Source organism: Chenopodium album, chromosome 13, assembly GCF_948465745.1.
Source record: "Chenopodium album chromosome 13, dcCheAlbu1.1, whole genome shotgun sequence".
NCBI lineage: Eukaryota > Viridiplantae > Streptophyta > Magnoliopsida > Caryophyllales > Amaranthaceae > Chenopodium > Chenopodium album.
Window position 1 is genome coordinate 49,681,994 of NC_137846.1, and position 72,089 is coordinate 49,754,082.

Here is a 72,089-nt window from a genome sequence, read left to right on the forward strand (position 1 = left end):
TTGTATAATGGAATATTGTAGATGTTTGATCCTAAACTTATACTACTATTATTAAAGATTTAATCTCTTAATCTTAAAAAATGTCCATTAGTTAGGGCTTGTTTTGATGACTGAATTGAGCCGAACTTGTTGGAGCTGAACCGAACTGAACTGAATATTTTATGAGAGAAGGAAATCAATCAATAACTATATACTAAAAGACACACCAAAAATGACACGTGTCATTTTCTGGTGTGTCTCTTATTTTATTTTTTAAAAAAAAAATCTATTTAGGAAAGAAATCTTTTACATGAATAAAAGAATAAAAAAGATTTAGTGTATCCTTCCATAATATATATTTATACCATACACTTAAGTAAAAAAAAAATTCAAAATTTTACTATTATTACAAAGAAGATTTTTTTTTTTTAAAAAAAAAAAATTTTGTATTTAATTATGTACAAAAAGCTTGCCATTGATAAGAAATATCGCATAAGAGAGAATGAATAATAGTGTGTAAAAAAATTAATCTATTTATGGGTTAAATACATATTACCTAGATATTCATTTGGTTAATAAGAAGAAAATGATATAAATTTGTAGGTGATTTTTTTTTTTTTGGTGTTCCACCCGATTCAACCTTTTAGTTCTAGGTGGTTAGGTTTCAACCTCTCCTAATTGTTGTTGCGGGATCGAATACTACAGTCCTCCCTACTAATTAAGTGCAGTCTCAATCACCACTGCACCAACAATCAATTGGTATTTGTATATAATAGTTATAGAAAATTATCGTGCATAGCACGGGACCTAACCTAGTTAAGAAGTGAACTGAACTAAACTGAACTTATTGGAGCTGAACTGAACTGAATTGAAAATAAGCTGAAGAGAACAGACCCTTACTCCTTATATATATATCACTTATTATTTCCTCGTTTGCTTATTTAGGGAAACTGTGACCACATATTCTCATTAATCTACTTTATATACAAAAAAATGAAAATCATTCGAATAATTAAACGTATTCTTGAAATGCGTAAATAATAAATATGATAAACATTAAGGGACAAAGGGAGTTTGTGCGATGTATGCATAGGTCTCGTTACTACTTAAACTATGGGGTGTGAAAGGGCTATATCGAAAGTTGTGACTCGGGTTATTAAATTGTTCCACCAATTTTAGAAAATAGAATTGGAACAGTGTAATATTATGTGATTACAATCATTACATAATGGAAGTTTTCATATTATTAGCCATCTTTGGAGGTTTGTCAATAAAACTCTGTTCGATGCTAATGGTTATATGATGACAAATGAGTTTAGAGTTAAATTATTTTAAATGTGGCTGCTAAAAAGTACATGAATGAGCAAGTAAAATTCTAAATATAATTCTGAAATTTTGATCAAGGGTAAAAAAAAAAGGAAAAAAAAAAACCAAAAATGCGGTGAGCGTGGATCGAACACGCGACCTTCAGATCTTCAGTCTGACGCTCTCCCAACTGAGCTATCCCCGCTTGGATGATGAATTACACAACTTTAAATATAAGAATGATTATTTGAATGGGAGTCAGTAATCTACGTATTAACACTTTACTTTTTACGATAAAATCAATGCCAATCCTTGCATTTCCTATTTCCTTTCACAATTAAAAATAAAGAAAATTTAATAGTGAAGTAATTAATTTTGTAAGGAAGCTTTAGAAAAATTTTCGTACAAAAACCACAATTTCTATGAATTTTTTTTTAAAAAATAATCTTAAAAAGAGAAAAAAAAAAAAAAAAAAAAAAAAAACCTTTTGCTAAATGCCATATGAACAAGGTTGTATAGCAATTGTAATGATACTATAATAAATATTTTGTACTATATATTAATTGCACTTTACACCTAAGAAAATGTTGCAAAAATATACTCGAGCCATTGAAAGTTTGAAATCCAATATACAACTAATGCGATTAATGTAAGTTCAGCTATATTTTTTTTTATTTAAAGACGCAAGTTTCGCTATTTGGATACAAGGAAAAATGAGTAAATTGAGAGAATTGAATTGCTCATATACCAATAGATACATTCTCCGTTATTCTTTGAATACTTGTCAATGCACTTTTTTATAGGCTAATTCCATGTTCCTCGTTGTGAGAAACAGGTTTCGTTTCTCATGGGGGCAGAACAGACATTCCATCTAATATAAGTCATTTGCTGGCAATGTTGATGTGGCCTCATTAAAGTTACGTGTTTATCTTGTTTGCCAGCTGTATTATTGGTGGGTATCTCACAGTTGACACCGTTAACCTTCAACGTTTATTGATTTTTCATAATTTTAACTGGAATTATCGGCGAAACTCAAGCTGAAGAAGGCACGAATTCTTAGAGGTTGGAGTCGAATTCTGGGCGAAACACAAGTTGAAGAGGTCCAACTCGAATTCTAGAAGAAACTGAACTCGAAGAAGGCACGAATTCGAATTGGTTCTTCGTGTTTTCAAGTTCTTTCTGAATGAATTTCAATTCGAACTATGTTTTCGTATTGCTCTTTTTTTTCCCCTCAAATTGACCAACCTGCTTGTTTTTTTCGAAGGTTTAAGGGTTGAGGGTCGATGTTCGGTACGTCCATTGTTTCGATTGACAGAATTATTTCCAGAATTGTTTCGATTGACCATTCGGCACGAATCTTAAGGGCTGCAGTTCCAGTCCGGATTTTTTTAGGGTTGCAAAGGTAAAAATGGTATTAATTCGACTTTAATTGTTAATTTATGGAATTAGTATAATACAGATGGTATTAATTCGACTTTAATTGTGGATTCATGGAATTAGCATAATATAAATGGTGGAGTTAAATTATAGAAAGAGAGCAGAAAACTTCACTTACCTTTTACTTCAATGGAATTAAACATCTTGAATACCCGAGTTTTTCGTCTGATATGTAATCTCCACGACCTTTAGACAGGATAGAGCGCCATTGATAGAGAGGAGAGAGAGAACATAACGGCTGATAGAGAGGAGACGTGTGAAATCATTTACTAGGTAACGACATTACTCAAACATATTGACACATAGGCTGTCCCACGAAATCCGACTCAGCAGCTCAGGAAGTGAAAAACATGACTATTTTCCAAAATGCCATTGTGAGAAACGCAATTGTTCCTCACCATGAGGAACCGGGGCTCCCTCCTTTTTATATCATTACTATTTTAAATTATAATTTAGTAAAAACCAGTATAAATCCCGTGCATGCACAGATAATAATAAGATCTTTATTTAATTTATTAATTCAAAGATGGCAAAAGCTAATGAGCGCCCCGGGCGTTAGATAAGAGAATTAAAAGTTAAAATATTAGAGTAAAACTAACATAATTACACCGAATGACGCGTGATTTTGTCATGCATTCCTAACTTAGTACTATTTCAACCAATATAATTATTCCTTATCTAACGCCCCGGGACGCTCGTTAGCAAGATCCTTCAAAGATTATCATAATTAAACTTTGAAATTAATTGACACGTAAATATATATGTCTTGCTTTGTGAATTTATAGTACTAACATTAATTTTATAAGAAATTATTATGTACTCCCTCCGTCCCTTATTGATAGTCCCTTATGACCAGGTAATTTTCACGGGAATTAATAAGCATAAATAAGAAGTAGTAAATGTACATTGGAAAGATAATTACATTGGGTATGCAAAAAAGTAGAGAGAGAAAATATTAAAAGTACATGAGAAAACAAAATTTACATGGAAAAGTTAAACTCGCACAAATATTATTGCAAATTGGAGAGAATTTTGGTAAAAAAATAATATTAATGGTTGTTGGAAAATACAAATGGGGTAAATATTTTGGGACTAAAATTTAGTCATAAGGGGCTATCAATAAGGGGCGGAGGGAGTATAATATATTTCTTTAAGAAAAATTGATTTTAGTTTACACATTTTCCTTATTCTTTGATTAGTAGAAATTTTATAAATTATTAATTTATTGAATAACTTTTTTCAACTTTAGATATGTTGTAATATAAAAAGGAAATTTGTTGTTATTAATAGTTAATTAAATATCGTATACATACTTATCCTTGAAATCTATAATTTAAGTTGGTAAGATTTAGTAACAACTGTATTTAAAAAATAAATATATAAATAAATAAATAATTGGAAAGTAAAATTAGGCAGGAAATCATTTTACCACAAAATGACACGTGTCATTTGAGATTCGCCTTTAGTATAGATTTATTGATTGTTGATTTATTGATGATTGATTTATTAAAAAAATTGATATTTTGAAGTATAAATCGAGATAAATCTAACAAGACCTTTAGTATAATTTCTCTAACGAAGAAATGACAAAAGCGTTCAACAGAAGTATGAAGAGAAGGAAGATTGTCTTCTTTTTTTTTTTTTTTTTTTAAATGGTAATAATTGTCTAAGTTGTATGGAGCAATAATTAGTAAAGAAATACCACTGTAATATTTCCTAAAAAATAATAATAATAATACCACTGTAATATTCCATTTGGAAGATTTGGTAAGAAATTAGAACTTCTACTTCGTATTTACTATTGTAATTCTCAAAATATAAAGGGGGACATTTCGCAATATATGAGTCTATGTATTCTACTTTGTGCACAGCACATACGAACTCCCTGCTGCCTGATAGTAGAAATTACTAATTACAGGCATTCATCATTGTATTTTAAACTCATAACTCCTAATATTTGTTCAAAAAGGGATCAGTAATGAAGTATTAATGGGAACATCGACTATATACAAAACTTCCACTTCACATCAGCAGTCTTCATCTAAGATGGACTCGAGTATCCAGTGACCTGATGCCATCATTCATCCTACTGATCCTCCCCTGCCAATAACCCCGCGAGAAACAAATATCAGAAACAGACTTGCATGGTTAAAATTCAATTTATTATAGATTAGCAGCAGATACTATCATAAACACAGCATTAGTTAGTGTATGCTTTAGATACTTTCCCAATACTACATTGTACTACTACCTCCGTTTTATGTCAAATCGTTGCAAATAATATGAAATACGGGTAGTAAAAACATCAGAAAACTACATCAAGGTTACAGAGATCAACAAACAATTCTCTATACACATGTTTGGATGAAGGAGTTTGACAGGAAGGAAATTGGAAGGATCAAAGAAAGGGAAGCCCAAGAGAATCGGAGAAATTCAATCTTCTTCCTCCCTTCCCTGCTCTCACCTTCCTTCCCTATCCACCCTCTCCTACCATTCTTTCCATAATTACTAACCAACCGTGCTGTAAAAGAAATAAGAAAGGTTAACTTTTGACTCAGGTTGGATGAAATGAATTCACATAACCAATTTATAACAATTCATTGATAACATTCATGTAGTGAACAGCAAATATTTCAAATTTACCTTTGAACGAATTGATGTCACTCCAACTTCAGTTTTTAACTTCAATTTGGGTACCTCAAGCTCTGAAACTCTTACAACAGGCTCGTTATCTTTGCCACCAGATCTTAGACTCAAAACTGCTTTTCCTCTCATGTTCTCCTTTCCACTGCTCACAGCTTTATCAAACCGGCTGCTCTGTACTTTAGCCTTGACACCTTGGGCTACATTTTTTGACCGATTCAAAGAATTTTTCTGAGTTGCTTGAAGTACAACCTGTATAAAATCATATATTAGCTTCAGTCAGCAAAAGAAATCCATACCATATGATAAGACCTATTTCCTTCCATTGAACTTAGGAGAATGGAACATCTATAGTCACTCTGAACTCTGAATTCGAGTTTAGTGGATATCTCACCTTTGACTTAGAAGCTGCCAGGCTTCTAGATGCAGCAGCAGCATCTTTAACCTTCATCTTGGAGCAGTCATCTTTACCCTTCATCTTGGAGCTGTAAGTACTTGTACAAACAGATGTCTCATTCATGTTTTTAGCTTTTACCCTCTCATTGACAGGTTTTGCCAATTTCCCCATGTCTCGAACGTTCGGATTTTTATCTTTATTCTGTTTGAAAACAGCTGGCATTTTCTTAACCTCAAGCTTTGAATTTGAAAACCTCTGATTGGGCCTCCCATATGAAGTCTTCTGACCTTTTGATCCTATATTTATATTCATCTCTACTTTCACTTGCTTGCTGCGATCAGTTCTAGGAACTACTGCCAATCCAGTGCTAGAAGAGCCCACACTAGACTTGCCAGCAGAAGATTTACGACCATTAAGTTCTCTATCCTCACATATTTCAACCCTTGATGCTGGTCTTGTGGCACGACTTTTTCTCAGATTGTTTCTTAAAGCATTCAACAGAGCACCAGTGTGACCAAATGGCTCTTTTGACACCTCAAAAACCTTTGAATCTCGTTGAATACTTACATTTGTTATGGTGCTTGTTGAAACTCCACTTGTACTTGCTGACTGAGAATTCAGAGCAACTCTTCTCTCTGAATAATTCACCACACTGGTGATTGAACTAGAAGCCTCACTTTGATGTTCATGGCTCACTTTGGGTTTAAATTCCTGACTTGAAATGATATTAGTTGCTGAAATCGTACCGCCCAAATCATTTACAGGATGTTCTTTATTAGCTGAAATCTCACGACAATTGCTTATGCAGTCTTTACTTCTATAGTCTTTGCCTCTTGATTTCGAAACAGAAGATGGAAATTTTGGAGAGCATAAGTTGAAGAGATCATTCCCCACATCTGGATGTGCAAATGCAGATCTCAAATGGCGTGCAGAATGATGATGGAACCTAACAACCAAGACAAACCCATAAACAAAATGCCTATCTGAATGGTTGGGTTTAAAGAAGTTATATAGGGCAGGTGCAAGTGTACTTACGGGTGGCTCGTGTGAAACCATTTATCATCACTGCAAAAGGCCAGGGAAGTTACTTAGAAGCTGATATCAAATGATACAAGTATGCAACTCAGTAGTCACTCCATCCCAACAAAATTGTCATAGTTGATTATTTGCCGAATTGCAGTCTCTAAGATGCATCTTCATCTTTGACTATTATTCATTTCATATTACTTAATTTTTATTCTCTAACTAAACATACATAGAACAAACCCCTTTCACTTAATTACTTTAGGTAGAAGCATTCCAAACTCTCAATATCAACAATTGTTAAATAATTATGACGATTTTCAGGTATAGATGACTAAGTTAAGTTATCATCATAGCTTTCCAAACTCTCAATTTCATCAGAAGACACGAATCCATCTATGAAGGTTTTCTGGTATAGCTGGGACACATGGACTAAAACATCAGCAAATCTGAATCAAAAGAAACTCACTTGTCTTCTGATATCAGCATTGTCTCCAACATAAGATCAGCCCACATGGGTGCCTCAATTTCTTCCTGTGAATTAGTACATACACAACAAAATTTGAGGTATTACAACCCAAGAACTCTAAACCCACTTTATAAAATCTAATCTTCAACACACATATACTTAGTATGCAGGAATGTAGGATCACGTTATTCACATGATAATCAAAGTTGAAGGATTCCAATATGTTCACTGAATACTCCTTGTACATTATATACTCAAAACTTCATACATAATATCAATCAGCATATGAGCTTCAGAACAGAGAATCTACTAGCATAGTAGCAGTATGTACAAGCAAAAATTAGAAAATACATGACCCATTTCATTGTTTCATTATAATTTTTTAATGTAAAACATTTCACAAGACTCGAACAACAAAATAATACAATCATTGGTCAAACCTAAGATTCTCACAAGTACATCTCAATCTAAATTAGATATGAAAAACTTCTAAAGTTCAACTACAATATAGCAGTGTCTACAGCACACTCATATACTGAAGAATCCGAAATCGTTGAATTTTTCAACAAGCTTAGTTGGTAAAGCTCCTAGCAATCATGCCCGAAAACTCGAAACCCATGTTCAAAACCCATCTTCTTACACTTTTGTGCCTTATTTGGAACCAATAGCATAATACACAGATACTCAATCACCCAAAAGTCTCAAATAATTAGGGTTTATTGAAATTAACCCCAAAATTTTGCATAATTTAGGAAAACTTAGGGTACATTGAAAAATACCCCAATTGCAAGAAATCCAATCTAAAGTAAAACCAGAAAAAACCCAATAAATGCGTATTCAATAAATTAACATGACATTAATAGAGATTATGCGACTTAAAATGATACATTCATATATTCTATAATAAACCCATTAAAATATAACCAAAAAAAAAAAAAAAATTGGTGATTACTGGGTTTTTTGCAGGAGCAAATGGAATTACCAGAAAATCCCAGTGATCGACATCCCCAATGCTTCTTCTATTGGAAGCTCCGACACCATTTTCGCCATTTTCTTTAACCTTGATCTTACTCTGAACCATCATTTCTTTAATTTTTTTCAAAAAATCAGCAAAACCCAGAAATTATTTCATCTAATATGAGCCAAAAAATTCAGCAAAATCCAAGTAGTAATTAGGGTTACTCATATTTTTGAAAAATAAAATCAAATTTTCGTATGAAATGAGAAGGAGTGAAGTTGAATTGAGGACGAAGTAATGGAGGAAGAACTGAGGAAGTTGAATTGGGAAGATGGAGGGTCAAAGAAAAGGAGGATATGAACCGTGCGATGTAAACTTGATTGTACACGTGTAGGGTGAGGATGCTTTTATATTTGCTCGACCGTTGGACAATTCAATGAAATTTGAGGAGGGAAAAGTAGCTTCCTTAAGAAGCCAAATTGATTAACTCCTATTGTGAAGTTGTGAACCAAACACCCTCATAGAGTCATAGGAGAATACAAGTTATTATCATATACGAAGTATTAACAAAAGTTATTCATCACAGGGTATAAACGTCATTTTAGCGAGTTATTTAAGAATAGTATTGTAAATTTACCAATAGATCTTCAACCTTCAATGACAAAGGGGGATTGTCTGCGTATCTGGATGTTCAACCATCGTTCTTTATCACGAGTTTAAGGCGAACCACCGAAAGGGCGAAAACGATGTAATCTTAACTTGAAGCTTATTTCAAGCTCGATTTTGTCAAATTAAATCCCACAATGCTTCATTAGTAATGCCCGTGTATTGTTGAAAATTTTATCATTTTGGGTTAACTATTCCCTAAATTTAATTTTTTTTTTAGGGTGTTCTTTAAATATTGCGGCAAAGTTGCCACCGTGCCGATATTCATGGAAGAAGAGAGTTGTAGACAACGTTCATGGAGGAAGAAGAAGCAAGTGTGGTGATGGTGGTGTGCCAGTGTTTGTGCTTGGACAAAGAAGATAAGAAGAATAGGATATTAACTGGTTGGCTCATTTCGAAATGAAATGTACATATGGTGCCACACTATGTTATATGACCTGGGACGCATCCAATACAATCACACCTGTGTTTGGATCAATATGAAAATTTGTATTATTAACACTCTTTGTTCATAATTTCGTCAAGTAATTGGGCTACCAGCTTATAATTAGTTGAACATTAGTACCCTATGTAAAGTAAAGATTACGCTTCATAATGTCTTATGCATATTATTTACATCACCAATTTAATAGAGAACGCTCATAGTAGATGCTCAACCACGAATCTGCAGGAAACCTTCATGATGAAATATATACCAAATAGTTTTAATATACAGCAATGAAGTACTGGAAAAACGGCAAACAAATTCATAGCAAAACTTCCAAATTTAACTATACATTGGCCAACTGGAAAATCGCCAATTATGGAAAATTCACTATAAGATCACCATATTTTGGTCCCTATATTCATCGCTGAATTTCCAAACTTTTTCATAAGGTGGCACTTGAAACAGCTCGTTACAGGAAGTGAATTCAATGCCAATTTGGTGAGGACTAGAAGACTGCATCAATTCATCGTCTTAAAGCTCCATAATTTCTTGTGACCTGAAAAAAAAAACCACTATAAATTAGGTCTAAAACATATATTAAGTGGTCTAAAACCCTTTTGGTTCTTTAAAGTGAGGGCAAAGGCCATCTAAATCTACACTACTGTATAAATCTAGCTCAAGGGCAAGGGCCCTTTGAAATACAAGAAATTTCATGCTCAAATACAGCAGGAAACCAAAAGTAGAAAGGCACACTGAAATGAACTTAAAGAAATTATGTTCAGATGCACAGGTTAGAGCAATGAAAGAAGCCAAAGTCAGATTAATCAATCATACATCACTCTGACCTTGGGTTGAGACTTGTTAAACCGACTGGGTATGTCATCATCATCGTCATCGTCTTTGCCCATAAGCATCTTTTGAAGCGAAGAGCTCCCCGATTGTTTTCCCCTCTTCGAGGGCTGTGTAGAACCTCTACCCCTTCCTCTTGGTGCAGCTCGTTTGCGACCTTTTCCTTGAAGTTTTTCATCATCACCCTAGCAAGAAAAACAATGGCATATACTAGAAGAATTTGAAACCAAAAGGACAGAGATGTAAACAGCTTTGCGCCCCTACCCCTGTCGCAGCAGAAGGGCCTGTATACATTACCCTCAACATGTTCAATGATTGTCACTGTTATATTAACTTTGTTGCTCCTAATAAAATTATGTGTAGTTTCTTTCTTTCAGAAATTATATAATAAAATAATTACCAGGCTTCAAATTCCCCCTCAGAAATTAGTTACAAGTTATCATGCATACAAAGAGGAGATCACATACCGAACTGTCAGCAACCTCCTGAACTAAGTACTCCTCTGCTTCATCACTCGAGGCAGAATCAACATTATCATCATCACCAGCAATATTATGAACTGAGGCTGAACCAGCAACCGATGAAGATCTGCAGTTTAGAGAGCTATTAAGAAATCACCAAATCTACAAGAATGTAATTGAGTAGACAACATTTACACTATTATCTACTTCCTCGGTTTTTTTTTTTTTTTTTTTATTACATGCAATACTTTGACTTTTGCACTATTCATATACTGCACTTTTATTAGCTTAGTTGATTTATATTTAATGAAATATATAGTCGTGGGATTTGTTAGATTCGTCTCAATTTACATTTTCACAATATTAAAGTTTTGAAACATTCATATTGGTAATTAAAGATGGTGATAGAAATAATGCATTGACAAGCGTGAAATGAAAAGCAATTAAAAATAAAAAAAAATAAAAATAAAAAATAAATAAAAGAGGAAGTAGACTGCTGACAAAAATACAGACAACTTGAATTTCACCTTAAGACGAAGTGCATGTCCCAATTTTTCTCTTCCTCTCAATCCCAAATATTTCATTACTTTAAACTATAATCTATGAGGAATCAGTCAATCAGCAACTTCATTGAACTGCAACAAAAGCTTGCATAATCCCCACACCTTTTGTCTACATATAAATTTCCAGTCAAGAAAGAAGTAAAGGAATATACGAAATGAGATTCTTGATATGCACTAATGGAGGTAACTGGGTAATCCAACCTTGAGGATGCACACACACACACACACACACTCACTCCCACACACACACACACACACACACACACACTCACACACACACACACACACACACCCCTACCAAAAAAGAATTTGAAAACATAGATTCTCACACAGCAAAACAAATACGAAGTATGATAAATATGTCATCCAAACCAACATACATTGGGAAAAGGAGTTAAATTACTTAGGATCTCCCCATCAAAAATCCAACCATTTTAGGTTAAATATGCAACTTTTGTGTACAATCACGTGAACATACAGAGTATAGGTAGAGGAGACAAACAGGGAATTGATAATGAAGTAGGCATGAAAAAATCAAACCTTTGAGAACGGCGGAAACCCAAGGATGCATCAAGAGTTGTCTGCTTCATATTGATGGCATCTTTTCCTTTACCCCTTCCTCTTCCCCTTCCCCTTCCTCTCGTTGAGGTTTTACCAGTTTCAGCAGCATCATGGGAGGAGCCAAGGGCCTTAGTGGTTGCTTTCTTGCCTCGAGCAGTAGATTTCAACCCAGAAAGTTGGGTGGCATCATCATCATCATCACTAAAAGATGCTGCATTTTTTGTTCCTGCCATGTGCTTACCCCGGAACTCCTACAAAGAGAACAAAAATTACATCATCAACAACCTATAAGATTCATCACAACCACACAAATCCTGTGCCAGCTATTATCAAATCCAAATACTATCCAAAAATAAGTTCAATGCTCTAGCTAGATGAGAGCATCATAACAAATATTGAGTCCCTTGTATTATCAGAAGACAACAAGGCAAAGTGGTATATTTGAGCAGTCATTCTGTCAGTTTCAAAGTCTGACTGACTTTAGTTCTAAATTAATGATGCTCTTCTTTTGTTCAACAGATGCATAATCCGTTCATCTAATATGTAGCAGATTTCCAGAAATAAGTTCAAGAAAAGGTTTCAGGAATTACATGAACACAGAGCCTCGATAACAAACAGAGTTGACTTTAGAAAGAGAACAAACCTCTGATGGAGCACTGAAGGAAAAAGTCTCCGTTGCCCTATGTTTAACACGTTCCTTAAGAGAATAAATAAAAGAATAATTAGACTCAAAATTTTGCTGTAGTAATAAAGATAAAGCTTTGGAATATCTTAGATAAAGTCTTGCCTCTAAACACTCTCCGACTTTGACAATCAAGTCTTCTTCCTCAAACTTCACTGTGTCTGAGTCTTCAGCAATTTTGCTCTACAGAGATGAATGACGCATTATGTTAAGAAAAGGTACTAAACAAAACAAGGAAAAGTAAAATATCTAAGGCTCATCATCATAAAAAAATCTACACTTGATGAGTAAACAGAGACGAATCTTCTACTGATAACAACTTACACGTGTTTCATCAAGATTGTGTTGCAAGCAAGCATGGAAAGCCAATTTGTCATCTTTACTGACAAAATTATGTAGTGCAATATCCAGATCATTGACAGGAAGGATCTCCATTTTCTGCAGGATAATTAGAAGACAATAAGCAAACTTCGGGCAGTTCATGTAGCTGTTTTCATAATCATGACATACTGACACATTTGATAACAAACTGGTTTAGCAAATATGCATTTGACACAAGAAAAGGGAGGAGCAGAGGGGAAATGGAGGCCTGGCCTCCATGGCCCAAATTTGCATCCTTTTATATTTCTAAGTTGGGCCCCATTGCCTGTTATTTTATGTGCAAGTATGTTATTTCCGTCTGATATAGACGTTTACCTGGCTAAGGTGGTCACAGGGAAACAGAAAACAATCCTCTTGAATAGACAAGGTTCTGGGACCAAGTCCTTATAAAAGCAATGTTGGTAATGTTATTTTTTCACTATTTTCTATTCCAATTTCCCACCTATCATTTCCTCTTTTTTTATTTTCCCTATTTTCCCCTACATTTCCCATTTCTCTTATTTCCTAATCCCTATTTCTTATGCTTACCACTTGCATTAATTCTACCTAGTTTATAATGTCGTGACTGTATTATTATATATTATTAATCCCTCTGCCTTTTTTTTTAAATGCATGAACGTTTGGGGAGAATGGGAGATTTAGTAGATAAAGTTGAATTTGTTAAACAGTAGTATGTGAGTTGAAATGTCCAATTGTTGCATTTAAAAAATTGCAAAATTTTGATATTGTAGCTTTGTAGAATGTGATATTTGTAGATTATGTGAGTTGAAATATCACATTTTAATCTTTGCAGATCGAAATTTTGTAGTTTCGTAGAATGTGATATTGGTAGATTAAACTGTGATATTTGTAGAATCAACCACCACCACCGCCCAATACAAAGCCCAGCCAAGTAGGGTGCGAGGAGGTCCAAATGAAGACAACATTTACCAATTACCATAACTAATCCAAACCAATAAAGAAACATGTGAATGAAGTAGAACTGTAGAATTTTGTTTTAAAAAAAAAACGCGGGGGAGGGGGGGGGGGGGGGGGGGGGCAGATGTAAATCAAACACTATAATGCATACCAAATTACTCTCAGCAACCAAAGCCTCAATATTCTGTTGGTTTAGTTCTTCCGGTCGGAATTTCTCAGAATTGTCAATTTTCCCTAAAATAAGAAAATCAAAGTACACTTATATAACAAATTGATACACAATAAGGAAATTTGAATATGTACTACAGCAAGAATGTAAAAGATTGAATTCAAAAGGGATGTGACAAGAAGCAGCCCCAATACAGACCTGCATTTGGATTAAAAAAACATAAACAGCTATCTAGATCTAAATATACAGAAACCGTCTTGTTTCCTATTACTTTTTGGTAGAAGGTAAGCATTCTAAGCAATCTTATCAAAAATGAAAAACATATCAAGGACATGCAGGCAAAAACTGCTATACAGCAGGATAAACTAAAGAGCATATACAAACTTTGAAACCAGTCTTTATTAATCCAGTATTTCTGCTGAAGCATAAATATTGAGGCAAGTCGCATCATAAAGTGGCTCCCAACAAGAAACATGAATTATGTTCCATGAAATACACCAAAAGATCATCATAAATTTAGTGCTGCACATGGTGCAAACCCTACTGATCTACATCTCCATATAAAAATAGGCTAACAGCACAGCATCCTCAGCAATTCAAATTTCTCCAAAGATATCGAGCCACTTGATATTGAATAATGGCATACAATCAACACCAGACATTAGGAAGGCTGGAACAAACAAAAATCCTGTGTAGCCTGGCACATAATTTGTATGAATCTTGCCTAAAGCTAAGGGGAAAAAAAAGGAATTCTAAAAAGGCAGAGGTAGGAATGTTAGGTTTATGAGATTGTAAGTACTGCAGCCACCTAGGAACTAATTTCCCAGTCTCTTAAAAACCCACACAAGTCTTGGCTTCCCAAAGGACTTTAAGCACTGATTGCTTCCCATCAGCATTCCCAATGGCACCAAAAATTGAAAGCAATCATAGAAAGTCTCACATTTCAGGATGCTATTTAAAGGGTATACATTCCAGGATAAAGAAACTGCACAACCATTCATGGAGATTCATTCAATAAGAAGTAGCAGGAAAAGAATAGAGTTTTCCATAGCAATTGAGTTTCTGAAACATCCAAATCAGGCTTAGTAAAAAAAATCTGCCTCATATGCCATGTAACATGAACATGGGTGCGGATCCAAGTGTCCAATACAACCTTTTTAAAATAAATGGATATGGTAACACCATCCTTATTTGATACAGGTTTGGCAATACGGTATGTATAAAATTTAATAAAAAGTATACTCTATACAAAAATTAAGGGAAAAATATGGCATTACTATAGGTGAGTTTATTAAGTATGGACTCCTAACTTGTAGGAAATTACTCTTTTTTATTGTTCCTTGTTGACTTATAATACTATTAACATACTAATGTATAAAAGCAAAAGTTATCATGCAATAAATTATTGGATTTGTCTCAACGTAGTCTTGTCAAAATATCAAATTTCTTTAATGATTTACTTGGAACATAATTAAAGATACAAGTTAAGCATTTGGCGAATGCAAAATTCAATATGGTCATATGGAACGAAAATAAAATAAAATAAAAACTGGAGGGACTAGGGAGAATTATTTTTGGCCCAACATAACGACCAAATCAAGAGCATTTGTGATTGGCCATCTGCCTCATACTTCTATTAGTTATACGGTTATACCCATGCAGTCACATGCAAGCAAAGTAAATAGCTTATTGATTTGTAATAGCTTGCCAGCTTTCATTGAGGGGAGAGAGATATACTCCATTTGCTGCACAAAGGCAAGAGAGAGAATATGAATTCATCTGGTTATCTTTTAGTGAATTTTATCAATGATTGATGTACTTTACTTCACATTTAGTTGATTACTATACTATTGTTTTCTTTAACTTCCAATTCATATTTTATTTTCTTTACTTCGAATTTTGCTTTCATTTACATATATGTATTGGAGTAGGTTTTTATCTAGGGTTTGATTATGAATTGATGCATGATTTTTCCCCAAATCCTAAATTATATGATTATGCTTATTTCAATTGTGATTATTATCAATACTAGATTAGGCGTAATTTGATGTTGGTTTTGCACCAAATATCTAACGGGAGTTGGACTTAAACAGTTGCGATTTATTTAGGTAAAATGGATAGTTAGGAAGTTAGGATGCTATGTTATATGTCTCTTAGTTTATATAATTCCAAGGAAGGTATTATTGTATTTTACACAGACCATATATACTCATGAGAAGTTTATTGGTTATTGGGGGTATCTTTCCTAATCGCAATACAACCAAATTTATAGGGATAGAAAGTATCTTTGTGTTAGACTCATGCTTGCAGGGATACACAACTCTAAATACTTGAATTCTTGTACTAGATTATTCTTCATACATATCTAACCCAATTTAGTTCTACTATCAATTAAAAGTTGACTATAAAACAACCTTCTCTATGTAGAATCAACCCTAACTTACCCTATTACATAGTCAAAAGGATTAGCAATGAGACCATCGTATATATATCAAGTTGCATAATTATACACAAAACCACACAGCTATACATAAAATGCATTGCTATATGTATATCTGCATGGCTGTATATAGCGTATAAACCCATGTATGAAAATGTTAAAGAAAGGAGGAATTATGGAGCAATGGGTTCAAGTGAGTAAATGACATGGGGATCCAAGAAAAAACATAAACAAGTCACCGTTTCCTCAACCTTAGCAATCAAACAAATTAATAAAAATTGTGAACAGCACTGCCTACAGGATTATTTACCTTCACTTCGATTCTTAACCCGTGAAGCCTTTGAGAATATCAGGATATCCTGAGGATTTGCCACCTATTAATTGCAAAGATTATTATTTCATTAACAATTATGAGTACAATGTAGCTTGATAGTAGTACAACAACCATGCCAAATAATTTGCATGAGTTTGAAGAGCATTAAGATTATAAAAATAGTCAAATTCCTTTCAAATAAAAAAAAAAAAAAAAAAAGAAAATAATTAAATTCATATCAGTATTTTTGCATTGAAGTCCCAACTAAAGCAAAGTATTTATCACACAGATGATAATTGTAAGTGTCTTGTAGGTAATAGGGGTGTGAATTAAGGCATAATATAAATGGGATGTTAAACAAAATAATGTGTGAATATCAAGGGACGAATGAAATGGTATACCTTGCCCACATATTTCTGACCAAATCTTTGAGGATTTATTGTCATAAATCCTGAATAATCTACCTATCATCACAAAAGACTGAAATAAGCACAGTATAGAAAAGATTTTTGATTGAAAGAATGTGATTCAACAAGAAATAGAAAATCATGATTAAAAGCAATGAATGATATGAAAAGGAACCTTCAACAAATCCTAATTTCCAACTAAGCTATAATAAGTCCAACATAACTTATAAAATCAACTGTTTTTCCTTCAACTGCTTGAAAGAAATTTCAGAAATAACAGAAAAATGGATGGCAGGACAAAACATGGCAAATCTCAGAACATATTTATTACTACTGGTAAAGATTTCATCTTCAAGGAAAACCGAAATTTGGAACCCTTACGTCTTGCACAATGATTTCAACTGATGGCACCAAAGCACCAAATGCAACCTTTGTCCCTCCGCCCCCAATAAGACGTGTGTCAGTATTTTATGAACTTCATTATGTTTTAGTACAAATTAAATCTTTAAGAGGCAAGAACTTAGTAAGTGGAAAATAATAGGTGGTCAAACACCAACACGATACTTAACAGGAGACTCCACTTATTGATTATAGTCTCCAGATGTTGTTTCAGTTCTAGAATATCATATTTGATGACCCGTCATTGGAGGCTAAAGCTTAAGCTCAATTATAATAATGACAATGTTAGAAAGTTACATATTCATCGAAAGTGCAGCAATTAATATCAATCGTTTTTATAAATTAAGCAGGACTAACCTTTACTCGGACCAATGGAAGCTTCACCTCAGCTTTGTTGACCGCTTTTCTGTTAGACTTCTCAATCAGATCTCTGACCTAAGCAATTTAGACTACATTATCTACACTAAAATCAAATTAAGATACTATGAATATGAAGCATCACCACCAGAAACTAACTACGGAGTAGAAACTTTTTGAGATTGGGTATTGAAAGGGTGTGACAGAAACAGATGTAGGGGGGTACTCAACAGACATTTAATAGGAATTATTTTAAATAGATCTATTTACCACTTTATCCAAGTGCTCAAGAATTGCATTCTGATCACTTTGATCGATATCCGTTACATCTTTTAACACAACCTGAAGATTGAACAACAAAGTGTAAGGGAACTGGGTAATTTTGTCTTTCACCATAATCAGCATTATATAATCTGTAAGTAATTACCTCAGCATATTCAAAAGGCCTCACAGATTGCAGAGGTATTTTGGTTGGGCGATATTGATTTCCCTAAACAAGCACAATAAGTAATCGATATGTAGTTACAGTAGAAAAGGTACAAAAGCTCAATAATAATTTATTGCACCACCTTAATTTCTAAGAGAAGAACATGTTTTGGCTTCGATTCCCCGTCAATTAACGATGTTGCAACAGAAGAACCAGGTTGTGTGATATGAAAACCCATTCCGGAAACTTCCTGTGAAATTAATAGTCCCTCAATTTTAGGAATGAATGATGAAGGTGAGTAGTCGTGAGAAATCTAATACTGCACCTGGGGGTCAATTAGGCATTCATGTTCATGCCCCCAAACTACAAAATCAAGAAATCGTGGTAAAAAATGCTCATTTATAGCATTTTTAGGATTTGTTTTTATTCTGCACAAAAGAAAGACCTTGTTAGAAAGCATAAACACTACTGCTAACATCTAAAATCTCAGGTTATGAAATCTCCAGCATTTACATTACATCCACATATCTATAGGATGAATAGATAAGGAATTCATGTTGAACAGAAATCGGTAATGTTAGTACCTATTCTGGTGGAGAACAAGGATATTAAACCAATCCGAAACTTGACATCCTTCTTGTGCTTCAGGGCGCATCCACTGAACAGCATGGGGAGTCTAGGACCAAGAAATCGACAAATTTATATTTAATTAGAAACTCTAACTCAGAACTATACATATAAACTAGATAGAAAGAGAAAGAAGGCACCTGAAACATTCTGTTTAACCTTTCGTCCCGTATATTTCCAAGGCCATATAAAGCCACAGACGTGGAACCCTGCAAAAACATAACCCATTCAGTGCAAAGTTGACAATTAAAAAAAAACTGAGAAACTTCAAGACTAACCTTCCTGATAAGGATTGGGCAAACAGTAATCTGGCCAACCCCAGATCCTCCAAGATCCATTTTACCAAAATAATTGACAAGATTGCATGCTGAGAGGATATCAACAGCAGATAGATTGTCCTGTTATCAAAATAAAGTAAACCTTCAGCATAGCAGAAAAAAATTACCAGGAAGCATGTAATGATAACCACGTGCTTTCATTGATAAAATCTCTCTACCTAAAAGATGAATAAATAAATTTATATTTAAAAAAATTAGAGAAAAAAAAAACCCCACTTCAAAAGATTATTTAAACATTGACAATGCCAGGCAATACAGAAAAAAGAACACCCTCTAGGAAAAAACCTAATCATTGATGTAGCAGAATATACATGTGAATATCTTATTAAATGTTCGCATTTAGCAAGGTGGATACCTAGAAGCTATACATAGTTATCCATAGCACAAGTTGTAGTCTAAACAAATCAGATTTTAAAAACCACTCCCCTTTAGATTCCCACCCTATTGCTATGCATCAGTGTCAAAGGAAGGGGGGCAATTTAGGTAGCAGCATGATGATCCATCATTAATAGCTAAGAAGAAGAAGATAGGTGGTTGAAAGACGGCACGTTGATTTTGTAGAGAGTTTTGTTTAGTTTTTAGATAGTTGATTGGGAGAGAGCCAAGCCTCTCAGAAGCTTGAAACTATCCACATTCAGTGCTGCTTTCTAGAAATTAATCAACCAATCCTCATCATCTTCCTTTAATCTCACATTTCTTCTCTTAATTCTGTCCAAAGCTAAGTTAATTCTTAGCAAAAAGGTCGATAATGCTAAAAGAGGGGCAATTTATGCAGTAGCATAATAATTCTGTTATTAGTAGCTTGAAGAAGATGATAGTCAATTAGTGTGGGTAAAAGCTCTATAAATAGAGCAAATCAATGAGGGGGTGTTGAATATTGATTAGTGTTTTGTCAAGCATTTAGGTTGCTAATTTGGGAGAGAGCAAGAGTCTTAAAAGCTTATAATAATCCACATTTACAACCTCAACCATATGAAAATACCCACCCTTTCCAAATTCCACCAAATAATTGATTCCAGAGAATTCTTTTCATCACACTAGTAAAATTTGGAATTCTCTTCATCACACAAGTAAAATTTAACTTTATGACTAGCAAAAAGCATTTGACATACTGTAGCTATGGTGAGACCATTCACAACCCTCTCATGGAAGGAAATTATTTAGCATGCAACTCCTTTTACATACACCCGGGTGCACATAGAGGTAGGTGCACCCAAGGGTGGTTTTTTGCTCATTTGATTGTTTTTTTTTTCCCTCTCATTTTAAGATTATAAAATGAGCAAAAAATACCTTAGGGTACACCTTACACCCGGGTGTATATAAATTTTTTTATACTACTCTAAGTATAAGGAAGGTATATCAGTTTTAATTATTTAACCCAGAGAATTGAGATTGGTATTACAAGAGCTTCACGAGTACAATTCCTCCGAACATCAGACGAGAGCGTTATGAAATCTAAGAGAATCATCTACCCCTATCAGCCCCAAGCAAAAACACACGAAAAAAAAATATGAATTCAGTGGTTCTTTCCCTATCTAAATAAGTATTTGGTAGTGAAGTTCTGAGATAATACATAAATAAATCAAACTCCAACTGTGGAAAAACCCACATTGGGAGTTTTTGTTGATTAGTGCAACACTTAACCTTAAGACCAGTCCATCTCAAAGCTTGAGTATATAGAAATAGTTTTACTGAGCACATTCACTAATTACTATCATGACACAGTTGGTCAACTCAATACCCTTTTCAGTTGCTACTTGCTAGTCAATGCCCAGTATAAATTGAGACCAGTACATCAGAAAGAAACAATCAATCACCAGACCTCACATGTATAAATTGAGAGAAAAGGAATTAATTTGTCTGTGCTACAGGCCATACCACTCCAGCAGGATCATCATGATTGCCATGAATTGTGAATACAGGCAAGCCAACATTGTAGTGAGGGTCCTCGTAATTTACATGACCAAATCTGTAGAGCAGAACAACACATTAACTATCAGACATACAGGAAAAAGCTCACAACCCAAAATAATAGTTGAAAAGGGTCCTAAGATTCACAACTGACAAATTGCCATCTATGCCTTCAACTTCAGTACAGCACTCTTATAGACTACAGTCAGTAGCACGTATCAGAAACCTAGAGATGAAATGCTCAAGAGACCAAGATCTCATCACTACCATATTGATAAGTTTTAAATGGTGGAATGTGAATCCCTAACATCATCCAGAATAAATTAGATTGGAATACAACAAAATATATCTTGGGGGGTCCCATGCAAATTACAGGGCTTCCTAAGGTTGTTCAAATCTCCTTCCTAATGGCTGTGGCCTCAGTTCAAACCAGTCTTTTGATGTGGTGCATATTTCAACCAAATAAAAAATTTAGAGCCATTGCAAGCAGCACTTCCTAATCAGCGGTCACTTAATTTGATTCTTGCACCGAAACATGCCTCCATCCACCAGGCGTGGTAACAACATTTTCATAATATAGCCCCAATTTCTCTGTCAAAGGATATCTGGAAATCATTAACATTGACCCCAATCTAGAAATAGCCAAAATATGCTTACGTCATCATCGTTTTTCAATGGAACTTTCCACTTATAATTCCAAAATCCAGACTACGATATATCTAAAAAGTTGCTGAGCTAAGACATATTACTAACAATAAGTTCAAATATTATTACAAAGAATTTCATTTCTTTTTTCATATGCATATAACTCTTTTTTAGTTTAAAAAAAAAAGAAAAAGAAAAAGAAAAAAAAAAGTTAAGGACAAAGAAGTAGATGCATTTAAACAAAAAAAGGTAATCTTCAAGAGAAAACCCACTTCCTTTCCAACACAAACAAGATGATACAGGATTTTTAGAACAGCAAAGCAAGTAAGCAACCACATCTTTGAAGAAAACCCAAGTGCAATTCAGGTCCAACATTCATATATATATAAAAAGACATAAATGTCAAATCTACAAGTCTCTCAAAGATAACATAGATAAAGATAAGTGCAAAACAAACCTGTTTGAAAAGTTTAAAGTCTGGTCACTCACAACTTGGAACTGCACTGGACGATCATTGAGGCAGTATTGACGAAGAATCTCCAGAGCCCTTACCAACGTTGACCTTGAAGGTTTGTTCTCGTGAAAGAGATCACCACCAAGAAGTATGAAGTCCACCTAATGGTCATATTATAGTCACAATAAGTATAACAAAATAATCATAATTTACAACAAAATGAGACTTATGTCCTCTAGAAGCATGAGAGAAGTATAATTGGCGTAAATCACATTTTGACCACAATCTATGACAGGCAAATTACAAGCTTCCATCAGAAGGAGATAATGGGTGTAGATTTCTTACACAATTCAATATAAAAGTACAGTAATTGGTAGGTACCAGAAATCACCTGCTTTTTCTCTGCTATTGAGCATATCTCCTCAAAAGACTCGAATGAATCATGCCGCCGTATCTCATCCTTCTCCATATAACCAAGGTGGCAATCTGTTGCTACAAGCACTCTTAATGTATCCTTTTCATCCTCCCTGAAAAAAATATCATATATCCCAATCACAAATTCACAACCACAACTCTGATAAGATAACTGCCGTAAAGTGCCAATTTCCAAGAGCACCACTCATACACAACATAAGACCCGAAATAGGACTAATATGATGCAAGGCGAGCTAGATGCAATCTCTGATCATATTTTTAATTGATTTTATGATTTACATGCATCACATAGGTCGAAAAGTTCACTTGAGCACAAAATTTCAAAGTGGTTAATTTTACGACTCAACATCAAGGTCAAGCTTGAGACAAGGAAACAACAAACATTAAGATAGACAGGAGCAACTTGATCAAACTCGAAAAAATAAATTGATTTCAGGTGCCGTTGAACAATTAAACTTTTCGCGATTTTATAGTTCAAATAAAGAGCTATAATTTGCTTCTTCTTCTTTCATAACTTTTTCAAGTTTAACAAAATCAACAAAATGAGAAAAACTACATAAATACCCGACCCGGCGACGGCCACAACAGCAAATATAATTACACCACAAGTCCACAATCGTAGCAAACAATAGGTAATCCATACTAACATAATAACATTACCAATTAATCAATTTAAAATGTGTTCAATTCAATTCAACAATTCGTTTTACAATTACTTGATATTATACGCAATTAAAAAGTAATTAAAATGCAAATTACAAGCCCTAACTAGCATTAAAAAAAAAGTTTAATATTAAGAACTCGTTAGCAAATCAAACACAACTAATTAGCCGATTAAGTAAGGAATCAATTAACGAATTCAGATTAAGCATAAATTTTGAAACAATTCTGACGTTGAAGCCTAAATTATGAAGCAAATTTTTCAAAAAAATTAAAAAGTAAATGAAATGTAGGAGAGAGAGGGAGAGGAATGCTAACATAGAAATGGCGCTGCTTCTGTGTTCTGCTGGTGCTGTGCTGCTTAAGTTAGAGAGAGAGAGAGAGGAGAGAGAAAGAGGGTTTTATTGAATTACAGAAAGGAAGACGATAGTATGGAAGTGGTAAGAACTTGCTGGCGGGAACAGAATTCTCCTCTAGCTTTTGTCAAGAGAAACAAAATATAAGAACAGGGTCTGACATTTCAATTTTTTTACACCCTACGGTACAACGTACACTCACTCGATTTTCTAAAGTTAATGTCAAATACGGACCTCAAACTAACGTATTTGTAGACTTGTAGTATTATAGGATTCTGATTTCCTGAAATAAACTGAACTGTTTATAAGAGAAGGAAATTGAATACTAAACTGAATTGAAATTAAGCAGAAGACAACAGGTTCTTAGTCCCCTTAATTATTGAGTGAGGCAATGATCCCTTAGCCATCAAGCAGTGCTATAAATACTTTAAGGACCTTGTCTAGTCATCAATAGTTGAGAGACATGCAATGCATGCTTAACTATAGTTTAAAGACTTTGTCTGCTTAGTCATTAATAGTTTAGGGACTTCCTTATAAAAATGTTTTTGATTAACACAAACTATTGGGTACAGTTCGGGTACCCGCATCCAAGTGTTTGTGCGTCTCGTACCATTTTGCTTTCTCTTTCTCTCTCCTTCTTCTCTTCCCTTCTCTTTCTCTCTCCTTCTTCTCTTATGCTCCTCCTTCTTTCTAAATCTAAATTAAAATCGAAACATCAATTGCATAAACAATTATAATTAATCCAAATGAGGTATTGTTTCGAAATTTGCTATTGAATCAAAATTGAAGATTTGCTATGTTTGAAAGTAGATGACGGATGCGGGTTGGCCTGGATGCGCAGCTGGGCTCCAGCGTGGTAGTCAGTGGGGGTTGCGGCAGGAAGGAGAAAGTGTGTGATTGGTTGTGTTGGTGGTGGGTGGGGGCTGCGGCAGGAAGGACGAAGGAGAGATCGAGAGTGTGGTGGTGGTTGTGTTGGTGGTGGGTGGGGGCTGCGGCAGGAAGAACGAAGGAGAGAGAGTGTGGTGGTGGTTGTGTTGGTGGTGGGTGGGGCTGCGGCAAGAAGGACGAAGGAGATATAGTATGGTGGTGCCGTGGTGGTTGTGTTGGTGGTGATAGGATTAGAAGAAAGAAAGAAATCTTGGACTCTTGGCTTATATGTTTTGTGAATCTACAAAGAGAAAGAAATAGAGGAAGAGTGGGAAAGGGGAGAGAGAATGAAACATTGTACTTATTTTGTACATAAGCTAATACAAGTAGTATATAAGCCAATTGATATTTCATATCAGTCACTATTAAAGACATTAATAAAAACGTATCAGCCAACAACAAATTCATATAAACTAACAAGAGGAGTATATCAGCCAACAAAAGGTACTTATCAGCCAACGGAAGGAACATATCAACCAACAAAAGGATGAAATCAACAAACAAAAGCAACAGGTAAGCCAACAAAATAAACATATCAGCCAACAAAATAAAACATATCAGCCAACAAAATAAAACATATAAACCAACAATTAAAATATACATATCAGCCAACAAAATAAATATATTAGCCAACTAAAGAAACATATAAGCCATATGATGTGTAATATCAGTCCACAAATAGAACCTATCAAAAATTTTAAAAAAAATATATCAACCAACAAAAAGAATATATATATTTTTTGGTGTTCCACCAGGTTCACCCTTTAGGCTAATCCGGATTCGGGAATCAGTTCTGGGTGGTTAGGTTCCAGTCCCCTCTCGATTGTTGTTGCTGGGGATCGAACATGAGTCCTCTCTACCAATGGTAGTTTCAATCACCACTACACCAACAACCAAGCCAACACAATAAGTAATTATATGTGTAGATGCCTAGTATATGTATAGGTACCTGGTATTTGAGTTCCTATTGCACCATGCATTAGGAACTCAAATACCAGGTACCTACACTATTTTTGCAATTGTGGTAGCTTCATTTTGTTCCATCTTCCCTATGTTATTAAACAACATGAAAAGTAATTTATATTCGCATTTACAATTAATGGTGTCAACTAACTAATCAACAAATTTCACATCAAAACTCTAAAAAATCAATAACATACCTTACAAAAGTTCATACGATTGCCATGAACATCATAGATAAGCATAATTTAGGTAAATCAACACCAAAAATTTCACATCAAGTATTAAGACAATTAAGTACTTCATGCTTCCTTTTCTTTCCTTGCAACTTATTTTTTTTTAACCCTTGTGTGTTCATATTTGTCAACGACCTTTCATATCTTTAATTATCCATTTGCATTGAGACGAAATCTAACAAGATCTCATATAACTACATTTATACAAACTCTTAAGTAGTTCTGAGTCACATTAATTTATTGTAGACCACTAATATTAGAGATACTATGGTCGTTTATTAATAATAAAACAAAAAAAAAAAGTTACTATAATAAATAAAGGTTATTGTATGAAAATAAAAGTCATTGTGTTATTGTAAAGATCATAAAAGGTTAATTTTTTTTAAATGAAAATTTTAATATATTGGTCAATATGAATAAAATAAAGGTAACTATATTAAAATTTGGGCCACTATGTTCAACATAACAACATATTTCAAATTCACAATATTATTAAAGGTCATATAAGTTTTAATAATTGTTACAGTACTATGTTAAAAATTAAGGTTATTATATTAAAATCATGGTTACTATGTTCAAAATACAGTCAGTTGGACGCATATGGATCTCAGGATCACAATAGTATTTGTAAACTAGGTCCACATCAAGTTTTTTCCTTATATTTATATAGTAAATAGTAAATCACAAAATGTAATTAAAGTGGAATATGTGAATAATGTATACTATTGAAAGGGAAATGAAGCTAAAATTGCAAGTAAGACTGGTTTTGAATTCAGCGATGATTTAGTTTACATTCTTAACTCCTTCCATCTTCCAAGAGACCAGACACTTGTGATCCTGCAAATCTACATTCATTCCTCCGAAGATCTTCTTTCCTACTACTCCACACTCCATCATACTTCGTAGTTCGCACGAAGTAGTTTGTATTCTGCATCTCCTTGAATCTGGTTAACGAATGGTTAAAATGACATAAGCTTCAGAAAATTGATGACAAGCAAACTTCTTCTGCTTGGACAATGGTTGTTGACTAGTACTGATTTGCGATGAAGTCATTCGCAGTGATAACCACTTATATGTCAGCCCATAACACGAGAGCCACAACTTCTTGTGCAGAAGACAGACAAACAATAATGGAACATCGTACATCCAAAGTACGGAGTACTTAACTTTAAGAACAAAAAACAACACCGAACTAACATATGTAGAATACAAGTAAAAACACCTTGAATCAGAATCAATGTTGTCTTATTTCAAAGGTAACAGCCGTAACACGAACAAAGCATCATCATTAGAAACAAACAAACCAACAAAGTCCACAATGTACACCCAAATTACACCTAAACACGCACAAAGCCTTCTCCCCAATCCCCTCTTTATGTTATCTCTACCCAAATTACCACTTCACACACTAAACACCACCAACGGTTGGTCACAAACACGTCAACGTACAAACCTGAACAAAGTCCTAAAAAACCAGGAGGTTAAATGCTACAAGTCTGATTTTTGCTACAAGCTAATGCTATTTCTTTTCATCCTTGTGCTGAAACCCCTGCACCCCCTATTTGAGGCTTCACCTTTGGAGGCCTACCTCTCGGTCTTCCAGATTTTGCGTTTGATCCAATACTAAGGTTGGCATCAAAGCTGTTGGACGTAGACAGTTTCACCTTCTTCAAGGGAGCACTAGCAGCAGCAGGATCAAGAATATCAGCACCAAATTCATCCTTCTTGGGTCGGCCTCTAGGCCGAGCTGATCCAGCAGGAGTTGTTGGCATGCCAGGTTCCTTGGGCTTTGGAGGCCTTCCACGACCACGACGGATGAAGTTGGGATCAGGCTTCATATAATTATTCTTCCAAAAAATAAGTTCTCCAGTCTCTTTCATCCTGTTCAAGTGGTGCCTTAGCAGTGTTGAGTGGCCAGGAGGCAGGTTCTGGTACTTAGATTCGATGAATTTCGAAATTGAAGTTTTGTTTGAACCCAATTTCTCATTTAATGCATCTATGGCAGCAATAATCATCTGCGCATAAGAACTGAAAACAATTAAAACTTCTACCACCACAGAACTTCAAAAGATGGTACATTGAAGTGCTGTTCAAGAAGCAAAGCAAAATGCAATTTATCAATCAAGCATCTTTAAATAACACTAGTATCTTGTATTAATCTTTAGCAGATCACCACCCCCGCCCCTCCCCATTCCACTCTGTCCCTAAGAGATAAATGGCAAGTATCTTGTATTAATCACATCTACGTTTTCAAAAATTATGCTAAGCCTAAACAGCCCCATTACTACTCATAAGAGGAAATGCGATAACAGAGATTGTTAAGCAAAGTCAAAGCTATACAAGAACAGAACAGAACCAAGCAACTATCCATTAACTGTGTAAGCTTTACATTGAGCACTTAAAATTCTATCAGCACCACCAGTCTATAAAAGCAGAAACTGACACACAGACACGGTTAATGGAGAGGGATCATGTGATAGTGAAACAGATGTTTTTTTATGGAATAATTTAAAGCTCAACCAGAAGACTATATAGATTAGGATACTAGAAGCACAGCAAAAGTCACATGACTAGAAGATGGATATATACAACAAACTTCACTCAACGGAATCATTTGAGGCACAGAAAAAACTTCATCCAGAAAACTGCCATAACTAAGGATAGAGAGGCTACCTTCGTGCCCTTATAGTTGGAAAGCCTGGAAGCTTCACAGAGCATGAATTTATTTTTAATTGAATAAATTTTCCTATAAAACCTAGGATATATTTCCCCCAAAGTCAACAGCTAGCAAACTAAAGGAGAGAAAGACTGGTGCAGAAAGGAATAGCCCAAGATAGTTTAAAGCCTTTTCCAAAATCCTAAACTAGTAACTTCCGACATAGCATGACTTTTCTTCTAATCCAGGGGAATTGTGTAAAATGGAAAGCCCTTTTCATGTCACGGGAGCAAGATCAATAGCAACCATCACCTATCATATATGACAATAATAAAAGCACCTATACGAAATTCAAACACACTCATAAAGTCATGCTTATAGATATAACTCCATACATCATACAAACATCCTCATATTGCCATTAGATACAATAGGCCACTATGATTTTGAAGTCTACAACCCAATCTTGGCTCAATATCTCTCACTGAGGCCATCACATTCTATCCTTACAAATTTTTTCTCCTAATAGGCACAAAGCTTGATGCAAAATCTAATGTATTGACAATACAGGTCAATACCGATTGGCTTACTAGCAAACTTGGCATGGACATAGCATATGAAAGGTAAAATTTAAACTACTCATATATGCTACAAAATCAGTATTCAAATCCAGCCCTTAAATATCGTGGGAAATCTTCCAAAACTACACCCACATATTCCAAATATATTATGCATTTTGTCGAACTACGACACGACAAGTGTAATGTATAGTGTACTCAGCCAAAAATAACCCATAATCCATCTTTGCATCATACTTTTCCAAGTTCCTGATCTTCCTACATATCCTTTTTACTATTAGATGTCAACTGCTACCTAAGAATCCTCATAATATTCTCTTTACCCATCAAAACTTACACTTTATCCATCTGTTTGCCACAGTCAACTCCCATCAAGCATAAATTTCATATTACTTGTCCATCATATAAGTAACTTTAGCATGACAACTACATTTTTTTCAGCATTTTCCCATGATATTTATATAGTTGGGCATTTAATTTACATGAGCCAGACTAAAGTAGTTCCATGATTCATGTAATTAACACATTCAAATTAGCAGTTTAACTAAAACTAAATCCAATCAGCCCGGTTTTCATACCAAAACCGGATCCGACCCAACTCATGATCACCTCTATTTCACCCAAATCTTAAATCACAACAACCAAAATTATAATCATAATAATTCTTTACTTAGCTAAAAAATTAAAAAAATTTGAAAAAGCAGCTAAATTTGCTGGAAAGGACAATGCAAAAACTCAAAGACAGTTATAAAAAATTAACCAAAACCATGAAAGCTTGAGCCTTTTTTGGTAACACACAGCTGGCAACCACACAATACAGATAATAAAATAAGCAATTCATATAAAATAAAAAATAATAAAAGGAAAAAAAAAAAAGTGGCAATCACTCACTGGGTAAAAAAAAAAAAGAAAAATAAATGCTTTAAACAAAAAAGGCAAATTCATCAGTAGAAATGTAGAATAATAAAATAATATAAACCCTAACAACAACTGCATTATCATCCACAAATTCCAATCAATTTTGTCAAACCAAAACACAAATTTTCTTCATATTTCCTCCTAATCTACAAAAATTAAGCCATAACATAGCTAAAACAACAAGAAATCAGATATGTTATCGATGATTTATCATGGGTGTCAATTAACTTAGCTGATAAAGTCTCAAGAGGTGATACCCAAAACCCGATATTAGATCAAATCCCGTCTACGTCATTTACCCTTTACGAGTTACGACTCGATAATAAAATAAAAGAGAGATAAGATGAATACCTCAGGATAGGGAGGATTAGAGCGATGTTTATTGAAATCATCCTGAGAAGCCATTGAAGTAAGTTGTTGTTTTTGGTGGGTTGATGTTGTTTGAGGGAGGGACAAAGAAAGACCCACCAACCCCTCACTCTAATTTAGAGAGAGAAAATGAAAGAGATTTTAGAGAGAGAAAGAAACGTTTTTGTGTGATGAGATGAGTGGTGAAACAAATGAGAAAGAAAGAGAAAGTAGTAGTGTGATTTAAAGAGGGATAGTAAATTAAATTAAATTAAAATGAAAGATAAAGGAGTTATTTTTTTTTTTTTTTTATTTATTGCTTTTTTTTTTTTTTTGAATTAAATGGTTTGGATTTGAGAATCAACGGCTTAAAATGGATGGAAAGATGTAATCCAAGGGTTGGTGTTTTAGTTGAGGAAGTGTTGTTTTGGATTGGTGACGTGGCAGTTTGGAATTTGGACTCACTTGGGTTGTTTTTTAATGAAAAGAGAAAAGATTAAAAAAAAAAAAAAAATGGTGGCTTTAGAATTTTATTTGGTGGAGGTCATCTAACTTTCTTGTTGTCATCTCAAAGGTATGGCTTAATATATTTGAGGTTATAAACTTATAATGGCCCTTCTCTAGAGTTTTTTTCCCTACACTTTTTTTTTTTTTTTTTAATTTAGTGTATTTTTTTGTGGGTGGAGGACTATTGATGATCATCATGGAGGAATGGGCTAACATTTATTTTAATTAGGTTAGTCTTTATCTCAAATAAGCTGATCTAATTTGAAGTGATCCGATTAAAATTAATTTGTCATAAATACAATAATAAGGTATAGTTAAATTTGAAATAGTCTGACCCAATTACACCTATTTAAACTCAACTGATGACCCAATTTGACAAATTAGAGATAGGATTATTATCAAAGATAAATTTCCACGTTATTTTCGAAATGAAGAAACAAGAAGCTTCATATCCGCATACTCAAGTCAAGGCATTGCCCATTGGCAAAGTGAGATGGTGGTCATCGAATAATAATCATGTGATCTAGTTAGATTTGTCTAGATTTTATACTACTGTATTATAAACTACAAGTTGGTAACATAACCGCATAATGTCTAAAAATATTAAGGATTTTTCTAAGCTATGCCCTCCAAGTTATTGAATTTCTAAGTTGTACTCATGGTTTTTCAAAGTTGTAAGCTATGCCCTCCACCTCATGATATTTTATCAACAAAACATCCTTTGATAGCCATATCCGTTAACGGACGTTAAGTGGCATTATTAATTTAATTAGAAAAAAAAAAACCAACCACCCCTCCTACCATCACAACCCAGCCCATCACCTCAAGTCGTCGCTGCGAGTCGGCAATCGGCTGCCCACCCTCGCCTAGACAATTCCTCCCGTCGGCGAGCCCCCGCCCTTTCCCCTCGCCCTCCTTCCTTCCTTAACACTCCATGAACACAACCACAACCACATGACGCAACTCAACCCAAAAAACCGACCACCCTTATTTCTCCGTTAAACCACCACAAAACAACCAACAATCCCTTCCCCCCACCTCAAAACGACCCTCCCTTGCCGTTTCGGGGTGTAGGAAAGGGAGTTGGGGGTTGTTTCAGGTGGGGGAAGGAAGGAGAAGCGTCGCCAAGTGGTTGGGGTTTCAAGAAAGAAGGTAAATGCAATGGGGGTTAGGGGAAAGGGAAGGGGTCGGGGTGGGTCAGATGGGGAAGTAGAGTATCGACCGACCGATTAAGGTGGAGTGTCGGACAGTTTTCCGGCGAGTTTAGGGAAGGGGTTAGGGTTTGGCGGTGGGGGGAAGGTGGCTGGGGAATTTTGTTTTTATTTTTTTTTAAATGTTTTTTTTATGTTTTTATTTTTTAATTAAACGATTTTAGTAATGCCACTTAACATTCTCTAAAGTCCGTTAACTATTGTGGCTAACATAGGTTATTGTGATAAAATAACGTGAGATGGAGGGCACAACTTATAATTTTGAAAAAATATGGGTACAACTTAGAAATTCAATAACTTGAAGAGCATAGCTTAGAAAAACCCAAATATTAATTATTACATATAAAAGTCCAGTCATAGTAGTTATTTTGTTTACGGTAAGATACGAGGAGGCCCTAGCTTCCTATCATAATAGGGAGGTGAGGATCGAACTCCCGACATTTTGGGAAGTGATGGAGGGACTAACCATCCTACATTCCTTGATCCACTAGTTATAATAGTTTTTAGTTACTTGATTAGTTATAAAAAAAAATAAAAAAAATATGAAGTGCTTTCAATAATTAGTCCAGTTACTAGTTATATGAGTCAAGATTTAACTAATATGTCTCATCAGTTCTGCCCGATTTAGGTTGAACGGATCACAGGTTGCATGTAAATGATTATGATTAAATGGGTCACGAGTAGTAAATGTTCGGGTCAAATAGGTTGAAATGAATCAGGTCATTAATAGGTTATAAAGTGTTCGGTTTGATTTGAATCTGAATTGGATTTCAACGAATTGGTTTGATACCCAGTATAAGTCTTTTACGGGTCAATACTATTCTATTCAGTCTTTTTTGGCCCAATACTGATTGTTCAGTAGAATTTAATCTCAAGTTAAATAATATTGTGCTTTAAGCGGTTCGGTTCCAGTTAGATTGGTCAGTAATAGGCAATTTCACAGTCCAGGCTTAAAATTATTGATGCTAATTAAAGTTTGAGTAAGATGGGAAGAAAGTAAGTATTAGCAGACTAGCAATTAGGCTCTGTTCATTTCACCTTAAACAAAATTAGCCAGTAAAAATATTTTCAGTTTAGTAAAAAATTATTTCAGTTCAGCTAAAATAATTTCAACTTAGCCAAAATAAGTAACTTTAAAGTAGAATTATAACAAAGGAGCAGTAAAAATAATTCTAGTTCAGTATAAATAATTTTAATTCAGTAAAAATAATTTACGTTCAGCAAAAATAATTTCAATTCAGTAAAAATAATTTCAATTCAGCAAAAATAAGGTGAATTTAACATGATTTTTGATTGATATGAAAATCCTAAACTTATACTATCTTAGTATCTTGGATTCAAATAGTTTTGTCCAGTCACCTTTAGTAATAGGTCCAGAGATTAAAAATTAGGTGCATGAGATTCTTTTTGGGCCACTTGATTGGGCCTCTTGTTAGTATTCCATTATATAAGTGTTTCATATGCCATGTTTCTAAGATAATATGGTCCATCCAAAACATAATTTGTTATGGTCCAATTAAGGAGAAAAAAATGTTGGGCCAAGGCCTGTGCTCTATTGGCATGCAATCTATATTCTATACTAGGCTTAGGCCCCGTTCTCTTCATCTTATTTTTGCTGAACTGAAATTATTTTTACTGAAACAAAATTATATTTGCTGAACTTAAATTATTTTTACTGAACTTAAATTAATTTTACTGAACTGAATTATTTTTGCTGAACTGAAATTATTTTTACTGATTTTCTATTATAATTCTTCTTTAAGAAAACTGAATTTTACTGAACTGAAATTATTTTTACTGAACTGAAATTAATTTTACTGAACTGAACTTATTTTTATTGAACTGAAATTATTTTTGCTTAATATTATTTTTCTAAGGTGAAGAGAACAGAGCCTTAGTTTATGTTCTCATTCCAAGAAGTGAGGCCGAATAGCCTACTATTATTATTTCGTGGCCTGCCTTAGTTCATGGAAACCTCATACTAATCAAAGTTTGACTGTTATTGTTGTTTGATTGTTAATTACTTTCTCCATTTTTCTTTTATTGCACCATAAAGTTTTACACTATTCACATAATGTTCCAAGACCATCATTTGTAATTTTATCCGTAAGAAAAAATATAGTTATATGGGATCTAGTTATATTCGTCTTGAAATCTACATTTCAAATATCAATTTTTTTATAATTTTAACAAAAAGTGTAATTAAAAATAATAATAGGTAAAGTAATGCATTGACAAGATGGTGCAACAAAAAAAAAAAAAAAAAAAAAAAAAAAAACGGAGGAAGTATTTTATATCTCTAATGTCGATTTTTTTTTACAAAAACAATCAATTCATTAATAAAATTTCATATGACATAAAAATGAAATCTAAATCAACAAATACATAAAATTAAATCAAAAAAGGATTATCTTTATTACAAACTTGTAATACTTGTTTAAATTAAAGAGCGTGAGAATGGGAGATAGTGGAGGTCATCTACAATGCTTTTAATTTTATTTTATTTTTTAATATGGTTGATGTATATTATGGATTTAAAGCACGCATCACATTGCTATAGATACAATTTTTTTAAGCACTATTATGCAGCATAAATATAGAATTTGTTATATACACCCGGGTGTACTGTACACCCAATTAACCAAGAGTTAGAATTTGTTTTTCATTTGATGATTAAATGAAAAACAATCATCAAAATGAGAGTAAAATACTCATAGATGTACGGTACACCCGAGTGTATATAACAATCTCTCGTATAAATAGCAGTGTTTAAAATTCAATTTGGATCAAGCTACCAAACTTATGAATATAACTCTAGTCATTGAGTCAAGATTCCTTTCTCTTGTTCAGTCTAATCCGAAACCCTTTAAATTGGTTTTTGGACAGGTTCGAATGAGGGTAACAAAAATAATTAAAAGACAATTAACTATTATTTCTTCATATTTGTTAAAATTTAAAAAATACGAAGCATATAAAAGTCTAAAACAAGTTCAAACTGGTCCAATTTTGGATAAGTGTTATCAATCCTCTCAGATCATTCTAGCAATGGTTAATCTGGTTTGAATCTTGAATGTTCAATTTTGCAATATTTAATCGCATTCAATTCAACCCGTTTCAATTTGAATCAATAAACGACCCTGATTATAACAATTTTTTAAAAATATATACTCCGTAGTAAAGGTAGATGGATGACCAATTTGAAGGCAGATAGAGTATTATAATATGGAGTAATAAGTACTTGTCACTACGTACGATACTATTGGTTTGTAGCCCTGCTGATGGTTCACGTTGCATGTATCCCAAGGGGAAGAAAAGTGCAGGATAACATATTTAGCTTTTTATACATCTCTGCCATACCATGGTGATGCACGAGTTTTATAGTTAAGCAAGTACACATGTCGGCAATTGATTGATCAACTCTAAACAATGTGGACCCAAGAAAATCAGTATTTCAAGAGCTAAGTCATACCGGGCTTGTTTGGTAAATGGCTTTTCATTGGCTTTTGGCTTTTTCATTTGGTCAAACATCCAAAATTTGTGTTTGGTAAATGGCTTTTAAGCCAAAATGAAAAAGCTACTTGGAGTAGCTTTTGGCTACCTAACAGCCAATTTTACCAAACATGTTTTTAGACTAATAAAAAGTCAAACAGCCAACAAAAAAGCCAATACAAACAGTCAGTCAAACCGGCGAATCAAACCAGCCGACAGTCAACAGCCAGCAGCCAATTGCCAAACAAAGCCACTATCAGTATTACTCCCTCTATTGCTATTTGTTTGCATCACATTTCATTGTCTTACAAGTAGATAGTAGCATGTTTCTATTATATACCCTACTAGGAATGTTAATTAAGATAAAATTATATTGTTATTTACTTGTAAATTTTTTGTTTAAACCTCAACAAAGAATATTTTATGATGACTGGACAATAAAATAGAGATTGAGAGAATTTCGTCACAATTGTATATGTTATCCTCATAAGTAATTAATCATCTAAACTGACGGGAGGTTATCTTCATGAAACACCTATCTCTAGCATATCATGCATGATGTGACATGCCAATAATACTAAGTGACGAAACTTCGTTTGAGGACGATATGTTTGGCGTAGTCTAAGTACATTCCAAGCTAAGTGATAGATAATAGGGAAAAGGACAATGTTTACAAGAGAAAGGAATTTTGTTGGGTACTAAAAATAACATATAACGGCTATTCAAATCTCATGTATCATTGAGAAGTAAAGTGTATATAACAAGTGTAAGAAATACTACTACGTACTATGTACTTGTAATTTGATGAACCTAAAAACAAAGACACGAAGTTGCAAAGAACCTGTGTTGTTTTGAACCTTGTATTGTATAATCTTTGACAGGATAAACCATCGTTTGTTAAAGTTTTGGTTCACCTAATAGAGTTGGGAGGCCAGGGGAAGTCATGAGTTAGCTTGGCTATTAAGCCAAAAAAGCGAGTCAACATAAGGACTGATGGAGACTCGACCCACATAACCCAACTTAATTTACATCCCAATCATTTTGATTTCCCAATTAGCCTTTAAATAGTTATTTAAAGGATTATGAAAATAAATTTACTATATTATATTAACGGTTCAATATTGATTTAAATATAAGATACTTTAAATTATACTCTAATTTGCTCCAAGTGGCAGCATTTTGGACCAAACCTTATTCCAATACTTTCCATCAAAGTGGTATATAAGTATATACTATAATTTTAGTCTTACATAATTTAACACCACACTTTGCTCAATTTCATTTACTTTTGTCCATTATTCAATTAGAAATTTAAATTTCTTCTTTCTCTTTTCATATTTGATTAGTATTAAACTATTTCAGAATTTTGACTTTGCCATTAAGACCATGCATATATATACCCCTAAGTTAATATGATCAAATTACTAATGATTAAAGGAGAGTTAATTCTTATTTAATTTATATCTAGATAGAGTAAAATAGAGAATCATATTTCAATTCACTTTGACTTACGTAAAATAGAAGATAATATTTACTTTCATTTCATTTTGAGATAAGTTATCTTCAATTTAAGAGAATTGAAACTTGTATTTCCTATAAAATCATTCCTAATAGCTTTCGTATTTTACCTATTTTATATTATGTGATGTTGTTGTACTAGTGTTTAGTAAAAAATTAAAATTTAATAAAAAGAAAGATAGGTAAATTAAATAGTACAAATATTATATTTAACTAATTATAAGTGGTTTTTCATAAATTTTATTATTATTATTATAGTTATTATTATTATTATTATCATGGTTTTCTTTATATACATCGATTTAGGGTTTTGAGTAAGAGTTATAGAGTTGATTGATCACATCATTAGGTACATCATATTCTTATTCTTTCCAATGGGAGGAGTACCCCTCGTTGTATGAAAAGTGTTCAAGTAGAAAATTGCTAAAGAATGCGACTATCTCTGCAGATGTCGATAACGATGACATGCTTTGGAAGTCCCTTCAACACTATCTCCGTTCCCTGTCTATTGCAGTGCCATAAAGTCACTCCCTAAATCAATTCAGAACCTCACCATACATATTAGACTTGCCTAATTTTACTGTTTGTGGCATGAATATCAACTGCCCTGCGCCCTCTCTCAAATGAAAAGGAATATTTTTTTGGTGATATAATAATTAAATTGAAGGTCAAGTTAATAGGTAAGCTTTGTCATAAAAAGTAAAGTATAATAATTGAATGAAGTTGTTCTAGAATTAGAGTAGCGGTTTTATAATCATCGCACATTTCTTAATGTAGGTGTTTGTCAAAACTCGACTCAAGTGAGTTTGACTCGAGCTCCAGATTACTCAGAATGTTGAATAGTGGATTCAATTAACTTAATTATTCGACTCGATTTCTCATAAGAAGCTTGAGTTCGATTATGTAGTATTATAAGTAAATCAATAAATTAAATATTATTTCTTTTGTATAAATCATATTTTATGGTCAAATTTTGTTTTATTTTGACCTTGCATGCGAATAGTATATAAGTCAAACTTTTGAAAACAGAAGCAACTAGTAATTCGTATCACAACCTCCACATTCCATTAATTTATGCCTACCAAATAAGTTAGTAGTATGGACTATTGATCCATGAGAACACAAAGTATCATCAATGAAAACTATTTTCAACAACATAGATGAAGCTATATTGATGAGATTACATTGCAATTTGCCAATTTGTAGTAGTTAAAAAAAAAATTTTTTTTTGTATAAACCACCTTTTATTTTTATTTTTATTTAATTATTTATTTCTTTGCTTATAACAACCCATTAAAAAAATGTTGCAAACTTAATAATCAACAATTACTAATCTTATCTCTTTTCTCTGTCCTAAACTCTAGTTTTCGTTGTCAATTTTGAGGGGCTTTCATCGAATTTCACTGATGGAAAGCCCAATCTTTATTTTCTTTTAAGCTTTTTGTTTCTTAGGTTACAATAATGTCTCCCTCGAAAGAAAGGGTTTATCTCCTTCGGAAGACAATCAAGGTTTTTTCGATCTCCTTCGGAAGACAAGGTTTTATTTGTGTTTAATTTGGTCTCCGGTTGTGCGGGGCTACGATTGATTATGACTTAGATTCGGGTTACGGAATCAGCACAAGGATTTACTTTCTCACAAAATTGTAAAGCGATGACGAATCCACTCAAAAAGTTGTATGAGACAACGAATCGAGAATGTGCCGAATTGTTATATTTATGTATTTGGATTCTCAGCCCTTCCCCTATTAATTCTTGTTTGATTTTGTTAAATTCGTTTTTATTATCGTTAATTGTCAATTGTAGATGTCGTATGATTATAATTACTGAAATTTAAGTGTCCTTTATGACTTTTTTCAAAAAAAAAAAATGTTGTAAAATACCATCAATTTCAAAAGTTTTGTTGCAACTTACCACCAGTTCAATGGAGAACAATTGGTGTGTTTGGCTTAAAAATGTGGTAAGTTGCAACAAAATTTTAAAAATTGATAGCCTTTTGCAACTTTTTTTTTAAAAGGTGGTTATATGGAAAAAAAAAAAAAGACTTAAAAAGTATTTATATGCAAAATTTCACAAAAAAAAAAAAAAAATTCAAAAATCTTTAAATAATCAATGTTTAGGTTCATAGGTAAATGTCATTATTGTTGAATTATTTTCAATGATGTCATGATAATACAAGTACGTTGTGAAAATCATTTATATTTCCTCCTTCGTTATGAATGAATCAAAAGAGAGATCGAATATAATGCCAGAACTATATTGCACCTTCCTCAATTGTCTTGTTTTCCAACTTTATGCCTAACTTGAGAGATTTCGATATAAGATCATGGAATTGTAGTATGTAATATGGTGGGTCCAATCTTCTCAGCCAGGAGAACATACATGTGCTCTTCGCGCCATCTTTTCTTCATCTTATAGTCCATAATATTTGTACATGCATGGAAACGTACCGTACTTCTAGTGGCCTGGTAATTAGCATCAACTATATATAACTAGTGGAGTGATAATAACATATTTAATGATGTTTATGAAACATTATTTATGCCCAATGGGTGTTACATTACAAATTAATGTGACAATATTCTTTAATACTTTATAAAAAGGCATTCCTTCTCATGTTTATCTATCTTTCACATAGTGTTTTAATCAAGAACGACAATATAATTTTTCATGAGAAATATTTTAAAATATATTAACTCAACCTGAGTAGGAGGTTAATATATTGTGTGTGTGTGTGTACAATTTACAAATATTGACCTTAGTCCTCTAGATAAGTTTTGGTCAATAAGCTTGGGACTTGGGATGATATTCATGTGATAGGTCAATTCAAACAAATCTATATATATGTACATTATTAAGATTTTAATTATTTCTTATTAAGTAAATTTAAAACGTTCCACATCATAGCTTTCAATTTACTAAGATTTTTTCTTTTCATTTCATATAACCATCATAATATCTTTAATTTCATGGAAAAGCATTACTATGTATATACAAACTAGTAATTTCAAAAATCTACTAAATCTTGATCTTAAAGTTGATTAGCATTGGGAACAAAACTGTCAGTTTCTCCAACAACATACTACGTAAATTGTTATGAAGTTGACAACATTTGACTTCATTAATGATCAAACTGAAAAAAGAAAAGAGAGCAACAGATTATTGTAAGAAACGGTTTCTATTTAACGTTTGAACACCTTCTTTAGCTCCTGCCCAATTTTGTCCTTTCAATACAAAAAGTTAAAAACAGTTTTATTCAGGCGATTCTTTCTTCCTTTTCACTTTCTCTCTACCTATCATAATTATTATTACTATATGTACATTTATTTTTTGGGTAACAGGCTTGTGACACATTCATACATCACGGCCAAGTGAGTGGATCACAAACATTGAGGGCAAAATGGTAATTTCCTAGCTCATAAAATCAAATAAAAATCAAAATCTTCCTCTTAAGGTACGGCTCTTGGTATTGCAATAAATGATTATGCTCATTTCTAAGGCTTAGTACCTTTCATTATTCTCAAATTCAATAGTCCTATTTTTTTCTCTTCATCCATTCAAAAGGGATTATTATTCAAAACTAACCTAACCCTAGAAGAGAAGTTTGCATGTGTGTACGCGTGCGTGCGTGCGTGTATGGCATAGAATGACGAGTTCTCAAGAAATTCTCTTAGTCTCGCGGTTGCATGAGACTAGGAGTGATGATACTTCAGAGGAAGATGAATTGGAAGAGGAGGAGGATGATGATGATACTGAAATCGGAAATAATAATTTTTATCAAGATGGTGGTGAAGAAGTAACAACTTCGAGCAATTTTGGGAAAATCATTCACAATTTATTATGTGGAGGGAAAGGGCACGGACGAGGACAAGGACATGGTAATTTATTTGCCCTTGGGTCAGTTTTGGACCCAAGGGCAACATGGGTGCAAGAGTGGAATAGAATATTCCTTCTCGTCTGTGTCACTGGCCTTTTCGTGGACCCTCTATTCTTCTATGCACTCTCGATTAGTGAGGCCTACCTTTGCCTCTTCGTTGATGGGTGGTTTGCGATCATGGTCACCGTGTTGAGGTGCATGACCGATGTGATGCACGTATGGAACATGTGGCTTCAACTAAAGATGGCCAAGCACCCGCCTTATAGGGGAGGCAATGGTGACATGAGTTTTTCTCGTAGGGTGGCTCTTGGATATTTTAAAGCTAAATATGGATTCTTCTTTGATTTGTATGTGATCCTCCCTTTACCCCAGGTATGTAAGACATAATATCTATCTCAATCTTCTTAATTAATTAGTATTCATTAATAAGTAAGACAAATGAAATAAACATGTGTATCTAAATTAGCTTTAATAATAGCTCATTCGGTTATAATGATTAAAGTGTGTCATATGTTAAGTTAAACATAATATTTTTAATACAACATGCTCAAAATATACCCCTTTTTAATTTGGGATCCGAAGAATTGAATTGTATAAAAAAATTCATTTAGGAACCTCTAACATTATTTGTTGGGATGGTTTAATAGGTCATTTACCTTAAAACATTATTAGTCATCTTTCATAAGGTAGTCTAGTTAATACAACATGATTCATTTCATTGTTTTTAATCAAACCCTTAATTTTGTAAGGAGTAAATTAATTTAGATATTCAAATTTTATGAGTGTTTGTTTGATAAGACAAGACGACGAAGAAGAAAACATATAATTTGTACTCCTTAACTTCCAGTAATCCTTAAGAAAACTACAGTACATATATGACTGAGTATTCTATGTTGCAAATTCAGATATTCCATGTGTCGTAAGTATGAACCAAAGGTACAATATAAATATACAACACTGACAATAATTTGAAATTCCATCATGAATAATTGAATGCAAACATTTTCAAGAGTAAATAGGAGATCCAATTCGGAAAAAAAAAAAAAAGAATTGATTTGCAAAATAAGACAAAAAATTGAATGCCTAATTTGTTTGTATAACAAAAAAATGAATAAGTTTGAATTTGGGTATTCAGAGAAGAACGCTTTTTAGGGGGAAACGCTATAATCTATCGGATATGAGAGGTTTGTACGTTAGCACAGTAATTCAGTAAGAGACGACACTTGCATGTTGGAGTTGTTTTATGCATGCAAATTATAGGACCTCATAAACTGTTGCAAACTAGTTAGTATACACGTGAATGATTCATGTCTTTTACTTTCTTCGAAATATAAATCCCAGAACTTCTCAAATCTCGAGTATTGTAGGAATAATATACATATACGGTTTTTCTAACGAGTGCTTATGGATACTTGTTAACTTGTATCTTTTGTTAAAATGTTAATGTGATAAATATGTAAAGTATATATTCATCATACTTGAACATTTAATTTCAAATGTCAATAAACTAGTTTGTTTTTCTTTTGGGATGATAATGAGTGCCAAAGATTGAAAAGTAATGGTTAATAATAATTGATTTTTCTTTTGGGTTGTTTATGAATTTACTTGAAATGAAGAATAATAAAAACTTAAGTTCAATATGAGTACAAGATGATGTATAAGTTTCACATCATAAAGTAATGTTTTAAGTTTTTAAAGCAGTATTCAAGAGCTATATGTTAATATATATTTATTTATGAGATATATAATAACCAAAGAAACATACAAAAGTTTATATATCTATATAGTCTCTCCATCAAATTGTATTTTATAAAATAATGCAAAATTTTGAAAGTTTCACTAATTTTTATATTATCTTACAATGTGACAATCAAATTTCAAAATCTACCGTTTTAACATTCTTTATTTGGCCTACATACCTTCATTTCATATTAATTTCAAAATATTTTTTTTTTCCTTTACTACAAACTATATCCTATATATGCAAATTATTATTTGACAAAACATAATTTCGAAATTCAATTGTTAAATTAAATACATAAGAAAGTATTTAATGTATGTATCGGAGATCTTTTTGGAATCCTCAAAGCATTACTTTGAGCAATATTATCTTTAATTATTATATTATATGTAGCAAGAAGAACAATTGGAAACTAATATTTTGAAACTACTATGCCGGATTGCCCAAAGACTAATATAACGATATGTATTTCTTATATAAAATAATAAATAATAGTCACGGTCAAAGTTTCTCAGATCACTTTATATTACAAATGAAATAAATGAAAGAGACTGAAGATAAACAAAACGAGGGGAATATTAGGGTTTTGCTAACATGAATATCAACCAATAACACATGGTGTTTAAAGTTTACAAAGTATTTCGACCCTTTTCTTTACTTGCTTAGTTGCTTTGACAACGTGTAGCACGCAATTCCCTCAAAAAAGACAACTAGCTAGGTTGTGTTAAGATGAAGTGGAAGACAAAGAAAATGATCAGTGACCAACAAATCTTCTTATTGAAGTGAATGATGGAATTATATGTTTGTCTTCACCTCTTTCATTCAATTCTCCATTTCAGTTCTTGTAAAAACATTCTATCTGTCCAAGTACGAACTAACAAAATTGTACAAAAAAGCAGGAGAAAAAACCAATTGTTGATATATATAACAAGCTAAAACATACGAAGTAAAATTTAAGATTTGTCCCTACTCATTTGCGCATTAAATGTATTTGTTGTATTACAACTGTCACAAATCACAAAGGTCAATGATAAAATTTGTAGACTTTGAGCCAAAACTATTCCATTTAGGTTATCCAATATCCATTGATTTAAGTTGCGTATGTAATCAGCAAATGCTTAGATGAGCTAACAATTGTTCCAACTTGAATTGATTTGAGGTCTTAGGTTTGAGGGAACGCAACATATGTTGGGAGAGATTTCCTCCCAATCATCATAGCCTAACCTAGCTTGAATTCAGAATAGTTAGATTCTATTAGGCTCTAAATTATCAGGTGAAATGTTAGGTTGCCAGTAAGATTTTTGGAAATAGCTTAAAGTTAGGTTTATCATCTCATCAAACATATCATTAAAAGTACTAGTGCAATCGTGTGGTTTTTTTATCTTGGTTCTCGGGTATTCACATATATAGTCTAAGTGTGTCACTTTATTATTGTTTCTTGCCTTAAACGAACTACATATTTCCTTATTATTATTATTATTATTATTATTATTATTATTATTATTATTATTATTATTGTTGTTGTTGTTGCTTATGATTAACACAATTAGGGAGCCACGATTCTAACATCGTTTACACCATTTATCCTTTGTAGATTGTACTATGGCTAGTAATCCCATTTTTGGTAAGAAGAGGATCAACAAATGGAGTAATTACAGTATTGTTGATCATGTTCCTGTTCCAATACCTTCCAAAGATCTATCACTCAGTTTGCCTCCTTCGTCGAATGCAAAAATTCTCAGGCTATGTTTTTGGTACAATCTGGTGGGGATTTGCCCTTAACATGATTGTCTATTTCGTCGCGTCACATGTAAGTTTTTCCTCCATTAGTTAGCTTCCTTTATTGAAGCAATGCTATCTAACATCATTCCTAGCTTTTTATGTACTTTGTGTTCAAGTCAGTTTTTGTCTAGAATAATTCATCTTTTGAACACATGAATGAACATACAAGTTGCATACCATATATAGTCAACAACGGTTCGAATTCGAGCTAGTGATCATAGACATCGTTAAAGGAAAACAGTACATTATCGCCTATAAGAAATACAGAAAATCCATGTTACATGTTGAAGAAATATTCATCACGTAACTTTGCATTATTAGGATAAATACTGTGAAAGTGATTCAAAAGTAATGCACGTACGTAGGCCACGTACCAAAAGTGTGCTAGGTTTGAATAGTGTTAAATTGTACGGATTTCATGAATAAAAATTCGATCATATAATTGTAATTTTATGTTAAAAGTTCTATACTTTCGACATATTAGACCCTGTTTGGTAATTAGCTAGTAGCTGATTGTATTAGTTGATTTGACTAGTTGGTTATATTAGTTGGTTTGACTAGAGTAGCTGATTGATATAGCTGATTGTATTTGTTGATTTGACTAGCTGGTTATATTAGCTGGTTGTATAAATGTGCTTGGTAAGTAGTTGTTAAAGGTTAGCTGTTTTAGTTTATTTAAGAGCCAAAAAGCTCATTGTTCAATAAGCTAATTTTAAAAAGCTCTTATAATGGGCTTTTTCTAATTAGCTTTTTGAGCCAAAACACTCTTTTAATGAGCTATTTACCAAACACCAGCTTTTTTTATTGGTCAAACATTTAATTGGACAAAATAAGCTAAAAGCTCTTTACCAAATTTCACCTCTTGGCTCAGAAAACTTGTCTCTAATTCAAGACCTTAGTAACTAGTGAAAGAAATACTTGTATGATGACCTAAAAAAGTATCATTTTTACTTTAGATTGTATTTTCTAAGTTGGAGCTCATAAGCTCAAGCTTGGCTAATTGTGAACCGAGCTTGATTTCGAATAGATTGGGCTAGCTAGATGTTGTTACGAGTCGTGTTATATAAGTATGCAATTCCTAGTTGAGGTTTACAGTCAAAAAGGGAGACTAATGTTAGAATAACTTGACCATTTTTCAGGCAGCAGGAGCATGTTGGTACTTGCTAGGGTTCCAAAGGGTAACCGAGTGTTTAAAAGACGAATGTAGTAAAATGCACGGGTGTAGCGCGAAAATGCTAGCTTCCCAAGAGCCTATCTACTATGGTTATAAAGCCTTGATCAAAGATCACGGTCGTAATTTTTGGGCTTCTAATAGAACAGCAAGGTCTAATTGCTTGGAGAGTTACAATAACTATGAATATGGAGCTTACAAATGGGTTATTTATCTTGTTAGCAATAACAATCGCTTCGAAAAGGTACTTATGCCTATTTTTTGGGGGCTTATGACTATGAGGTAACTCTTCTTATTTCACTACTAGAAAATAGCTTATTTCCGATGGTTAAAATCCATCGCAAATCACCCAAAAACCGTCGGAAATATGGTTTCCGACGGTTTTCCATCGGAAATGTGTCATCGGAAATCCCTTCGTCGGAAATTTCCATTTTTCCGATGGATAAGCCATCGGAAATCAATTTTCCGATGGTTTTTCAAGGCCATCGGAGATTTCCGACGGCTGAAACCATCGTAGATTTCCGATGGACAAACCGTCGGAAGGTTCCGACGGCCAACCAAACCGTCGGAAATTCCGACGGCTTTTCCATCGGAAAATCCAGCAATTAAAAAATAAAAAAAAAACCCAAAACCCCTACCCAAAACCACCCCTGACGCCACCGAGCACAATCACCCCTCCCTTACATCCAAATTCACCACCACTTCTCCCCCCACCTTACCTTAACCCACGACCCCAGACCTACCCACCCACCTTAAATCCCCTCAAAACACAAGCATAGACCCAGATCCACCCACCATATTTTAAAACACGAACTATAGACCCAACCCCACGACCTGAAACCGAAACCTACACCGCTGACACCAACCACCGCAACAACCACCGTTTGTTTCATCAACCACAACCCAACACATTTAAAAAAAAAAAAAAAGTGAACTCAAAAGTAGAATTAATAGTACGAAAAATATAAAAACGAAAACATACCTCAAAATATACCACTAAAAACTCCGAATCGGCTTCGAATTTGGTTTTATAAGGTCAAATTCGTCCATAAAAACTCTAGATCTAGAGTTTTCATGGATGAATTTGGCCTCAAAAACTTAACTTTGTGTTCAAACGTTAAAAATCTAGAGCAAATGATGAGAAGAAGGAAAAGAGAGAAGTTTATTGAGAGGAGATGGAAGAACAGAAAAGAAAGAAGGGAAAATGAGGAGAGAGAGTAATGTAAGAACAAATCAAAAGAAAGAGAAGAGAGGAAGAACGAGAGGGATAGAGGAAATGAAAAGAGAGTGAAATGTAAAAGGGGCGGCTGGGGATCAGTTTAGGGTTAGGAAGTTTCAGGTTTTTGTTTTATTTAAAAAAAAAACTTTCCGAGGGTTTTTTTTGTAAAAAGCCATCGGAAATTTCCGATGGCTTTCAAAACCATCGGAAAATATATTTTTTCCGATGGTTTTAAGCCATCGGAAATTTCCGATGGCTATACAAGCCATAGGAAATTTCCGATGGCTTTAAAATCCATCGGAAATTCTATATTTTCCGATGGTTTTATAAGTCGTAGGAAATTTCCGAGGGCTTTTGTCATCGAAAAAGCCATCGAAAATTAATTTTCCGATGGTTTTAAAGGCCATAGGAAATTTCCGAGGGCTTTTTCCATCGGAAATTATACATTGTCATCGGAAATTTCCTACGACCACTAAAACCATCGGAAATTATGTATTTTCCGATGGTTTTATATGGCCATCGGAAACTTTCCATCGGAAATGCCGTGTTTTCTTGTAGTGTTTTCCTTCATCATCTTCTCTTATTATTTATGCAAATATCTTTATAATATATGCTTAATTAATGTCTTAAATTCATGGCATTGTGAATTAATTGACTAAATTTGAGTGTTTGCACAATTAGTATAATTAGCTTATTTTTAATGTAATGTTGCAAATTATTGTGATGAGATTAAAGGGAGTGATTTGATGTCTAAACTACATTCCTACAAAAACATTTTATGCATGCCTCTAAGTAATGTGTGATAAAATGTGCTAGCTAGACATTGAATTATTAAAGTCTAAACTACCAACATATAAAAACAGTATTATGTCACTAACTTAATTAGTTAGGCACATAGCTAGTATAGAGTGAGTACACTCTTGAGTAATGTTGTACACTCTTGAGTAATGTTTGACACTCTTAAACAATCCAATCCCAAAGTAGTTATGGACTTGTGATAGTATTTTTTCAGAAAAGTGTGAATAGCATCTCATCTCATATGGTTATGGTACGTATGTTGTCCATATATTCTATCATGCTATATATGGATAGTCTTCATGTCATTGTTCGATCCTATGGTACAGTGACGACGCCTCAAATTAAGAGATTACATATTTTGATCATACTAGAACTGAACTACTTAGAAACCAACTCGGTCTTTGATTATTCGATCACAAAACTGAATTTGGATTTAATTTTAATGATTCTAGTCTGATTTAATTTTGGACCGATAAACACCCTCCTAATTTGCGAAATAGTTACAAACTTACAATAATTAGGATATGCAAATTTAGGTTTTTCTCGAGAAGTGAGCTACCCTACTCCCTAGTAGATTAAATTACAAAATTCAATTTCTTTCAAAATACATACTAACAAAATATAATTTCTTTCAAAGTACATACTAACAAAATTCAATTTCTTTCAAACTACAAATCTTTTGACAATTAATCCACTTATTTGTCCTCAAACTGTTTATGTCGAATTTTCATGAAGCCATTTATAGCTACAAATTTACATATTGCCTAAAATCAACAAAACAATTGGTAATATTTGGGTCCATGAAATAAGATTTGAATTTGAAATTCTACCTTAAGCCAAAATAGGTTTTTTTAATAATTGAAAAAATTCTTATGTGCTGATGAATTTTTTTTTATGCTGTTCAAAAACGTGCTACATGTTATAGTAGGACCATATTTAAAAAAAATGTTTTGATGATAATATGACTGAATGGACTGTCATGAATGATTTTATAATATATGTTTAATTTTGTCATTTTGTTATTGTTTTTATGCAGCACATTTGGAAATTTAGAAAGCACAGCAGAATGGCTAGAATCTCTCTTTGTAATCATTGTCTTAACTACTGGCCTTCTTCTAGTCACCATGTTAATTGGTAATATCAAGGTAACTTAATTTTTGATTACTTCTTATGATTTACTTCTTGAAAGTAAGATAAAAGTGGTTACTCACCAACAAGAAAAAGATAAAAGTTGTTGTTAAATGCATGTATGGATTATCTTACTCAGTTTTTCTTGTTAGCAATTGATTACAATTTTTGAAGTATTATGTAAATTATTTGAGTAGAAATCATTTGAAACTCTATTGGTAATGATTATAAGTATGAAATAACCTTAGAGAATTCTTTCCTAAATTGCATTCAGTTCACCTGATATAAGAAGTTATTTATTAGTCCTAAAAAGGAAAGTATTGATTTAGAAAAGCGAAAACAACACAAATTTATTAGAAACAGTTTGCATAGTGAAATTTAGGTAAATAGAACATATTCTTAATGAAAATAATGAAAAAGTAATTTTTTTTTAAACTATTTGGAGATGATGAATAAAGCAAGTCATAAACTCAATATTATATACTTTTATAAATGGTATTTATACACTACAGTACCTCCGTTCCATAATAATTGACATATTCAAACTTATTGACATACTTGTCAATACACTAGTTTGCCTCTAAAGATAAGTAAACAAACATTTGTATATATAAAAAAATGATATTATTAAACATTATTGTATATCAATATCTATTTATCAATATTATACATGATAAACAACCATAGTCAAAGTTAATACATGAATAGTAAATAAAGTCTAAATATATCAATTTTATTTTATTTTATATGGAACAAATGAGGTAAATAAAACTTACAATAATGCATAAATGATGTGGAGCCAATTATAAATTTAATTAAGCCCTATAATTAATTTGTTATTGTTTATTGTCAAATAAAATATAGGTTTTCTTGCATGCAACAACATCAAAGAAGCAAGCAATGCAGCTTCGAATGAGAAACATAGAATGGTGGATGAAAAAGAGGAAATTGCCTTATAAATTGAAGCAAAGAGTCCGTAACTATGAATGGCAACGTTGGGCTGCCATGCGAGGGGTTGATGAATGTGAGATGATCCGAAACCTTCCTGAAGGCCTTAGGAGGGACATCAAGTACCATCTTTGCCTCGATTTAGTTAAACAGGTAACTTTAAATAAAAACACATTTTCATAAATATGTACTATGTTATCGTGTCATGCTTTTTTTTACATAAATCGTCTATAATTCAATTTATTTTGGTTATCAATGTTGAGAAGAGGTAATTTATATCAAATTTAACTCAAATTATGAATCCCTGTCCACTTTTTAATTCAAGACTTGTTTAACTTGACTTATACTATGTACTCCTTATATAGGTGCCGTTATTTCAGCATATGGACAACCTAGTTTTAGAGAACATATGCGATCGTGTCAAGTCCCTTGTATTCACTAAGGGAGAAACGGTAAGTAAATTTTCATCCATTTTGCAATTACAACTTTTTGTTTCATGAGCAAAGAAAAAAAAAATGCATGAAGGTGTTTCACTAGTAGTTTCAAAAATATTATTGCAAATCACACCAATTGCACCATAGGTTTGATACATACGTACAATAATGAGGTCTATAACAACCAAGAAATGAAGGCCCAATAATTATGGTCCACTTTTATGAAAATTGAACTTCAAATTTGGTTTTTTTCTTCCTTTAGATAACCAAAGAGGGTGATCCAGTACGAAGAATGTTATTTATAGTCCGAGGCCATCTTCAAAGCAGCCAATTTCTTAGAGACGGCGTAAAAAGTTGTTGTATGTTAGGCCCTGGTAACTTCAGCGGAGATGAATTATTGTCATGGTGTCTAAGAAGGCCATTTATCGAACGATTACCACCTTCATCATCGACACTAGTCACCCTTGAAACAACCGAAGCATTTGGACTAGAAGCCGAAGATGTTAAGTACGTAACACAACATTTTCGTTACACATTTGTTAACGAAAAGGTTAAGAGGAGTGCAAGGTATTACTCCCCTGGATGGAGGACTTGGGCTGCTGTCGCGATTCAGTTAGCTTGGAGAAGGTATAAGCATCGATTGACACTAACTTCGTTGTCTTTTATTAGGCCTAGAAGGCCATTGTCGCGGAGTTCTTCTCTTGGGGAAGATAGGTTGAGGCTTTATACTGCTCTTTTGACATCTCCTAAGCCAAATCAGGATGATTTTGAGTTCTAATTTGAGGATAAAAATTGTTTTGTTAAGAACAATGATATATAATGATGTATATGAATAAGTTTTATTGCCATTAGGAGGTTTGATTATTGTAGCAATGTAAATAAACTTTATATCCATGTTTTCATTCATCTATACTTAGTATTTAAAAACACAAACCATAATTTTTCATATGACACATGTCATCACAAGTTACTCACTACCACATATGACACATGTCACCCCTTTTGATTTTTTTGTTTAAGTCTTTATACATTCTATAACTTGCAAATTCAATTAAGAAAATGAAGTGTTTCATTTCCATCATAATAAAATAAAGTTGGACCAATTGATATACATCACATAAACATATGAATTGAAATAGACTTGAAATATAACTTAAACCAATATGTCATTTTTTTTTTGAAGAAAAACCAATATGTCATTTCATACCCTACAATCTTCATGTATATATACGTATCTAAATTCCTTTATATTTTTCCACAGTTCCACCCTCATTCTTTTTTTCCTTTTAAGTTTTAGCAATGAAACAATTACTTCGTATTTCATATTAAAAGTTTCAACTATTGAAAAAATACCTACATATGAAATAACCTAGATAAGAACCCGTGCATCAAACGGGCCAAAAGGCTAGTTTTATATGATATATCTCTTATTTATTAGATTCATAAGCAAACTTCAATTTATTAAAAGGGTGACGAGTTTCATAATATAAATCGATCAATGCCTACAAGGCTAAATATACATGGTTGAGTATGAAAGATTATGATCGTTGATCATTTCTATTAGCTGAGCGTTCAATATATACAAATACACAGTAGCAATCATCGGCTACAATCATGCTAACAAACCTATAAACTAGGAAAGGATATATACTCAAATATACACTTAACTAATCTAAGATATATACAAGAATATATTAACATTGGTGCGGCACGGTTACTTGTATTTTAGGGTTACTTGTATTCTAGGGTTCCTTGTATGGGTTACTTGTAGGGTGTTACTTGTATTATGAGGTTACCTGTATCGTGGAGTTATTTGTATGTGTTATTTATATTCTGAGTAACTCCAGACCAAAATCCCATACCAAACCAGTAACACCTTACAAGTAATCCCTGATCAAAACCAATAACAGCTATACAAGTAATCCCGACCAAAATCAGTAACACCCTACAAGTAACCCCGACCAAAACCAGTAACACCCAAACAAGTAACCCCATAATACAAGTAACACTTACAAGTAACCCCTGATAAAACCAGTAACTCCCTATAAGTAACCTCGACCAAAACCAGTAACACTCATACAAGTAACCCCAGAATACAAGTAACACATACAAGTAACCCCTGACAAAACCAGTAACACCCTACAAGTAACCCTTGCCGCACCATGTGACCAGCCACATACAAAAATTTGTAATTAACATATATTCTAACAGAGTATATCATTATTTTTTTGTAATTACCTTTATGTAATACTTTGAGATAAACTTTTTTAGTGTTTTTCTAAAAAAAAAAAAAAAAAAAAAAAAAAAGATTAACTTTTTTAGTCCTGAATATTCAGTTCTATTATATTATATAATACATAAATTATTAGATGCGCATGGAAGTATCTAACGTGATTTTCTTACAATACATGTTAGACATGATCAAGTGTGCAAGAGTAATATGCCGCTTTTATACGAGCAAGTGTCTTGAGTTTTCTCCGGTGATGGGGCACATTCTAAGTGTTCCTAGCCTAGTAGGTGCACCATATGAAAATTGACGTTAATGGACATAACATAATGGAGCTATGGGGCTTTTTTGCTATCTTATATAGGTCTTACGGTGAGTACAATAATTATGGTAATATGTAGGATCAATTCTTATATGTCTTTTGGGCCTATATTTAAACCAAAAACGGTAGAATTATGAGATCTCTTGCCTACATACGGAGTAGTTTCAAAAAAACATATTCATTGATGTACATAAACTACTTTTTAAGGGTTCGTTTGGCATTGCTGTGGTTTTCCGTTTTTTGGTTTGGAAAAATTGCTCCCATAATCTGAACTTTGCCTCGTCTGCTGAAAATAATTCCAACTTTGGATTATTATCTATCACTCCCAACTTTAGGGGGTATTAATTTTTGTTGCACCCAACAGGTCATCTAACCTAATGCAGCAGGTTACCTAGACACGTGTCAACACGTGATAGGTCCAAAAAAACAAAAAAAAAATTAAAAGAAAAATTAAAAAAAAAGTATAAATACCCAGCCCCCCACCCTATCCCGGAAAACACCACACCCCCACCCCCACCCCGCCGGAAAATCGGCCCCTTCCCTGAAAACCCCTCCTCCGCTATCGGAAACCGCCGCCCAGCCACCCCTTCCCTTCCTCCGCTATCGAAAACCGTCGCCCAGCCACCCCTTCCCTTCCCCCACCCCCAATAACCCCTCCCCAGCGCCGATAACCCCTCCCCAGCCCCCGATAACCCCACCCCACACCCGATAACCCTTCCCCATCCACCAATAACCCTTCCCCACCCTCAAAATCGGCGAATCCCAGCCACGAAATCGGCGACGCCTAGCCACGAAATTGGCCACAAACGGCCGAAATCGGCCGGTTTAGGGTATTCAGCCCCAACATCGGCCATTTTCGGCCATTTGTGGCCACTATTGGCCATTTTTGGCCATCGGTGGTGCTGGTTTGGTGTGCGTCGGTGGTGTTCGTGTGGTGGTGGGTGTGGTGTTCGTGTGGTGGGGGTGCTGCAAGGTTGTTTTTATTTATTTATTTATTTTACATTTTTTTTTATTTTCTTTTTTTTTTCCCAACCAATTTCATATTGACACGTGTGCAAAAAAAATAATCACAAATGTTTACCTGATTTACCGATTGCAAGTCATTATGGTGCAATAGAAATTAATACCCCCTAAAGTTGGGAGTGATAGATAATAAACGAAACTTGAGATTAATTTCGGCGGATGAGTCAAAGTTCAGATTAATGGGAGCAATTTTTCCTTTTGGTTTTTTGTTTTCTAAAAATATATGATATGTGTCCCATAATAAATCAAAAAATATATAAACTTATTAAAATTATAATTATTTGGAAAACTGACAAAAAAAAAGTGAAAACACCTTTTTCTTGTTTCCTGTTTTTGGTTTAAAAAAAAAAAATAGAAAACTGAAAACCAAAACTGATGCCAAACAAGCCCTAATGTGTTTGACTTTTGCTTTAACTTTACAACTTCTCTTTTAGTAAATAATCATAAGATAGGCGTGTCAAAAAAAAAAAAAACAATCTAATCTAATATACTACCTCTGTTAATTGTTATCTGCAACTTTGGGGTATTATTTGTGGGATATAAAATATTCCAAAGTTGCAGATAACAATTAACGGAGGTAGTATATAAATAAAGGAGGCATTTTTGAAGAGCATTGAGAGCGTCACATAAGAAAAGATATATTTTCGACCAATTAAAAATTAAATTTCTATTTTATTTTAGAATTAAATAAATCACTCGCCACAAAAAAAAAAAAGTGACGAATGAAATTTTAAAATTTTTCCACATAGGTAAAAACGACGAATAGTTATTTATTAGGATTTTAATTATTTAAGAACACTAAATTTTATCATTTTTATTTGTTACAAAACTAAAAATTATCTTTACACTAAATTTTATCATTTTTATTTGTTACAAAACTAAAAATTATCTTTAGATATTAGGATTTATATTATTTATAAAACTAAAAATTATATTTTGATATTTAAAAAATATAAATTATCATTTGATGTTAATGGTTTATGTAAATATCTGATGATATGTTACTTTCATACAAAATTTTAAAACTTATAATGCAAGAAAAAAATTAAGAGATCACCAAAAAAATATTTATATACAAAATGTATATAAAATTCGTGCATCGCACGCCACATAAGCAAAAGTAATATTTCGACCAATGAAAAATTAGATTTATATATTAATTTAGAATTTTAATTTTCATTCGCCATTTAAGAAAAAATCAACAAATGAAATTTGAGAATTGAAAACAAAAAATAGTAATATAAGATTTAAATTATGAAAAAAACAAAATTATCTTTTATATTATCTTCTACATTAGGATTTATATTATTTTAACAAATAATTAGAAATTAAAAAATATATTTTGATTTAATGATTTTATCTAACTATCCGATGAATGAGATAATATTTATTTCAATTTATAAATTCAAGTTCTATATACGTAAGATTTGAATAAGAATAATTTAAAAATTAACAAAATATTTTACCTTAAATTAATGTTAAAATAATAGAATAGAAAATAAAAACAAAAAAATATTAAGAAATTAAAAAAAAATATACAAAATAAAATATTTAAAAACCGTGCATCGCAAGGGCTTATATATATGTTAATTTAAATCTTTGTATGTATGTTATTTTACCTTTTTGCTACTTTTTTATTTAGCAAATAATGTATGTTTTATTTGTAAGAATTTTTTAATTATTAAAATTAATAATGAAAATATTATAAACATGTATACTATTTATCATTTATTTTGATTGTTTTTTTTTTTTTAAATTTCTATTTCATATCTGATTTCTCCCAATGTTACCAAAAAAATCTCTTCGAGTTCCTCAGCAGCGATGCACGGGTTAGTTTATAGATTATTATTATTATTATTATTATTATAGTATTTTTACTTTTTGTATTATTATTTTTAAGTATGAGATGCACGGGTTTATTTATAGCTTTTTATTTTTATTATTATTTCTTCGATATTTATTAATCAAATACATTAAAAATAATGAAGAGATGAATTATTACCTTTAAAATAATGAAGAGATGAATTATTAATTTAGTCGATATAACATTGCAATTCTTTACAAAGAAAAAAAATAATTATTTCAACTTATTAAATACTACTTTTTATTAATAACATAATTAGAAATAAAATTGCTAGTTTGACGGATTTTATCTTCATCTCCTCTATGGAGAGTATATTTTGCTTATGTAATTGTGGTGTATGAATCTTGGTCCTCCCGTGAATGATGCCGACAAAATTACTCTATTCTCCTTTTCCATCTCAAGTGTGTAGTATGTAGTGTCTATTCTTTTTATATAATTCTGGTACATGTATCTTATGTCTCCGAAGAATGTTGGTGGCAAGATTGTTCTTTTCCCGTCTTCGGTCCTCGCAGTATCTTCGTTTTCCATTGCATCCCTCGTCATGTTGAGTTGTGGTTGATGTTGTTCGATATTCTCACCATATAGGTTTTGCGAAGGGTATTGTAAAGCCATGTAGGTTTGATATAAAACCAATGATTATTATTTTTACGTATTGTGTGGTTAATTGTTGATGCATGTATTATGAAATAGTTTTATGTCTATTTATAAGGAAATACAATAAATATTATGTTTTTTACATAAATTTTATCATATTTTTTATTGTTGATCTTATTTAATATTTTGTAGGAAAAATTGATTCTAATGATCCCACCTTTGCCCGGTTCGCTATTAATAATCCCACCTTTTACACTTTTTTCTTTTGTTGGTCCTATATTACTGGAAACCGGCTACTAAAGTCAACATAAATTTTTTTTAACTTTTATTTTTATTTTTATTTTTATTTTTATTTTTATCTAAGGCTGTTGGTTTTCTTTGGCTTTCCTCGTATAGTTTTTTGGTGGGTAATTAATTACATCCAACTACTTGTGTCACATCACTGTTCTTCTCTATCTTCCATTTCTTCTATTATTTTTTTTTTCGAAAACCCAAATTTAATAGCAGTATGTTTCCTCTAATTTGCTAATTTCATCGCCATTATTTTTTTTTTGACAGTTGACTGAAGGGGTTAGACCCCAGACGAGGTACAAACAGTAAAACATAAACTAAAGCAATGGAAGATAGGAAGAATGTTTCTAATATTAGTGATCTTATTCCTTAAATGAAGACTTCCAGCAAAATCACCCTGCAGCCAATTCACAATGTTGCTGTTGGGAATGTTGGTCTGCAAATGCCAGAGGTGTTGTCTCTGAGCTTCTTTAATTCCTGAGAGCATAGCTTCCATTATGCAGTTAGAATACCCCTCCAGCTTCTGGCTCGGACTCTGAGGACAGCCACCATCCGGAACAGAAATTTTCCAAACCCAGATAGCTTTGCCCTTGTGCTTTGCAGACTTAACATCCATAGTAGCAGTGGTACACTCCTCATTGCCTGCGATCAGGACTGTCTTCTCAACTTTGTGCTTGGGAACCCTGTCAGGTATAATAGGGTCGAAACCTGGTGGGCATTCTTCAAATTCACCCACATTATCCTTCCACTTTTCCTTTATGTTGCTGATCTTTTGAGTGTTTAGCTTATGCTCCATTTGAGTCACAGTAGCCCAAGCACTTTGTTTGTTTCCCCTAAAGATCCTGCTATTCCTCGCTTCCCAAATGCATTCTAAGCCTGCAAGGAACATGGCATAGCTGTCCTCCAATCCCCTAGACTTGTCACTCAAAATTCGTAGCCAATTATATATCCAGGTTGCAATTCGTATATTGTTTTAATGAGATACATTGATACCTAACCTACACCCTCTCCACACATGACTAGCAAAAAGGCAATCACGAAATAGGTGTTCCAGACTTTCCAGTTTTCCTTCACCCTCCTCACACTCCATATGGCACAGCACACAGGAGTGGTTAAGGCCAATCCCTCTCCTTCTTCTCTCACTACCAACCGGGAGAGCACCTTTGCAGATTTTCCAAAGTAGAACTTTCTGCCTTGGGTAGCCTGGTAACTTCTAGAACATCTTCCAGTTGATGTTGACTGCGTTAACCAAGGAGTTATGCGCCTCATCTTGTTGGTGATACTCCTTAAAAATAAAATTGTAGCCACTTTTAGCCGAGTAAATTCCACTCCTGTCCCCTCCCCAAATTATGATATCCTCAAAGCCCGCTTCCATTGGCGTAATGGTGTTGATTTTGTCCACTGTTTCTCTATCGAAGGTCATCTTACATGTTTCTAAGTTCCAATTTCCATTGCTGGAAATCAAGGAGGCCACACAGTCATTGTTAGGAACGAACGAACCATTCCAACCCGGGCTCTTCCCAAGGATCCAGGGGTGGTGAATTTTTGCTGTGCACCCATCCCCTATGGACCACGAGCAGCCCTTCTTAAGCATGAGAAGCTCCCATTTGATTCCCTTCCACCCCCATGAGCTATCATTTCTACTAATCCAATTATTACCAAAGAGCGTTTTCTTCTCAATTCCATACTTGGCCTTAAAAACTTTTCTAAGGAGAGACTCGGTATTCATGATTATGCGCCAACTTTGCTTAGCTAAGAGTGCCTGATTGTAGGGAATAGTTTCAAGCCTTTAAAATCCCACTAGCTTGAACCCCACTGTGATCATACACTAAAGTACGGTGGCGTCCAAAAGGGAAGAAGGTAGAGCAAAAGAGTCGCCAACAAGTTTTTAAGGAACTTGTAAACCGTTCATGAGGTGAAGGTTACACCCCTTAACGATCCAAGAGATCGTCAGCTCCATAACGTCATGAACCAAATAAGGGTTCGGGGATGATGGTACAAATCCAACCTAAAAGAGATTGAACCTGCCCTAATAGGCCTCTACTTTATTCTGCTCGTATTCATGTGCGCTTTCTGATTAACATGCAATCAATAGGATTAACCCTAAACCTGTTTAATCTATGTTGGTTGAATTTAATGCACAAATAAACTATTATTGGCGATCACTTGAATTTATAATCACAATTAACCTAACAAGATTATTAATTATCTTATTAAGCGTGATTGCAAATACCAATTCCCTTTAACATTCAATAAAAGGTGATCAAGCAATAACAATATAAAATAATGTATATCAAGCAACATAAATAATCAACATCATTAACAATAATAATCAATCATAATAAAATAATCATAAAATTATAATTATTATCATAATCATATTCATGTTAAAGCATAGCAAGATCCTAGGCATGATACTAACAAGATTAATAACAAACCCTAGCATGTCACTAAGCAATAAAAATCAAACCTTTAGCCCTAACATGATACTAACATGAATAAATATTAGGAAGAGCATAGGAAGCATCATACTTTTAATCATACTTGATATTAAATTTACCCTAGACATGATACTAGGAATCAAAATAACAATCTAAGCATGATTTCTATATCATAATCAATTAAACCATTAAAGTACTTACTTGGATGCCTCGTACCTCTTTCTAATAACAAAATACACACGTTAGTAACTTCAAGGAAATATAATAATCAAAACAATTAAATTAAATAATTGAAAGAAAGGTTTGGGACCAAACCCTCAGAAATTAAAACCTTTTACGTCTAGGACGAAGACAACTTCGAATATGGCTAAGTGTATCAAGATCTTGTGAATGCGGAATTTTGTATTAAAAAGCAAGAAAGAATATTTATTCTAAAGAATGAATGAAAGAGATGAATGCTTTGATTGTAGATGAATATTGATAATTGGTGAATAAAAACGGAGTTTTTGATACGATATTTATAGAGAAAATCATCCAAAAAAGATAATTTAACAAAACAGAGTCTGAAGATCGCAAAAACACCTTGGCGCCAGGACCAGTGGCTAGCGCCAGGCGCCAATGTCTAGCGCCTGGCGCCAATCCTGGTTCCAGGCGCCAAGGCCTGGGGTCGGACGCCAAACTAAATTTAAACGCGTTTCCAAAAATCTGATAAATTTCCCGTACTGGAAGATAAAATAATATAATTCCCAACGAAAATGCTATTTGATCTGATTAAAACTCTGAAGAGTTCTAATTGAATTAAGAATAATAAGACCTTCTAGAATGTTCTAGAAGACTAAGACCATTCCTAATTACATTAGGAATGATAAATTATATTAGGCCCTCCCCTAGATCATAAAGCCGTACTTAAAGCTCAAACCGGGCCCCAGTTTAGTAAATTGGCCATAACTTCCTCAATATTCATCGGAATTGGGCTTATAATATATCGTTGGAAAGGTCTTTGCAAGCCCCATCCAACTACACCATTATTGGACCCATATCATGGACCAACCAAACTGGATTGACTGTTTTCTTAAAATAAAGTTTTCAAAAACAGGGAGAAGAGAAAAGAAATAAAACTTTCCGCAACACTAGACCTTTCCACACTTCGTTTCATTCGATTATGATTCGACGTGAAAGGCACTCATCACCGGGTTTGGTTTTGGGGAGACACAAATGGGTGTCTACAGAAGCCCCCACTTTGACTGAGTTTGGAGAAACGCAAGTTTCGAAAACGAAAGCCAAAGTATCAATAGGGACGGAGAATGATTCAGAACGTTCTGCGATCCTAAATCAATCTTGTTACGCCGATATCTGTAAAACTAGCATTAGTTAAACAGATAAAAGAGTTAAGAAGCGCGTATCTTGCACCGTCGAGCACACGTCTCTGAAAGTAACTGATTGTTGCTGTTGCTGTTGTTTTGATGACCTCCTGCAAGCTAGAGAACGACATCCCGCTTGAAAACCGCTACGCCTTGTAACTGCTTCCAAATTAGAAGATTGCTTCGCCCAAAACTATCCTCCCCGCTGTGATAATATTCCACGTCCAAGGGTATATCATCGAAAATTATTTCTCTTGAAATAATTCTCATCCGCATTATGATCATCTTCCATGCCTCAGGAACTATGATCGAAGTCAACTTCGCCCGAAATTACCTTCAGTTGTTTGTGACAACTTTCCGCAATCTAGGGAATGATGCCGAAGACATCTTCTCTTGAAGTCATCCTCATTTGATGCGATAATTTCCCAAAGGAAAATACCGAAGATCCACGCCCGTCGATCTTTAAAAGTTCGCCTGAACTTTGCCCTTGCTATGCCTGTACGTCGGCGCTCTTTTGCTTTGAACCTGTATGTCGGTGCCCTTTGCTCTTGAACCTATATGTCGGTGCCTTTCGCTCTTGAACCTATATGTCGGTGCTTTTTGCTAATAAGCCAATGCTTAGGCGCTTTAAGCTTAGTGAGACGATCTTTTTATCAGGTCGATCACTTTACGTAATCAAGCCGATTACCTAATCATGTCAAATTGCTTAGAGGGGCTAATTGGCGTACCAAGGAACCCAAAATATATTGTAGAAGGCTAGCACAACCTCAACAGGTGGCTGGCTGCTTTGACGTCGCTGAAAAACAATCAGCGCAAGCCATATGGCATTAGCGCCAAACGCTGGCATTGGCGTCTGGCGCCAAGCACAGAACGTGACGCCAATGCCTAGGGACTGGCGCCAGCACAGAATCTTCTTTAAAATCCCGTTTTCGTTCATTTTCTTGCTCTGGTTTGTCGCGAACGCTGCTCGAAGAACTGAAAACTTCAATTGATCGTTGCTCACTCGTTTTTCATTCGAATTCGCTCAAATTTGTTGCAAATCAAAGCTCTTTTCATCTATATACCCGATCTATGAAAGTTTTCCTCAAACTCACACCGGTTTTTATGAATTATTGGCATGTATATTCACGAATTTCATGAAAATTCGAAACTTATAATGCTCAATTTGCTTTGTTTATCAAGTTTTATGTCATGAAATTGCTTGTTTATGTTTGTATATTGCTTTGGGAGTAATTTGAGACTTGTTTGACTCAATTTGGTGAAGAAATGAGCAATCCGCCATTGTTAGACCTCTTAAGGTCGTGAAGAACAATGTGGCTTGTTCTTGATGTTTTTGCTAGCAATTCTTGTTCAATTTGTTACAATAATCACTATAGTGTTGCAAGAAATTGTTTGATTGCTTGAAAAAATGCTGTCATGCTCAATTTGAATTTGTGCTCTGTTTCAGTACTACGTACTCTGTTTTCGCGAACATAGTATCATGCGGCTAGGTGAACCTTAGATACTATAGAACCTTAATTTATGATGATTCTGCATAATGTAGCATGGCTAGACAACGAGGCTCAGGTTCACGATCCCGAAACACTAGACGGGAGCATGAGCCCGTGGAGGACGACACCACACTGTCCACTTCGCTTGGTCGGTTCCCGGAGTGGGATGAGCAGACGTTGTTCTTTGCCCCTATCCACCACATTTCCGAGAGGGTGAGACGGGGAACCGAGTCTGGGAGGACACGACATCACGGCTCTGGCTGTGATGGTCTAGGCGATTTGTATAGGATGCATATCGCTAGACACCGAGAGACGAGACTCCTATGGGAGTCCTGTGGACTAGTTGCCCTGTTTGAGACCTTCGAGGCCATGGTCGCCTCTAGCGGGGGTCACCACGTAGTACGCGCTCTGGTGGAGTTCTTCTGGGACACCACCAACACCTTTCATTTTCCCTGGGGTGAGATGATGGTCACTCCTACAGACTTCAGTCTCATCACAGGACTGGAGTTTACTTCTGTGCCGCTGCCGTTCGACGGCGGTATCGACGTCTTTTCTCCAGAGGTCGAGGAGCTGTTGGGGCCGATTGCTGTTCGGGCCCGAGCTGAGGTCGAGACGACTCAGTTCAGTGCAAGGGGAATTCGCCGCTCGACGCTGGCAGCGGCTCTTGATGACGATGCGACCACCCAAGAGCAGCGGGTGCGCATCTTTGTGCTGATGTTGTTGTCAGGGACATTCTCCCCTGACAGGGGTAGTAGGGCGTTGCTTTACTACCTCCCTGCTGTTCGCGATCTCCGGCGGATCGGGACTTATGACTGGGCCAACTTAGCCTACACTGACTTCGTTCGCGCGCTGAGGGACTCGTGTCGCCACCGGTCTTTTAGGACGAACGTCGCTTTGTCTGCTTTCTGGAAGGTCGTATAGGTAAACATTATTCCCTAAAAAGTTTTACCCTACATGTTAGTTAGCATTTACTCACGCTTTTAACTTCTTGTAGATCTGGTTCTACGAGTACTTCCCTTCCATTGCGCCGGCGAGACCATCGCCGAGGGGGTATCCGGTGAGCGCCTCTTGGGGCGGCCACCATGTGGACCTGTCTACTGCACGTGTCCGGAGTCGAATCATCTCGGTACGACTTTTAGTGTTTATCTTGCTCTTCTGCGATGTTTTGGACATGTTCTTACCCGATTGGTGTTTTTTATAGGGACCCGAGGCAGTATACCGACCATGAGGTGGTTGGACAGTCCCTGGATTAGCCGCACAGTACTCTGCTGAGCGACGCTACTTTCTAGGGACCTATGGAGCGGTTGCATACTTAGAGGGAGAGAGTTGCTATCCAGCACTCCTCCGATGTTTTCGTCGTTCTTGCCCCTCCACCACGTCACATGTTCGATGAGAGAGAGTTATCGAGCATGGCTGAGGAGTCTGGTTCCCTCTGGCGGTCCCATGTGATCCTTGGGCGGAGTTATGCTGAGGAGCTACTTCCTTTGTTAGCTCCAGCCCCTGTACCGGCCGAGGATGTGAGGGTAAGATCTTTAGCTTTTTATTTTTCGCTAAGTAGCCCCCAAGTAATACCTTGCTGATTTCTTTCCGTCTTATCAGGATGGTCCCTTTGAGTTCGTGCCACCCCGTATGTCCATCCATTACCAGGGGACGTACGGGCCGATCGAGGAGATGATTTCTCTGGCTCCTGAGGGCGAGCGCTTCGTGGAGCGGTCGATTCCTCGTCACCAGACTAGGGTAAGCCTAGTTTTTAATACAGAATCTTGTATTCAGTTATCATGTATTTTCACTGACTTATTTTCTTGACAGTTCTCATGCGAGGTGGTTTCGGCTATGGCACGATGCATCGACGCCTTTCGGAGCCAGCTCGTTCGGATGAGGAACACGACTACCTGTCGTCGAGACGACGCTGTCCGAGAGGTAACTTTTCTTCACTTATTATTTCTGCATTATGCCTTCAGTTTTACCTTGTTTCTGATTTAATGGTTTTTGCAGGGTCAGCCGATTGCTTCTCACACCCGTACGAGGCCTGAGGGACGGAGAGAGCCGGCGAGGTCTAGCTCGAGACGTCGTCGCACTTCGTCAGGAGATAGAGGTAGCCGTTCCGAGGCTGCTCGAGCCGACGTTGCTGAGGGCTCAGGGTCTTCTTCTGAGGGTGCTCTTGCTGCACCGGTAGGAGAGGCTACCTCGGCTTTCAGAGGTGGTGGGATGTACGAGGTTGGCTCGTCATCGCAGCAACCTCCGTGGTCTCAGCCTCAGGTTGACCTTGGCTGGAGCGGTCCTGTATTGAGTTTCCCTCCTCCTACGGAGACTGGAGCTGGTGCTGAGACTGGAGCTGATGGAGAGGTGACTCCTCGGACGGCGCAGTTTTATGGCATGATGGGCCTACGTCCTCCGGCGCCGTAGTTTATTTCTGTATATGTATTTTATTTTGACTTTTTATAGAACTTTGCCTTTGACTTATTATTTAGACACTTTGTATTTTATGTTATGTTATTGTAAATTTATTTATTATGTCAGTGTATGTTAGTGTGTGCAAATGTGATAACAATTTTGCGCAAAAATTCCATCATTTTTATTATTGATGGAGGGTATTATCCGACTCTCTCCCCCAAAAAGAAAATAAAAAGGAAAAATAAAACGGAGAAAAAAGCTGATTTTTGAAAATTAATATAAAATTCAAAAAGGAAATAAAATTAACTAAAAATAATTGCTATATTTAATTAATTAATTAAGAAAAGGATAGAAAAATATTTAGAAAAAATTAAAACGGGGCCATAAAGTCATTAACCGACTCCAGTTTAATATCAAAACGCAAACTGAGCACGCGCAGCCGTCCTGCTTACTTGGCGCCAGCTGGCGCCAGCCTGTGGCGCGTGGCGCCAGGCGCTACACCTAGCGTGTGGCGCCAAGAGCTGATGGGTGACGCCAATGTCGGGTGTGTGACACCAATTGACGCTGACTCCGTATTTCAGTCAGATTGAAATTCCTCGTAATTTGTGCATAAATAGCCCCCTGCTCAGCCGATTCTTCACATAATTCCAGCGAAAAAATTATTCTTCTCTTTAGAAAAAATAATAATCATGTCTTTAGCCACTAAAACCTTCACCCAATATTCTCATGAATGGTGTCGATCCCTTAATGCTAGAGAAAGAAAAGAATTGGATTTATTTCACTTGGGGGGAATTTATGGCATCAAAGGGGTAGATTTAGACATATACTTCATACATACCGCTTTAGAATTTTGGAACATTGATACACATTGTTTTAGAATAGGGTATGATGAAATTAGCCCTTTGCCAGAGGAATTTGGTGCTATTTTAGGCTTCCCTGCAATAGACCTGGTAGTAATCCCTAGAGTAGATGTATATTACTATAAGGATTTTGAGCGCTTCTTTAACTTGAAGGAAAGGGATTTATCAAAGATAGTAGATGGCAATGTGGTGAACTTGAAAGAATTCGCACGCTACTATTTTGATAAACCGCTTTCTGAATCTTTTCACATATATAGAAGAAGGGCGTTCTTATTCTGCATGCTTAATCAATATTGTCTTAGTAGTGGTAAAATTAATGAGGGACAATCAATTATAACCATTGTGCTAGAACAAATTGAATCAGGGAGAAATCCAATGCCATTGATAGTTGGAGAGACTATGATTAGTCTAGATGAATTGAAAAGGGACCCAAAAGCACCTCTTCGCGGCTCTCCAATTTTATTACATGTAGAAAAATAATATTTTTAATTATAGAAATCAAAAAATATATTTTTGTATTGTAATATTAATTTATTTGCATTGCAATTTTTTACAGATGTGGCTAATGGAGAGGCTAAGATTAATTAGCCCTCCGGACGACATTGAAAATTATACGCCCACTTGCTTTGTGCGAAGGAAGAAACACATTCCTAAAATTGGGCGCCATGGGTGGAGAAAAGTCTTTGAATCACGTGATTTTGCTATCAAGTGGGTCATCCCATGGTGGAAAATAAAAAGGATGGTTGGTGTTAACAAGCAACCTTTCTGCCGTCTCCCAAGCTTGTCTCGCGTGACATATTATTATCCCTGCAGGGTAAAGAGACAATATGGCTTGCTTCAAAATATTCCTTCCGGGGGATCTTCGTCCTCCCTATGAGTATCCCGTATCTCAAGAGATAGATAAATTTGACACTTACTGGAGCGCTAGACCGTTATGGGAAGTGATTACCCAAAAGGTTCCCCCTTCTTTACCTAATGATGTAAAGAAGTGGTTGTTGAAGAAGTCTTCAATTGATCAGGGTAGAACCGATGTGAAGAATCGTCTAGGTGACAGGGTGACACCGGCCAAAGAACGCTTAGGTGCAAGAATTGAGTTCAAAACACCTACAATGCCTAAGAAGAAGAATACTACTAAAGACAAGGGGAAAAGGAAAACTACAGACAAAAAGGTTTGGGTGGAAAAGAAGCATGGGGTGCTAGATGAAGGAGAAACAATATATTCTAAAATTGAATGTAGGTCCTCTAAAGGATGCCTACTAGCTAAAGTAATGGATGAAGAGGAGGAAACAGAAAAGAATTGGAAAAGAGCAAAGAAGGAGAAGAAAGATTAGAACATTGCTTAGCTTTAGATTTATTAGATTGTTAATTTTTTATTTAAAGTTAATTTATTTCAGCCTTATTTAAATTCCATTAACAATGTAATTTTGTTTTATTAATGAAATTTCAGCTCTCAATTAAATTGTCACTTAAAATTTATTTTATTAAAGCAATGAAAAACCGAAAAAATTAATTTTTCAGAAATTCTTCGAGTACGGAAGTCGAAAATTTTCCGAAAAACACCGAAATTCGCCCAGATTTTATGACTGAATTGGCGTCAGTAATTGCAGATTGGCGCCAGCTATTGATGTCTGGTGCCAGGCGCCAATTCCATCGTCTGGCGCTAATGGCTTTTGGCTGGCGCCAGACTCTGTTCTGCGACGCCAATAATTTTCCGACTTTTTGTTGACTTTTTGTTGATTCTGGAACGCGGAGATGTCGAAAAATAAAGTGGCCGCACCCGTAATGGGTTGCCTACGTATCCCTTCCTAAGGAATCAGGCCGAACGTAGTTCTCTTGAGTGTCCTACTCAAGTAATTATGGGTAGTATTTTTTAAGTTGGTTAAGATTGGTCATGTTTGAGAATTCATTGCCATCCATGTCAGTTAATTTTGCTGCACCACCTGACAGGATTGTTTTGACAATGTAGGGGCCAGACTAATTAGGTCTAAACTTTCCCCTTGGATCTAAAACATTTTTCCTTAGCGCTTTTAATACCAAATCTCCTACTTTGGTATTTCTTGCCTTGACCTTCTTATTAAAATGTCTAGCCGTACGAGCTTGATAGCACCGAGTGTGATGTAGAGCTTCTAGTCGTTTTTCGTCGAGTAGGATCAGGTCTTCATATCGTGCCCTAGTCCATTTGACTTCATCGAGTTTACTCTCTAGCGCAATACGTAGAGATGGTATTTCTAGTTCGATAGGTTGTACGGCATCCATTCCATATACCAAAGAAAATGGTGTATTTCCTGTTGACGTACGGATTGACGTGTGATAACCCCACAATGCAAAGTGAAGCTTGTCAGGCCAATCCTTATAATTTTCTGTCATTTTCTCGATGATAGTCTTTAAATTCTTATTAGCTGCCTCGACTGCTCCATTTGCTTGAGGTCTATAAGGGGACGAATGATGATGTTGGATACCATATTTATGTAGCAATCCTTCACATTTGGCTTGAAAGTGAGTTCCATTGTCACTTATCATTTCATGTGGGACTCCATATCGACAAATGATATTTCTCTCGATAAAGAGTGCTACATGTTTTGCAGTGAGTTTAGCATATGATTGCGCTTCAACCCACTTTGTAAAGTAATCAATTGCTACTAGAATAAATTCATGGCCTCCTGTCCCTGGGGGAGTGATCTTGCCGATTATGTCAATTCCCCATGTAGAGAATGGCCATGGTGATGTGTAGGTGTAGAGCAAAGATGGAGGAACATGTTGTAAATTGGCATAAATTTGACACTTAGGACATCTTTTCACGTATTGATGACAGTCCCTATTCATGGTAGTCCAATAATACCCTTCTCGCATTATTTTCTGGACTAACATTTTGCCATTTACATGAGTTCCATAGATTCCTTTGTGGACCATTCTCATTATTCTTCGTGCATCCACCTTTCCTACACATAGGAGAGCTCGACCTTTAGGTACCCTTTTATGTAGCTCGTTGTCTATGAGTACATATTGAGAAGCCAAAAGTCTCAAGGCTCGTTTTGCTCTTTTGTCAGCATGAGGAGGGTATTCTCCATTGGTGACATAGTTGAGAATGTCTGTGTACCATGGTTCTTCTTCTTGTTCTTCATCTTCGTCTTGGACTGGGTCGTCATCTTCTATAGCCTGTATATATGCTGGTTTGTGTCTTTTTTCGATAGTTAGGGGCATTTGCTCGATATCCGTGGGAATCCTAACCATTGAGGCTAATCTTGCCAAGGCATCAGCAAATTGGTTTTCTTCTCTAGGTAGATATGTGTATTCTACCTTCTCTAACTGGTCGGTAAGAGTTTTCAGATAAGTTTGGTAAGGGGCTAGGCTTTCGCTCCTTACTTTCCACCTTTTAGATATTTGATTGATAATCAGAGAAGAGTCTCCGAATATCCTTAACTTCTTTACTCCCAATGCCAGAGCTGTTTCAAGGCCTACCACGCATGCTTCATATTCAGCAGCATTGTTGGTAACGTCGAAATCAAGCTTTATTGAGATTGGGACGTGTTCTTCTTTAGGTGATACTAGTAGCACTCCGACACCACATCCCTTTTGGTTTGAGGCTCCGTCGAAATACAAGGTCTAAGTATCATCTTCGGTGACCATCAAATCTTCATCTGGAAATTCATTGTCCTGTATAGGTGTCGAGTCTTCTATTGGAAAATCTGCCAGAAAGTCTGACACTACAGATCCTTTAATAGCTTTTTGTGGCATAAACCGCACATCGAACTGGGCTAAGTTGACTATCCATCTTGAAATACGTCCATTGAGTGTTGATTTCTCGAACAAGTATTTGAGTGGATCCAATCGAGATACCACAAAAACGGTATGCACCAACATGTAATGTCTCAACTTAGTTGTGGCCCACACCAAAGCGAGGCACAATTTCTTGAGTGGTGTGTAGCGTGTTTCGTATTCGAGCATCTTCTTACTTAAGTAATAGATTGCATTCTCTTTATTTTCTACCTCTTGTGCTAGCATGGCTCCCATTGTCTCTTTGGTAACCGTCAGATATAACCTAAGAGGTATTCCGGGAAGTGCTGGCGCTAATACGGGAGGATTTGCGAGATAGGCTTTGATCCGGTCAAAGGCTTTTTGACATTCGTCATCCCATATTACTGGTACATTCTTCTTGAGCTTTTTGAAGATTGGTTCACATATCGTTGTCAGTTTTGATATGAACCTACTTATGTATTGCATACGACCAATGAATCCTCGAATCTGTTTCTCGATCTTGGGCGATGGCATTGACATGATTGCTTTAATCTTGGTTGGATCTATCTCTATTCCTCTAGAGCTTATGACGTACCCCAAGAGCTTGCCTGAGGTGACTCCAAAAGCACATTTTGATGGATTCAACCTCATATTGTATTTTCTTAACCTTTCAAAAAATTTCCTTAAGGCTACTTGATGGCCTGGACGGTCCTTTGATTTCACAATCATGTCATCGACATATACTTCAACTTCTTTGTGCATCATGTCATGGAGTAAGGCAGTTGCTGCACGTTGGTAAGTAGCACCTGCGTTTTTCAACCCAAATGGCATTACCGTGTAACAGTAAGTGCCCCACGGTGTGATAAAGGTCGTTTTCTCCATGTCTTCTTCCGCCATGAGAATCTGATTGTACCCTGCGTATCCGTCCATGAATGAGAGAAGCGCGTGATTTTCCGTGTTGTCTACCAGAATATCGATGTGTGGCAAAGGGAAGTCGTCCTTTGGACTTGCCTTATTTAGATCTCGATAGTCGACACACATCATTACCCTTCCGTCTTTCTTTGGAACTGGGACGACGTTGGCGACCCATTCGGGGTATTTGGATACCTTGATGAAACCTGAAGTTATTTGTTTTTGAACCTCTTCTTTTATTTTAAGTGCTACGTCGGGTTTCATTCGACGCAACTTTTGTTTTACAGGTTTCATTCTTGGAATTAATGGTATAGTGTGTTGAGCTATTTCTCTGTTAATGCCTGGCATATCTTCATATGACCAAGCAAATACATCGATAAATTCTTTAAGTAAGTTAATTAAATCGGTTCTTTCTTGTTTATTCAATGTTAGTCCGATTTTAACTTCTCTTTTATGAATTGAATCGTTTGAGATGTCAACTGTTTCAGTCTCTTCAATTACTGGTGTTTTCTTTTCAAGTGTTTCCATTGCTTTAATAATTTCTTTATCTTTTTCCTCGTTAGCTAAGCAATGTTCGTCATCTTGGGTTAGGAAAGAACACGAGAAGTAAGAAGAATGAGCGATATTATTATACTCTGAGATCATTACATCAAAGAGTGATATGTCCTCAGGGACCGGATCACTAACTATCCTAGGAGAAGAACTAGGAAGGGGAGGCATTATAGCTAAAGACTTAGAAGATTCTAATGGGACAGACTCTGACTCAGACTCTGACTCTGACTCTGACGATTCTTCAAACATCGGCCCTTGCCCTGTCGTGATTGATATCTTCCTTCCACTCGGAGTAGTCACCTTGATAGTCTTGCGCCACCCTTGCAGTGATCCTTCAGCTGGAGTAATTAGCTTTGAGGGGTCGAAGTTTTTGCTTTGTAGGACCGTTTGAATGAGTGAGGAGTTATCTTCTTCATAAACTGGCTCATTCTTTTCTCGCCCGAACAGTAATCCCATGACGTAAAAGTCAAAGCATGGGGGTGCTTTCTCCCTATGGACGGGAGTTGGGATTTCATCAGTGAAGTAGCAATCCAAGAAAATCTCGAATCCTGGTTGTCGTATGCCATTTACAACAAATGGTTCGGGAAATTCATGGCATGGATAGTCTTCTCCTTCTTTTATAAACTAACCATTAAGCGTAAGAGGGTACTGATCCATTGGAATTGCTTTCTTTTGAATGCGAGCGTCCCTACGTGCTTTCAATTTGTCCTGGGCTCGCTTGAGATATTTCCGAGTCGGTTCGAAACCAAGTCCGAAAGTATCTAGTTTAGGGAGGCCAGGTGACTCTATCGATTTTGCTATCCCCTTCTTCTTTCCTAAGGTCATCCCAGGGAAGTGTCCTTGTTTCTTCAGCATGGTGTTGATAATCATGTTGGAATGGGGGTCGTGGCAAAGAGATGTCCTTTCATCCTCTTGGATTAAGGAGACTTCTTCGTTAAAGCCCCATAGGTCTTCATCATCTTCGTCGTGCTCCACGTTGATGATTGGATTCTCTATTGATTTGATCCTCATCGGCGAAGCGTCAATAGTGATTGGAATTCCTCCAACTATGGCTTTCACTTGTTGGTGGAGAGATGAAGGGACGGCCTTTAGATCATGGAGCCAAGGGCGTCCTAACAACAGATTGAATGAGGCTTTGATGTCTACCACTTGAAAAGTAGTAGCATGTTCTATTGCTCCTGCCATCACATTTAGGGTTATTTTGCCAAGAGCTTGACGACGAGTATAATCGTAAGCTCTTATTCCTTGTGTGGACGGAGTTAAATCCTCATCTTTTATGCCGAGCATCCTCGCAGTCCTAAGTGGACAGACATTAATAGCCGATCCATTGTCTACAAGAGTCATGGTAACATTCATCCTTTTGCAGACTACCGTGAGGTTTAACGCTTTGTAGTGCTTGTCACCTTCCGGGGGTAAATCTTTGTCAGAGAAGGATATTAGATTAATCGGACTAGGGAGGTCACTCGTGAGGAAGTTAGCTAGTCCCTCAGGAGTGGTGTCAGAATCTATCCCGATTTTATCCAAAGCATTCATCACAGCCAACCTATGTTCTCGAGATGTTGCTAAAAGCTTCCATACATTCATCTCAACATTTGTCTTCTTGAATTGTTTAACGATGTCATTGTCTTCGATGATAGGTATGGGAACTTGTTGTACAGTAGGCATAGGTTGTGTTGAAACGGGAGGTTGCATTCTCTCGGATCTTGTGAGGACGTCTATTGATGAATCTTCTTCAGCCCAAATGTCGTCCGTGGTGTATGATACAGAAGGTGAAGGTCCTACTATGTCTTTTAGATAGACATCTTCTTCATCACTGTCCCATACTCCATTAACAGTTATGTCCTCTTCTTGTTGAACTTGGACTAATTCCTTTTCATCAATCATTTTCTGCACCAAATCCTTGAACTTGAAGCAGTTTTCTAG

At 34.9% G+C, this 72,089-nt stretch overlaps 4 protein-coding genes and 1 non-coding gene across 6 annotated transcripts; 1 reads left to right on the forward strand and 4 right to left on the reverse strand.

Annotated features, from left to right (window-relative positions):
* Positions 1-1,416: 1,416 nt before the first annotated feature.
* Positions 1,417-1,489, reverse strand: TRNAF-GAA (transfer RNA phenylalanine (anticodon GAA)). Its single transcript has one exon. It is a non-coding gene; the product is annotated as a tRNA-Phe (tRNA).
* Positions 1,490-4,509: 3,020 nt separating this feature from the next.
* On the reverse strand, positions 4,510-8,628 carry LOC145576807 (uncharacterized). The gene is made up of 6 exons (XM_081634514.1): positions 8,236-8,628; positions 7,254-7,318; positions 6,797-6,826; positions 5,759-6,707; positions 5,365-5,616; positions 4,510-4,821 (listed from the first exon to the last, which is right to left on the reverse strand). Exons 1-6 carry the CDS (start codon positions 8,335-8,337, stop codon positions 4,759-4,761), a joined length of 1,461 nt encoding a protein of 486 aa, XP_081490640.1. The 5' UTR covers positions 8,338-8,628; the 3' UTR covers positions 4,510-4,758.
* Positions 8,629-9,542: 914 nt separating this feature from the next.
* On the reverse strand, positions 9,543-24,916 carry LOC145574890 (double-strand break repair protein MRE11-like). The gene is made up of 22 exons (XM_081632769.1): positions 23,620-24,916; positions 22,598-22,733; positions 22,210-22,367; positions 21,075-21,165; positions 19,137-19,256; positions 18,999-19,067; positions 18,816-18,907; positions 18,557-18,659; positions 18,374-18,481; positions 18,232-18,294; positions 18,075-18,146; positions 17,805-17,882; positions 17,043-17,105; positions 16,639-16,702; positions 13,871-13,953; positions 12,745-12,858; positions 12,526-12,603; positions 12,382-12,435; positions 11,718-11,989; positions 10,621-10,741; positions 10,150-10,338; positions 9,543-9,860 (listed from the first exon to the last, which is right to left on the reverse strand). Coding segments are annotated over exons 1-22 (2,163 nt in total). The 5' UTR covers positions 23,622-24,916; the 3' UTR covers positions 9,543-9,827.
* A 2,077-nt stretch (positions 24,917-26,993) lies between these two features.
* LOC145574891 (HMG-Y-related protein A-like) lies at positions 26,994-30,495 on the reverse strand. Of its 2 annotated transcripts, none has more exons than XM_081632770.1 (2): positions 30,284-30,495; positions 26,994-27,795 (listed from the first exon to the last, which is right to left on the reverse strand). In XM_081632770.1, the coding sequence occupies exons 1-2, from the start codon at positions 30,335-30,337 to the stop codon at positions 27,310-27,312; spliced, it is 540 nt and encodes a 179-aa protein (XP_081488896.1). In that variant the 5' UTR covers positions 30,338-30,495; the 3' UTR covers positions 26,994-27,309. The 2 variants fall into 2 exon arrangements, with proteins under 2 accessions (XP_081488896.1, XP_081488897.1); XM_081632771.1 differs by having other exon boundaries at positions 26,994-27,808.
* Positions 30,496-40,483: 9,988 nt separating this feature from the next.
* Positions 40,484-51,017, forward strand: LOC145576808 (cyclic nucleotide-gated ion channel 4-like). The gene is made up of 7 exons (XM_081634515.1): positions 40,484-41,251; positions 44,215-44,430; positions 45,542-45,855; positions 48,627-48,735; positions 49,583-49,819; positions 50,032-50,118; positions 50,363-51,017. Exons 1-7 carry the CDS (start codon positions 40,649-40,651, stop codon positions 50,876-50,878), a joined length of 2,082 nt encoding a protein of 693 aa, XP_081490641.1. The 5' UTR covers positions 40,484-40,648; the 3' UTR covers positions 50,879-51,017.
* Positions 51,018-72,089: the final 21,072 nt, after the last annotated feature.

Excerpts from the sequence above, each read along its gene's own strand:
- LOC145576807 (XM_081634514.1), bottom strand. The coding sequence starts at position 8,337 with ATGATGGTTCAGAGTAAGATCAAGGTTAAAGAAAATGGCGAAAATGGT. Across the intron at positions 6,827-7,253 it reads ATGCTGATATCAGAAGACAA|TGATGATAAATGGTTTCACA; the intron begins GTGAGTTTCTTT and ends GGCCTTTTGCAG. Across the intron at positions 5,617-5,758 it reads TGGCAGCTTCTAAGTCAAAG|GTTGTACTTCAAGCAACTCA; the intron begins GTGAGATATCCA and ends GATTTTATACAG.
- LOC145574890 (XM_081632769.1), bottom strand. Across the intron at positions 19,068-19,136 it reads GCCCAATCCTTATCAGGAAG|GGTTCCACGTCTGTGGCTTT; the intron begins GTTAGTCTTGAA and ends ATGTTTTTGCAG. Across the intron at positions 16,703-17,042 it reads GTCAGAAATATGTGGGCAAG|GTGGCAAATCCTCAGGATAT; the intron begins GTATACCATTTC and ends TGCAATTAATAG.
- LOC145574891 (XM_081632770.1), bottom strand. The coding sequence starts at position 30,337 with ATGGCTTCTCAGGATGATTTCAATAAACATCGCTCTAATCCTCCCTAT. Across the intron at positions 27,796-30,283 it reads CTAATCCTCCCTATCCTGAG|ATGATTATTGCTGCCATAGA; the intron begins GTATTCATCTTA and ends TCTTATGCGCAG.
- LOC145576808 (XM_081634515.1), top strand. The coding sequence starts at position 40,649 with ATGACGAGTTCTCAAGAAATTCTCTTAGTCTCGCGGTTGCATGAGACT. Across the intron at positions 41,252-44,214 it reads TGATCCTCCCTTTACCCCAG|ATTGTACTATGGCTAGTAAT; the intron begins GTATGTAAGACA and ends TATCCTTTGTAG. Across the intron at positions 45,856-48,626 it reads TGGGGGCTTATGACTATGAG|CACATTTGGAAATTTAGAAA; the intron begins GTAACTCTTCTT and ends GTTTTTATGCAG.